The sequence below is a fragment of the Cupressus sempervirens genome, chromosome 7, assembly GCF_028749045.1.
Source record: "Cupressus sempervirens isolate cs-2001-9-10 chromosome 7, ASM2874904v1, whole genome shotgun sequence".
NCBI lineage: Eukaryota > Viridiplantae > Streptophyta > Pinopsida > Cupressales > Cupressaceae > Cupressus > Cupressus sempervirens.
In genome coordinates, this window is record NC_143124.1 from 575,432,597 (window position 1) to 575,504,685 (window position 72,089).

General features: G+C 35.3%; 1 protein-coding gene across 5 annotated transcripts; it reads right to left on the minus strand.

Annotated features, from left to right (window-relative positions):
• Window positions 1-16,441: 16,441 nt before the first annotated feature.
• Window positions 16,442-38,822, minus strand: LOC149548055 (F-box/kelch-repeat protein At5g15710-like). Of its 5 annotated transcripts, none has more exons than XR_016353968.1 (3): window positions 36,096-38,822; window positions 35,650-35,750; window positions 35,208-35,526 (listed from the first exon to the last, which is right to left on the minus strand). XR_016353968.1 is itself a non-coding variant. In XM_089792084.1 (2 exons), exon 2 carries the CDS (start codon window positions 37,766-37,768, stop codon window positions 36,458-36,460), a length of 1,311 nt encoding a protein of 436 aa, XP_089648210.1. In that variant the 5' UTR covers window positions 37,769-37,874; window positions 38,354-38,822; the 3' UTR covers window positions 36,010-36,457. The 5 variants fall into 5 exon arrangements, 1 of the variants encoding a protein (XP_089648210.1); XR_016353971.1 differs by lacking the exon at window positions 35,208-35,526 and having other exon boundaries at window positions 35,569-35,750; window positions 36,096-37,874; window positions 38,247-38,822; XR_016353970.1 differs by lacking the exons at window positions 35,208-35,526; window positions 35,650-35,750 and adding an exon at window positions 16,442-17,043.
• Window positions 38,823-72,089: the final 33,267 nt, after the last annotated feature.

Below are 72,089 nucleotides of genomic sequence, written 5' to 3' on the forward strand. Positions count from 1 at the left end.
AGTCCATTATGATGTGGATTGTAAGGAACAATCCACTATCTCTTGATTCCTTCCCTAGTATAGGACTCCTGGAAGTTATTTCCTTTATACTCGCCTCCATTGTCTGACTGAAGAACCTTTATCTTCTTTCCTATCGATTTCTCCACTAGAGCCTTGAACTCTTAGAACCGACTGAAAAACTCATCCTTGGTCTTCAAGAAGTATATCCAGGTCTTTCTGGAAAAATCATCGATAAAAGTAACATCTACTCATATCTTCTAATAGATGTTGTCGACATTGGTCCACATACATTTGAATGTACTAGATCAAGAACACCTTTAGATCTGGTGTCACTCCTTGGAAAAGATGCTTTCGCAAACTTCCCCAACACACGTCCCTTACATGCATCATCATGCTTTGTGCTCACCTCTAGAACACCTATCACTATCTCACGAAGCAATTTGACTGCTCTGTGATGGATGTTACATCCCAATTTTTGACCTAATTTAAAATATAATCGTTGAGGTTCACATGAAGTCAGTTGACAATTAATATGGTCATAATCCTATGAAATGGTAAGATAGTTAGTTGTTATAATTTCAAAATGAAGACAACAAGCTAGTTGATCATTTGTCACGAATTCATGGAATTGAGAAGAAGGTGTTAATTATTGTGGATCTCTAATAGTTAAAACAATTACAAAATAAATGCTTGCAGAGAATATCTACTTGAATAGTGTTGAATGTATTTACTTCTTCTTTGGCAGCGATTACAATTTATCTTCCCTCTTTGAACTGTATACTATTATGACTGAAGTGATATATAACTGATGTAACAATATCAACAAAGTGCAATGTTCATACAATGATTATTTATTAACTGCAAGTATTGGAATGTTGTAGATTGATGTCTTCCCCTACAGCCAGAGTGCATATATATATATATATATATATATATATATATATGATCAGAGTACATGACTCTGAAGAGTCATGTCTCTATGTGGCCCAAGGGTCACGTAGAGGCATGCCTCTTCGGAGCCATGTTTCATAATAATAATAACAAACAACCTTTGATTAGTATGTGCCCGATAACAAGAATATAATGTGGCACAATAAAGTGAGCATCTCTCGATATTATAAAGGAGCCCGATCACAATAAAAGGTTGTCGATAATCAATAAAACTTTATCACAGTATTTTAAGAGACTGTCAATAATCCATATCATAATACTAAAAGGACATAAGCATATGTATACATATGTGTGTGTGTGTGTGTGTGTGTATGCTTACATTCATGTAGTTTATAGAATCAGCAGTAATTATCAGTATATCAAATAATCCATGTTTTGCTTTTTCTGACGCTAAAACATTAACACTCTCTCTTTAGCAAGGGAGAAGTAAAACATCAATAAGTCATAATCATGATGTAATCAACACAATATTAACAGTACACAGTATAACCTATGATCTCTACTTGCACTTAAGCAATGTCTAGAGATGTCCATAGTGATTAAGTTTTCATGATCTCTACTTGCACTTAAAAGCAATGTCTATAGATGTCCATGATACACATAATCTCTACTTGCACTTAAGCAATGTCTAGAGATGCCCATATAATACACACACAGGTTTATTATTTACAAGATCATCACCTTGTAAATAATTTCCTTTAAATTAATATGTCCATGAAAGGTCGTCACCTTTCATTACATATAAAATGCTACTAAGTAACCAATAGAAGCATAAACTCTAAATGAGATAAACATTTTATTTCAAAAAGTTATCATTACAATTTATCATACCAAGTTTTTCTCTGAAGTATTTCAGATTCACTTTAGCAAGAGGCTTAGTAAGGATATCAACAGTTTGCTCATTTGTGCATATATATTGTAATTGAATAACTCCTCAATTCACCATGTCCACGATGTAATGAAATGGAATTTCAATATGTTTGGAGTGATTGTGAAATATTGGATTAAATGAAAATTTAATGCAACTTTGATTATCACAATAAATCACAGTGGGCTTTAAATGTCTTTTGAAGAGATCTGATAACAACTTTCATAACCATACTGCTTCTCTAGCACCCAAGGAAGATGCAATGTATTCGGCTTCGGTGGAACTCAATGCTACTGAAGTTTGTTTCCAACTAGACCAAGAAATTATACTAGATCCAAGACTAAAACAATATCCTGAAGTACTCTTCTGCTCAACGAAGCTTCTAGCCCAATCGAAATCTGAATATCCAAGAAGTTCAATGTTGACTTTGTCATATTTGATTCTCATTCCAATAGTGCCCTTTAGATATCTCAATATGTAATTAGATGCATGTAGATGTATTTTCTTAGGTGCACACATAAACTGACTCAAGGCATGAGTAGCATAGCATATGTTAGGATGAGTATTTACCAAATACATTAGGGATCCAATAATCTGTCTGTAGTAAGTAGGATCTGCAAGTTCAGATTTGTTCATATCATCTTTCAATTTGTGTAGATTTATTTCCATAGGAGTAGCAGCTAGTTTGCATTCCATCATCCTAAATTTGGTTAAAATATCAATTGTATACTTTCCCTGATTTAGTATAATACAGTTGTCTTGTTGCTAGACTTCTAATCCCAGAAAGTAGTGAAGTAACTCTAAGTCTTTCATTTCAAATTTTGCTATGAGTTCTTGCTTACATTTTTTTGTGAGATGTCTCGCACCTGTAATTACCAAATCGTCAACATATAATACAAGGATAATCATATCATCACCATCAGTTTTAAAGTACAGATTTGGGTCAGCTTCATTTTTGGCATATCCTAGTTTCAATAGGTGGTTATCTATTCTTTCATACCAGGCTCTAGGAGCCTGTTTGAATCCATAAAGTGCTTTCTTTAATTTACAAAAATGAGTTTTGTTGTCATAAGTATTGAACCCTTCTGGTTGTTCAATGTAAACTTCTTCAATCTTGTCATTAAGAAATGTTGTTTTGACATCCATTTGATGTACTTTCCATCCTTTAGATGCTACAATTGTTAGGATTGCTCTGACTGAAGTGTACCTGGCAACAAGGGAAAAAGTTTCTTCATAATCAATAGCTTCTTTCTGAGAGAAGCCCCAGGCTGCAAATCTTGCCTTGTATTTTTCAATACTACCATCTAATGCATGTTTAATCTTGAATAACCATTTGGAAGAGACAACTGATTTATTCTTAGGTCTTGGTAAAACATCGCATACATCATTTTTTAATATAGAGTTATATTCCTTAATCATTGCTTCCTTCCATGATTGATGTGAGAGTGCTTTTTCAACATTAGCAGGTTCAGATTTTGAGTTCAGATAGCAATGCAACATAACAAGATTGGTTTATGGTCCTTTTGCTTTCCTGAATTACTTCATCTGGTTCAACTTGATTTTCTTCTAACATTTTCCTAGTCCAAAGAGGTCTCTTTTTATTATTATTGTTGATGTTTTTAGGTTCTATATGATTAGGCATGGAAGAGAGATCAAAATCATCCTCTCTCTCAATTTATGTTGTTTGATCTTCTTCAGAAATAGATTCATCACTATGACTAAAAATTTTAAAGGCTGTGTCTTCTTCAAATATTACATCTCTACTAATTTCAATTGTCCTTTGCCTAGGAATGTAGATCTTGTATCCTTTTGTAGTTTCACTATATCCAATGAATATTCCCTTTTTCTTGGAAGGCTCTAATTTCATTCTTTTCTCTTTTGGTATGTGAATATAGATTGGACATCTGAATATTCTTAGGTGGCTTAAATCTGGTTTAATGCCTGTAAATACTTCTTCTGGGGTGGTATTTTCTAATACAGAGTGAGTACATCAATTTTTAATGTAGACTGTTGTATTAGATGCTTTAGACCAAAATGAATAATGAAGATTTTGATCATATAACATGGCTCTGGCTGATTCAACAATAGATCTATTTTTCCTTTCAGCTATTCCATTTTGTTGAGGATTATAAGGTACAAAAAACTCCCTCTTAATCCCAACAGAAATACATAAGTTTTTAAAGATATCAGATATGTATTCACCTCCATTGTCAGACCTTAGGGTTTTGATCTTTTGACCTAATTGATTTTCAACTAAGGCTTTAAATTCTTTAAATTTGGATAAGACCTCAGATGACTCTTTTTGTTTTAGAAAATAGATTCAGGCTCTCCTAGAGTAATCATCAATAAAAATTACATAGAAAAGACACCCATTAAGGGAGGGGACTGACATAGGACCACAGAGATCTGTGTGGATCAATTCAGGAATGAATTTAGATTTATGATCACTTTTAGGGAAGGAATGTTTAGTATTTTTACCTAATGCACATCCCTTACAAATACTTAAATGGTCATCTTTCAAATTAGGTAGGCCTTTTACAATTTTCCCTATAGATGATAAAGCCCGATAATTAAGATGACCTAGTCTCCTATGCCATATTTCAGAGGAATTTGATTGACCATTACTAATGGTTAAGTATAGATTAGGGTTTTGATTATTACAAAGCTTATAAAGACTCCCATCTCTAACTCCAATGGAGATAGCTTTCTTAATAGTTGAATTCATGGGTCAAGATAGAACTCTATCTTCTTGAAATGCAATTATGTATCCTTGATCAGCAAGTCTAGAAATGGAGACAAGGTTTCTCTTGATTCCTTGTACATATAAAACATTCTTGAGTTGAAGTGTAATTCCAAAATTCAGTTGTATAGAATAGGAACCAATTCCTTTAATAAGATAAGAGGAGTTATCTCCAATGGTTACTTTTTCTGATGCATGATTAGAGAATGTTTCAAAATTATCCTTAAATCCAGTGATGTGACGAGAAGCTCCACCATCTATGATCCAAGTATTGAAGTTAGTGTTTAATTCACTTGAGAGAGCTAAATAGAATGCATAATTTTCTTTTTCTACTTTCTCAATATTTTCATCCTTAACTTCCACTAATGTTGCTTGAATTTTCTGCTTCTCTGGACATACATAATAGGAGTGACCAATCTTATCACATTTAAAACATCTAACTTTGGACCAGTCACATTGTTTGTGATATTTGTGATTTTTGTTGAATTCCTTCTTGTTATGTTTAAATTTATTTTTCTTATTTGATTTAGTGTACAGTGCTTGGATGTCTCCCTCTTGATTTGAACATAGTCCTCTTGAAGCTAGTCTAGATTCCTCTTGAGTACATTCATTCTTTAATTCATCAAATTTCGAAAGTTCGGATCGTGAACTTAAACCTCGAATAAAGGTTTCCCATGACAAAGGAAGACCTCTAAGAGCAATCATACTTAGTTCCTTATCATCCACTTGATTTTTCATAGTTGCAAGTTGATCTTTTAATTCAGTAATTATTTAAAAAAATGAGGTTATAGATTCTCCATTTTTCCTCTTTATATAAAGTAGATCTTGTTTTAAAGTTAATAATCTGCTTGTATTGTTGATTTCAAATGTATTTTGAATGGAGGAGAACATTTCAAATGCAGTTTGAAGATTAGCTATAGATGGAAGTATATGATCTTTTACTAAGTCTATAATGATCCTCATTGCTTTATTATTATGCCTTTTCCAAGTTGTTTTTTTTTATTCACTTTTAGGCATGGGTAAATTTGATTCAATGTATTTTTCTAATTTCATTTCTCTTAGCACTATTAATAATTTGATTTTCCAAGATGAGAAATTTGATGCTCCATCTAGCCTATCTTCTATTCTTTTGTGATTCACTATTTCAATACTTTGATTTTAAAAACCTCTTTCTTTAACTTTTGAAATTTAGGTTTGAGAGAATACTTTGTAATAGTTTTCCTATCAGTATAACTCTGATACCATGTTAATTATTGCGGATCTCTAATAGATAAAACAATTACAAAATAAATGCTTGCAGAGAATATCTTACTTGAATAGTGTTGAATGTATTAACTTCTTCTTTGGCAGCAATCATAGTTTATCTTCCCTCTTTGAACTGTATATTGTTATGACTGAAGTGATATATAACTGATGTAACAATATCAACAAAGTGTAATGGTCATACAATGATTATTTATTAACTGTAGGTACTGGAATGTCGTAGATTGATGCCTTTCCCTATGGCCAAAGTGCACATATACATATATGATCAGAATACATGACTCCGAAGAGTCATGTCTCTACATGGCCCAAGGGCCACGTAGAGGCATGCCTCTTCGGAGGCATGTTTCATAATAACAATAACAAACAACCTTTGATTAGTATGTGTCCAATAACAAGAATATAATGTGGCATGATAAAGTGAGTATCTCCCGATATCATAAAGGAGCCCAATCATAATAAAAGGTTGTCGATAATCAATAAAACTTAATCACAGTATTTTAAGAGACTGTCGATAATCTATATCATAATACTACAAGGACATATGTGTGTGTGTGTGTGTGTGTGTGTGTGTGTGTGTGTGTGTGTGTGTGTGTGTGTGTACACACACACACACACATATATGCTTACATTCATGTAGTTTATAGAATCAGCAATAATTATCAGTATATCAAATAATCCATGTTTTGCTTCTTCTGAGGCTAAAACATTAACAAAAGGTTAACCATTATGATTATTTATGATTAAATAATTTATAATTTAATCATGGAGAATTTTCTTGCAGGAAACACGTCGAAAGGGTGGAAGCATTGTCAAAAAAGAATTAGGCAAGAGCATCACCATCACTAGGCAAATGGGTTGAGAACCTAGTGACTTGAAACAAGATACATCTATGAGACCCGCATGAGTTATTTAAATAAATAAATTGAGAAAATAATTGGGTTAAAATATAAAACGTATCTTTCATCATATTATTTTAATAAATATTTATATACATGCATATAATATAAAAAATGATTTGACACCATTATAATTTAATAAAATGATGTTTACATGTACATATAAGATTATAATAATATTTGAATTATAATAACATTTGAATTATTATAATTTTCAAATTATAATCTTCCAACTCTCTTTCCATGCTTTTTATTTTAATATTCTTGGTTTTGACCGTTTAACACTTGGCATGATAAATCAATTTTATATTTGGCAATTTGAATTATTTTATAATCTTTCCAACTTCTCTTTCAACCTTTTTGTTTTCTTTCCCACTTTAATTCTCTTCTTTTCAAATCGAATTCATGTTGGTATCTGTATAGTCTTCTTGAAAATAGATGCTCCTCGACTTAGTTATTAAGAAGTCGTGATCGAATTTAGGAGGCATATACTTCTTCCATTTTTCTATTCTCTTTCTCCTCTACATTTGTGTTTGCACACACTCTCTCTCTCTGCCAAATACCATACCTTTTGCACCCCAAATCCCTGTAGTATAGCAAATACATTCACTTTGTTGTTTATCAATGTTGTTAAATTGAAGCCGGAATTAAGCCTCAGATTTGCGGGAGGACAAGATACAAACGAATCTCAAGTCATGAATTCTGATAATGATATTTCTTGATTTGTTTTCCATGATAAGCCAATGTGCAATGTTCCTGAACTCCCGTCTCTACATTATGTTTTTCTCCTCTACAAATGAGGTGCCCTTCTACCGATCCTTGCTTTTCTGAAGTCAACTATCATGGATCAATTTTTCATAAGCTTCTAGGTTCTTGCCAAAATCCTTGGTTACCAGTTTCAATTAGAGATACTATCCTTGCACGTTGAGTCAATCTCTGTGATTGTCGTTGAAGTTACCGATTCCTTGTCTCTTATTGCAGCATGGTCATTCTGGTAAATACTTGCCATTCAAATTTAATGTTTAGCTAAAACATTGTCTTCAATTCAATATTTATATGATTTCGTTCTCAAGGCTCGATGCAAGGTAAAGAACGACTAGCTTGCTAAATTCAATCATCATACCAACCACCACAAATAGGTAGAATCATAGACTTCCACGAATGAAATACAAGTCAAAGATATGTTGATGGGTAATGTTTGAATATTAACAAGCTCTTTGGTATATGTTGACCCAGTCATTTCAAATATTCACAATATATTTGCATGTTTATTGCTTACGTTGACACCTTGTTTGATACTATTAACTTGATTCTCTTTCTAATTTTGCTTTGTTCATGGCGAGTGATAGCCGAGTAAACTTAGTATGGATCCATAATCACTATGTCATTGGATGATAGATTTAAACAATTAATTCTGAAATCTTAAAAGAACATAAACATGTAATCACAGATTGTGAAATGTTGGATGTGTGTAATCTTCTTGTATAATTGACAGAACCAGTTGTTTTGAGAATTCCAAACACTTGGGACTCACCCGGCTGTGTAGCCAAGGCAAAGGGTAAAGAGGTGAGAGAAAGGAATTTGCAATAACATGAAAATAGTATCAGTTATGACATAACAATATTTATCATTTTTAATATGAAATATTTATAGCTCATGCATTATCCTGTTATTGGAATCTCTTGCTGCCAAGCCACATGGTGTGTTAAATACTAAGATGCCCAATGGATGACAAAATGACCCATGTCTACTCCGGATAGGGAGGGCCTTTCTCATTAGAGATCGTGTGGGGATAAGATTTGGTCTGAAGTTGAGTGGTTAAGCCACTAGCAATGTTTCACCTCTCCCCAAGATGTCGGACGTGCATCAAACAGAGATAAGCTATGCATTCAATTGTTTATCAGAAACAAGTATTATCTCTTTTATATATGTGAGAAGGTAAGATTAATTGAGTTATTTCATCATTACATATATTTTACACCTAGATGCGAGAGATAGATTTATGGATTGATTTTTATTAATATGAATATCAAATATGAGCATATTTTCTAATCTTGAGTTACTACCACAGTTAAGTAATCAAAAGGAAAGGAATCTGAAGCCCTAATTGATTCAGTGACAACTAGAACCCTAAATAATATAGTGGTATCTGAAACCCTAAGTGATATCATGGTAACTGAAAGCCCTAAATGATCCAATTGTAATCAATGCCCTAATTGATATAATGGTATGTGATGCCCTAATTTTAATATAGTGGTATTTAATTGTAATCATCATTTGATTTTGAGATAATGATTTTTAGATGGTAGTTGTCATGTGATATTGTTATAGTGGTATTTGTGGACTAGCTCGGGTGGTTGCAAATGCATCCCTAGTTTTAATTTCGATCTCAAATTTCATGGTATGTGGTTTTTAACTTCTATAGTAATTTTCATTGATGGTGTTTTCAACTCTTCATTAAGAAATTTTGCTTAACTGTTTTCAACCGTCAATCCCTTTCATATGAACGAAACTGATTTAACTGACTTCCTATGTCGATGAAGTGATAATTGTATTTTTTTTAGTATGTTAGTTGTTAATTAAGACCTAGAAAAATGGGTTGTTACATATGGTATCAGAGCGTTGGGTTCAACACTGAAACCTTGGGTCCAACACTATTTTTAAGAAACTAAAAATGTAAATGTTGAAAAAGATTTATTTTGCATAACTAGATATGGCAATCAAAACTAGAATATCACACTAGGAAATCATTCAGAATAGTCAGGAAGGGCTGAGATGATATAAAATGGACAATGTATAAACTATAATACCATAAAAATTAAACATAATTAAGAAGATAAAATGATTGGCAAGTCGAGTGGTGGTGATCAGGTCGTTGAACCCATTGGGAAATCCTTGACCAAGGTAATTTATAGGCATATGTTGCCAATCGTGAGATCTTTTTGTTTGCCCATAAGCTTTAGTTATTTAAGAATAACTGATGGGGCACTCAAACCACCGGGTAGCTTGGATGGCCGAACTGATAAACATCCCAAGGAAGCTATTCTAATATGTTAGAGTATGTGAGGGATGAGTATGGTTCAAGGCTAAGGCTTGCACAATCCAAAACAGTTTCTAAAATCTTGATGAAATGTTATAAAATCCATGATGATGACTAAATAATTCCTAACAATTGAATGTCCTAGCATTTACTTTATGCAACTAAATTCCTGCTCTTATGAAATGGTAGAACTTGAACTGAAGGAAAACAAAATTGTGAACCATGATTCTTTCTAATGTTGATTAAACGACAAGATCATTTTGTGCTCCAATATGAAGTAAACACACTTGCATAATTGAAAACTATCAATGCTTGTTTACATATGTAAACTTTGACGAGATGGGCATGAAAGCCTAAGTCACAGAAATGGAAAAGATAAACTTCCAGATAATACAAATGAATGATGAGCCACTCGATAAGAATCTTATGAAATGTTTAAGATGCTTATGATCTTGATTAGATGTATGATGATCTTACATAGTATATCATGTTTCTACCCTTTGACTCACTGCTATACATGTATAATATGCATGATGTTGATTTTACATACTAAATTGTTGTATTCTATCATGAGATGATTGTTCTAACGAAATGTTATGAGACAGGCATGAAGACCGAAGTCACATAAATGGAAAAACATGGATTCACTAACCTAATTCAGGTGATCTGTAAGTTTGCAAGGATGATCTACCCATTAATAAGTGCCATATGCTAAAAGGTACGTATAAGTGATTGAAGTTACGATCAAGTTATGATCTAGAGCTTCCTAGTTGAAGAATTCCAATTTTGAATATTTATCTTACTTTCAGTTATTAAAACATAAAAACTCTCTTAAACGAAGATATCCATATGGAATCAAACTAATGATATGGTGAGTGTCTACGTGAGTATGACAGGAATATGAAATAGAATCAACTCAATTGATGCTGAGATGACCACAAGTACGGTAAGGTGAACTTAGGTGAAGTGTTTAATTTTATGTTACCATGCAAGTATCTTTTGGAAACTTTGAAGTAAAAAAGGATCTTGAGTTCCGATTATGATTTTGATTTTGAAAAAGAAATTATATCACGATGCTATATATATATATATATATATATATATATATATATATATATATATATATATATATATATATATATATATATCTTGCATTTGGAATATTCTTTTATTGTCTAATTTGCAGATATCCTCGAGGATGATGAAACACGAAGGGGAATCGTACATTACATTCCAATTTTAAAACGCTCCTTTATAATGTTCGTTTCAATTTCAAGTTCATCGAGGACGATGAACCACAAGGGGAATGTTATGTCACATCCCAATTTTTGACCTAATTTAAAATATAGCTGTTGAGGTTCACATGAAGTCAGTTGACAGTTAATATGGTTATAATCCTATGAAATGGTAAAATGGTTAGTCGTTATAATTTCAAAATGAAGATAACAAGCTAGTTGATCATTTGTCAAAAATTCATGGAATTGAGAACAAGGTTAACTGTTATGATTATTTATGATTAAACAATTTATAAATTAATTACGAAGAATTTCTTTGTAGGAAACACATCGAAGGGGTGGAAGCATTGTAAGAAAAGAATTATGCAAAAGCATCACCATCACTAGGCAAATGTGTTGAGAACCTAGCGACTTGAAACAAGATACATCTGTGGAACCCGCATGAGTTATTTAAATAAATAAATTGAGAAAATAATTAGGTTAAATATAAAATGTATCTCAAAGGATTTTAATTTATCTTTCGTCATATTATTTTAGTATATATTTATATACGTGCATATAATATAAAAATGATTTGGCACCATTATAATTTAATAATTTAATAAAGTGATGTTTACATGTACATATAAGATTATAATAATATTCAAATTATAATAACATTTGAATTATTATAATTTTTGAATTATAATCTTCCAACTCTCTTTCCATGCTTTTTATTTTAATATTTGTGGTTTTGACCAATTAACACTTGGCATGATAAATCAAATTTATATTTGGCAATTTGAATTGTTTCATAATCTTTCCAACTTCTCTTTCAACCTTTTTATTTTCGTTTCCCTCTTTAATTCTCTTCTTTTCAAATCGAATTCATGTTGGTATCTATATAGTCTTCTTGAAAACAGATGCAAGTCGAGGAGACTCGGCTTAGTTATTAAGAGTCCTGATCGAATTTAGGAGGCATATACTTCTTCCATTTTTCTGTTCTCTTCCTCCTCTACCTCTGTGTTTGCACACTCTCTCTCTCTCTCTCTCTCTCTTTGCCGAATACCATACTTTTTGCACCTCGAATCCCTACAGTACAGCAAATACATTCACTTTGTTGTTTATCAATGCTGTCGGATTGAAGCTGGAATTAAGCCTCAGATTTGGGAGAGGACAAGATACAAACGAATCTCAAGTCATGAATTCTAATAATGATATTTCTTGTTTTGTTTTCCATGATAGGTTGATTTGCAATGTTCCTGAACTCTCGTCTCTACATTATGTTTTTCTCCTCCATAAATAAGGCGCCCTTCTACTAGTCCTTGCTTTTCTGAAGTCGACTGTCATGGATCAATTTTTCCTAAGCTTCTAGGTTCTATAGCCAAAATCCTTGGTTACCAGCATTGGTTTCAATTAGAGATACTATCTTTGCACATTAAGTCAATCTTTGTGATTGTCGTTGAATTTACCGATTCCTTGTCTCTTATTGCAGCATGGTCATTCTGGTAAATTCTTGTCATTCAGATTTAATGTTTAGCTAAAACATTGTCTTCAATTCAATGTTCATATGATTTCTTCTCAAGGCTCGATGCAAGGTAAAGAATGACTTGCTTTCTAAATTCAATCATCATACCAACCGCCACAAATAGGTAGAATCACAGACTTCCACAAGTGAAAAACAAGTCAAAGATACATTGATGGGTAATGTTTGAATATTATCGAGTTCTTTGGTATATGCTGACCCAGTTATTTCAAATATTCACAATATATTTGCACGTTTATTGCTTACGTTGACACCTTGTTTGATACTATTAATTTGATTCTCTTTCTAATTTTGCCTTGTTCATGGCAAGTGATAGCTGGGTAAACTTAGTATGGATCCATAATCACACTGTCATTGGATGATAGATTTAAACAATCAATTCTAAAATCTCAAAAGAACATAAACATGTAATCACAAATTGTGAAATGCTGGATGTGTGTAATCTTCTTGTATAATTGACAAAGCCGATTGTTCTGAGAATTCCAAACACCTAGGACTAAACCGACTGTATAGCCAAGGAAAAGGGTGAAGAGGTGAGAGAAAAGAATTTGTAATAACATGAAAATAGTATCAATTATGACATAACAATATTTATCATTTTTAATATGAAATATTTATAGCTCATGCATAATCCTGTTATTGTAATCTCCTGCTGCCAAGCCACATGGTGTGTTAAATACCAAGATGCCCAGTGGATGGCAAGATGACCCCAGTCTATTTCAGGTAGGGAAGGCCTTTCTCGTTAGAGATTGTGTGGGTATAAGATTTGGTCCGAGGTTGAGTGGTTAAGCCCTTGGCAATGTTTCACCTCTCCCCAAGACGTTGGACGTGCATCAGACAGAAATAAGCTATGCATTCAATTGTTTATCAGAAAAAAGTATTATCTCTTTTATATATATGAGAAGGTAAGATTAATTAAGTTATTTCATCATTACAAATATTTTACAACTTAATGCAAGAGATAGATTTATGGATTGATTTTCATTTATATGAATATCGAATATGAGCATATTTTCTAAACTTGAGTTACTGCCATAGTTAAGTAATCGGAAGGAAAGGAATCTGGAGCCCTAATTGATTCAATGACAACTGGAACCCTAAATAATACAGTGGTATCGGAAGCCCTAATTGAATTAGTGGTATTGGAAGCCCTATTTGAATCAATGGTATCGGAAGCCCTACGTGATACCGTAGTAAATGAAAGCCCTAAATGATCCAATGGTAATTGATGCCCTAATTGATACAGTGGTATGTGATGCCCTAATTTTAAATATAGTGGTATTTAATCGTAATCATCATTTGATTTTGAGATAGTAGCTTTCAAATGGTAATCATCATGTGATATTGTTATAGTGGTATTTGTGGACTAACCCAAGTGGTTGCAAATATGTTATAGTTGTTAATTAAAACCCGAGAAAACGGGTTGTTACATAGAATATGGCCCATCATCCCATGCCATAGCTTTCCAAGATCTCTAGGATTACAGATGCTCATGAGTGCCTTAGGAGTGTCAAACTGCAACCTGTAAAGGCGACCTCTTGTAACTCCAACAGTTATGGGTGATTTCCAATTCTTGTGCTTCATCAACATGTGTCCCTCTAAAGAGTACATTATACCCCCTATCCTGAAGAACAGATACAGAAATCAAATTCATACCTAATCCTAGAACATGCAACACATCATGAACTAGAATTATCTTTCCATTCTCCTTCTAAAACTGAATAGTCCCTTCTCCAACTGAGTTGAGTTTGGAAAAGTTTCCCATAGAAATCTGAAAATTGGTGTTCTCCTCCTTACAACTGGAGAAGTACTCTCTAACTCCTGTCATATTAAATGACACCCCACTATCTATATACCAGATAGTCTGTAAGGTTGAGCTCACCATACAAGCTATAAGTGCAAACTCATCTTCCATTCTACTGGAAAGTTCATCTACACTTGTTGAAGTTGTCATCTGCTTCTTTGCCTTCTTCCTTTTTGGGCAATCACTGACATAGTGACCATACTCGTGACATCCAAAGCACTTGACCTTAGAAAGGTCCTTCTTCTTCTTCTCACTTTGTGAGCTAGATCCTTTGCTAGATCCCTTCTTTGCTTTCCATTTCCCTACTAGGGAAATGTTCTCTTGTTCCGGCTCACTTTTCTAACTCTTGTTGGCCCCACTGACAAGGCTTAGTCTAAACTCCACCTGAGTGAAATCAATCCATAGTTGATCCCAACTCGATAAGGTATCTTGCCCACTGACAACTTGAACAAAGACACTCCATTATTTAGAAAACTCATTTAGGGCTATTCTCACTAGCTCATCATCACTGGGACGATCTCCAACAGTTGCTAACTCGTCCTTGACAAGTCTAAGCCTAGTGAGGTAACTTGTAACATCTTCTCCCTGGTTCATTCAGGTATTCTTCGACTTCTCTCTGAGAATCATCTTCATGTTGGTGGTAGCATTCTGGTACAAATTCACAATGGCGTCCCACATCTTATTCGTCATATCTAGCTCTGAGATATGTGGATTAATCTGATCCTTGACACCATCAAGGATAATCCTCCTCACCTCGGCATCGTCCTTCTTATATGTTGCAAGTTGTGTTGCATCCATTGGTACAACTACAACATTGGTGGCATAATCCTTGATACCATTCTCTTCCAACAGTAAAGAAATTATGGCCTTCTAGATACCAAAATTCGAGGCACCGTCCAATCTATCCTAATCTCTCAAACTAGCTGAAGTCATCTCAAGGGATTAAAGCAACAATTCTAAAGAGATCAAAATTTCTTTCCTAGGGCAAAACTCTTCTACCCTCAACAATGCTCTGATACCATGTGAAAATTAACACTATTGCTATCGCTAATTATTAATCGAAAAAAAACACAACTGCAACTTCACTAATAAAATACGTAAAGAAATTTAGAACACAAAGAACACTATTTTTGAACAAATTGTCCCTGGAAAAACCCCTAAGGAAAAACAAGTTCTGCAAATGGAAAACATATTAACTTCAACAAATCAAGAGATACAAAATTCCTTGCCTCTCACTGGCAAAATTCAGACAACCTCCTAATTTCTCCTATTGATATTCCCCATTGCTATCCCCAATGCTATCACTGCACCCTTGCTAACACTACAAGACTGTTTGCTATCACTGCAAACTCATTTGCTAACACTGCAAATGCTTCTACAACTCTTGTTGTTCTCTGTACTGTTATGTTCTCCAAATGCCTCCCTTGACCTCATTTTATACTACTTAACCAAGAGGTTTCTAGTTGCTTCTTGATAAAGACAACTCAACCAAGAAGTTTCTAGTTGTTTCCTAACCAAGAAGTTTCTAGTTGCTTCTCGATTAAAACAACCTAACCAATAGGTTACTAGTGGCCTCTAGAAGGAGTCAATTAATTAACAAATATGTGTCTTAACTCTTAACAATTATTTGCCAATTAATCACATATGGACGAATAGTTGTCCAAGCTACCTAAAACTACCAAGTTCCTACCTTTTTCCTTCTGTCGATTTGTCTGCCCATCTAATAGAGTCAAACTGCTCATAGGAAAGAAGTTCTGATGGAGCTAGAACTTAGAGGAACATTCTAGATTTTTTTTTTTCATAAAATCAATATTACCCCTAGCAAAATTGGTATTAGCAAATAGAAATTTAGAAATTAGTGCAAAAAAATTGATTTTAAAAAGAAACTAATTTTAACCTGAGAATGTCTCACTCAAATATTGAAAAAATAATTAGTAGTAGGTGGACTAATGAAAACATTAGTTCCCTACCTACTAATAAGAATATATAATAATTTTATTGTTGCTTTGAATTGTTATTCTATTTACAAAATACTAAGCCTAGTATTTTGCATCTATTATAAAGGATTCATTATTATATACCTACCTTTACATACAATATCATGAAACAAAAAATAGAATTGAAAAAGAATATATGTCAATTGAAGGATAATTTGATGGGAATATAATTGCCCATTGTACAAGTGTGTGGCATATGGCTTTATCATGGCCTTTTTTGCAAGCAGCTATTGAAGACAAAGTCGGTGAAGTCTAATGCTCTGACAATGCTTTTATTACATAGTTATCTTACCCCTATTGTCAAATGTTTTTGGTTTTCAAAAAAACTTTATGGATGGCCATACTGGCCAGCGGTGCCAAAGAACAATTGATCAGGTAACTGCTTCAAACTTCATCATCCAATGGCTGTAGTGGTGTTTGTGCAATTTAAATTAATGGAAATCAATTCTTTAAATAAATGGCAGCATAGAAAATGAGGCTAAGCATGAACACAAATTTGAAATGTTTCTTGTGGCTAGTAGCTTTCGATGAGTATGACAAGGCCGCGAGAGCTCTGAGAGGCCAAAGTGCCAAGATAAATTTATTTTCCCCCACCTAGGGAAATTGAAAGGAGCACCCCACAAAATGAAGATCTCTCTGATGAGGCCAAACCCTAAGCCATAGACTCACGCATTTGTGAGAAAGCTCATCAAAGTGATTGATGTTTGCCCTTCTCATCCATCTGTCCATGAAAAATGCAAGTGTGATAAGTTACCTATAAATTTGAATCCTACCCCTCCTTCGACTATGGATACCGAGTCATTTCAAGAAAAACCCAAGCATGATAAGTTAACCCTACATTTGAATCTTTGCATTGAAATATGAGCTTTAAATTTAAATCTTATGTTTAAATTGGTAGAATTTTCTGCCTGAACGCAATCTGTGAAAAAAATATGTTTATAGGCGGTGACTATTTATAGGGCAATGTCTATCATTGTCGATGGTTGTTTCACTCAACATTTCTCGAGGTACTAGACAGAAAATAGAGTGGTAAAGATCAATTCTTTCTGGAGTTTGATAGCAGAACCCCAACAATAGACCCCATGGCTTTTACGTTCAGTTCCTCAAAATCTTCACAAATTTTCCATCTAAAATAATTGGTGCCACAAATTGTCTTGCTCATGTGTAACGAGGGTTATTGCGTTGTAAGGAGGTAATAGATGGTGTTTTTGCATAGATTCAAGCGATACACATTACTTTTGCACAGGTTTACTTTTAGGCTTGGATAAGCATGGGTGATTGCATGAGAGGGAGGATCAAAATAGGATCTAGAATTCTTTTTCAGAAAGCTAGACAACCAACACTCCAGACATTTGGAGAAGGTTCTGGAATTTAAATTTTTAGAAATTATGACATCAAAAAATCTATTTTACCCCTAGAAAAATAGAGGTTAGCCAATCAAAATAAAGAAACTAATGTTTAAATTGAACTTTAGTGATGAAGAAGTGATTTTAGATATACAAATTAATTGAGGGACCACAACTGAAAGCATTAGTTCCCTGCCTTATAGATAAGGCAGGGACTAATAAATTTCTGTGACTCTTCATTTTCCCTTTATCTCTTAGAAATCCTTCTCAATGTTTCTTTATTTTCCCACTTTAAATTAAAATTACATTAGTAACTTTCACTAAATTCCATTACAGCCATTTTAGTACTTTATTAATAATTAAATTGAGTCATCCTTAAATTTTGCTATAATTTGACCACTAGAATTTAACTATTTAATTCAAAACTATGTCCCAAGAAGGGGACGTTACAAAGATAAAAGCAAGTATACATAAATCAATACAATAAGGGCGAGAATACACAAAAGGGTGCGGAAGTAAGAATGAGCAATAGGAGTCCAGTTTATAGGAAAATTGGAATAGATTGAATGGCCAAGATCAATTTGGAACTCAAGACAACAGCTAGGAGGCTTATGCCAGCAGCTAAAACTGGGTACAAGAAGTACAATTTTAAAGTACCTCAAGTGTCTCTTAAACAAAAATAACGTCTCATAATGAGAGGATGAGCTTCATAAGCTAGGGTCCATTTGGTTTGTGGAAATGTGACCTTCAACCTCAACAGAATAGGATAATTGGTGTTAAGAATTAACATCTGCTCTCACTATCTGTAGAGTCTATTGACTTAAACTTTGTCTGGCTCAATATCTTTAATGAATGTTTTATAAATTTAACCCAGAGTGAATTCAAAACAACATTTTCAAGCAATGATGCTGATAAATAAATTTGGATGATCCAACCAAATTTCCTATGATACAGCATGGGAGCAAAAACTATATACTCTTTTGAAATAAAATATACATGGAAGACCAATTTTGAGTAAGGACAATGATTGTAGATAATTAAAAAGCTTGGATAATGCATAAGTAATGAGTTGACCAGGAACCTCAAGAGGGCCAATGTGTGTACAAAACAGTTTGCATAATTTGGAATAAAATGACAACAGAAATGGACAATGGCCAAATATACAGATGGTGTGACATAATACACTTCTCATCTGGAGTACTGGAAGCTGAATCTTAATGATCCTTTAGATAAAATAGGCCATGTAGGAATTTAGACTTGGGACATAAAACTCAAATTACTGGTAAGCTTAGGAATGGCATTTAACAAGCAAATAGATTTTGAGCCTCATAAGAGGAATTATGGATTATTGGAAGACAATGGGTGCTCTACAGTTAGAACGTGAATTTAAAGAGTCATTCCTAATTTCAATTGACAAGAAAAAGTTTACAGATGTCATCATAATAAATAAGGATAATTGAATCCAGTTCACATGGAGATAATTGAAAATGTGAGGAATTACACATGAAGCAGATAATGCAATCATGTAAAGTGAAGGAACTTTCAACTTGAGGCACCTGACTTTGTCAAAAGCAGAAGAGAACAAGTTTAATCAAATTGATTAGATTCATAATAATACAATAGTTGCAAGCAAATGACTAATGGGTAGAGTAATTTTGAGAGTGAATGTTGCAGAGCTTTAAAAAGGCTGATTCAGTTTAACCTCCTACAATTTTAACTATCAAAACAGTAGAAGACAATGTGTGCATAAACCAAGTAACAATAAAAGATGCCTTTTTAAAATACTTAAAAATGTTTTTATTTTTTAAAAATGCATGCCTTGTGTCCAGGACCTTGGGCCAGGATGGCTGAGGGACGTCATCCTGGCCGAGAGACATCCCAGACATCCTCTGCCATCCCTGGGATGTCCAGATGTCATCCACATCAATCCTCAGTGTCCCTTGGTTCCGGAGATGTTTTCTACAGAATTCAGCGAAATCGGGAGGGCTAGGGGACATCCCTGCTACGTCCCAAACAAAGTGATGGGGTTCTTAGGTCCAGTGACACAACCCCAGATAACATAGCTTCTTATCAGTCATGTCAATGAAAAGAGTAATCATTCCAGTTCAGATCATCACCCTTGAGACCATCGTGAACATCCAGTCAAATGTAAGGATGACAATTTTGACATTTGGGGTCGGCTTTCAACTCTTACGTTGGTTGTTCCTTTTTTCAGGCCCATGACCATCAACTCTTCCCATATCAAAATGTAAGTCATGTTTTAATCTAAAATAAAAATCACTGGAACTATTTGTTCTCCATAGCCTTCAGTGATTTATAAACTACAAAAAATAGTCCATGATGAAGTGTTCAACATTAATGAGGAACATAAAGCTCATGTTCTTTAACCAATATTAAACCCAAAATGCATAAGGAAATCAAGCAAGACATCACCACAAACTTGAAAATGTAGATTTACCCTAGAGAAATCCACATGAGAGAGAAAACACCAGTAACATGTGAGATACAATAGATGTACTAGAGGTAGAGTATTCGTTGAGTTGCAAAACCTGGCCGAGTTTTCTTGCCCAGCAAGTTTTTAAGACTTTAACTAGCACTAAAAACTTGTTGATTTTCTGGCAAAAACTCGCAGAGTACCTGTCAAGTTTTTTCCAAAAAACATGGCAAGTTTTTGTTAAAGACTCAATCATAGTTTTATAACAGCACTTGAAGGCAAAAACCAGCCCAAATTATTTTCATTTCTCATTTCTTGACTTGTGTTCTCTGAGGGGGGAAATTATCTTCCAAACACTTGCAAACTTAATTCTATCGATTTGAAGCGGATTTGAGGTGGTTTTTGAAGAGGATGGCATCAATGGCTTGCAAAGGCAGGCTATGGAAAAGGGAGTTGGATTTGGTTTCACACTGGATGACATTGAAATGAATGAGTAGTCATTGCTAGTGCCAAGAGAAACTAGAGCAGAGCTACATCAAAAATGGAGGACGAGCCACAGATTGAGTCAGACATATCAAGCAAGGAGGCACAATCATGCCCATTGGAGACTTGTAGGACTAGACCCTCTAGTTCTACCTCTCCCTTAGTATTTACTAGAGCTGGGAAGAAGAGGATTCAATTGTAATGATGTATTTGCTTTCAGTTTTACATAAATTATTTACTATTTAGCTTCCAGGCATCAGCATTCCTCACGAGAATGTTATTTTGTAACCACTTAGTGTTTAAACATATCTAGACTAAGCTTGTTTCTTTTATGTTCTCATTTAGTGACCCACTGGATGCATCTTCTAAAACATGCATTCCTCATTGAATTCTGCCAAAAACATGCATTTCTAGTTAATTTTAAGCTAATTGTTTGAGTTCCTCAATTTTTGCCAAAAAGTAGCTGAGTTTTGCCTGAAATTTTTTTCCAGGCCTTGGCAAGCTTTTGGCTTTGGTTTCACATTGGATGACATTGAATTGAATGAGTAGTCATTGCTAGTGCCAAGAGAAACTAGAATAGAGCTACATCAAAAATGGAGGACGAGCCACAGATTGAGTCAGACATACCGAGCAGGGAGGCACAATCATGCCCAGTGGAGACTTGTAGTACTAGACCCTCTAGTTCTACCTCTCCCTTAGTTTTTACTAGAGCTGGGAAGAGGAGGATTCAATTGTAAAGATGTATTTGCTTTTAGCTTTACATAAATTATTTACTATTTTGCTTCCAGGCATCAGCATTCCTCACAAGAATGTAATTTTGTAACCACTTAGTGTTTAAATATATCTAGACTACGCTTGTTTCTTTTGTGTTCTCATTTAGTGACCCACTGGATGCATCTTCTCATTGAATTCCGCAAAAAACATGCATTTCTAGTTAATTTTAAGCAAATTGTTTAAGTTCCTCAATTTTTGCCAAAAAGTAGCTGAGTTTTGCCTGAAATTATTTTCCAGGCCTTGGCAAGCTTTTGCCTTTGGCGAGTTCAACTATGTGAGACGCAACTTAATTAAATCCACAACTCCAATGGCAATATATATGTTAGGCCTCTTGGACCTTCTACATTCTGACAACTTGAACCTTAATCCAATATCTAAGACCCCGAACAGATTCTCAAACACCTCATTGTTTTCTTCTTACCACAATTTAATTTGTAATTCAGAAATTCGCTCATAATATCAAATACATTCCCTCCAGAAAACCAATATGGGTTTACAATAGTTATTTAGTGCTTTGCAATAGAAAACGGAAGCTGAAGTTGAAGAAAGTTGAATAATTACGGAAAGCAGAGCCCACAAGTAGTTTTCTGTTGCATAATAAAACAACCACTTGTCATCAATGGGCATTTATGAAACCACCGCTCTTACAAGGAAACTATTACTGAGAATTGCACAATAGATGCTGGATAAAACTATTGTTTCTTTTTTACCAAACCATTGCTTTTCTGGACAAAACCACTGACTGATGAAAACTAATATATTTGAATTTTCTCCTCTGCCAATGTCCACTCTGAAATGTCCCATATCATCCTAAACATTGTCTGAAATCCAAATAAGTGAATCTGTTTTGAAACATCTTCTTCCATGTTGCCATGAAGTCAAATACCATCGTTTTACAGATCACAACTCCCTAATATGAAGGCTTTGGGGACTCAAAACAAAAATGATGCTTCTCTACTCATTTTTAAGTTTTTACATCTCTCTTCTGCCAAACCCTGCTCCAAGATGTCTCACATCATCCTGAACATTTTCCAGCATCCAAGTAACTGACTCCATTTTGAAACCTCTTCATCCTTGTTGCCATAAAGTCAAATCAACCCTTTTACAGAACATGCATCCCCAAAAAAAAGGCATCCCCAAAAAAAAGGCTTTTAGTCCCCAAAATCTATAGACGCTAAGATCCCTTGTAATGACCCTGAGCCCTCACTGCCAATATATTGATGAAGCATAGAATGCTTTTTGTATTTTTCCTTGGTTTTTGGTTTTTTTGGTTTTTTTTTAATATATGCCTTTTTTGGGGTTTTTGAGAATTTGAACACAAATAAAATGTAATGCTTGAAATAAACATATCATATACTGATAGCTGCTTCAATTGATGTAATTCTAATATTTGATATTTCAAATGCTAATTGGGAACTACAAATTGCATTAATTAAATTTACATAAACTGAAACCCGGTGATTAGCTGTAGCAGCCAATGGAATTAATGCCACCCTCTTATGAACAGATCGCAGCCAAGGATAATACTACAGGCCTTATTAGCTCCCACTCCAAAATAAAATTGTAGCACATACATATTGAATGCAGGCCCTCCAGCATGAATCACAACCCAAGGTAATTGTGCAGCTCTTGCAAATATGATCACAGGTCTCCTGGAGATCAGTCATCCTTAGTTTTCCAGTTCACAGGGTATAGAACCTAACGCAGGCCTCAGTAATAACAAATTGACTCCCAACCCCCAGCTGCAGCCTATCCAAACCTGATCACTGTCAAAGAAAGGCTAGCAGGTGATGTACAGGTTCAAAATGCTGCTTTTCAGTGGTCACGGCAGATTTACAGGCATCTTATAATTACCCAATGCAAATCACAGGTGTAGAGAATTAATTGCAGAATGGATTTCCTCCAAACACAAGAACTTTTCCACCATAATTAGCTTCTCAGGTACAGTAAGAAACAAAAGAGAAGCAAGGCAAATTATTATACTTCAGCAATAATTTAGTATTTACAGATTAACTTTCAAACCCTCCGCCAGTAACGAAAGAAAATATAATATTCAATAGGATGTCCATTCTCAAAATGAGAATCATATTTATAATAACAATTGTGCAATTTAGCTTCATCATTATACCTTTCACTAAAGAGGCTTCAATTTCACAACATCACTTAATAATATAAAGTGCATTTTATTTCTAAGCCTTTATAACTTATGCAAATAAATACGATTCTCCAATACATTATTCCATCTTAAGCAGATGACTGAATGAACAACCAGCACTACTGAGTCAACATCTACACTGCCAAAACTAGTAGCTGGCCCCAAATAGACTTACAAAAATAGCAAGTTTACAACTAAGACCCTCAAATCCTACTACTCACGAGAGTTGCAATGATGAGCTAACCAACCCTAGCTCTTGGAACCTGCTAAATTGGGGACATTACAGTCCTCCCTCCCCAAGATTGCATGTCTCCAAGAAATTGCAATCTAAGGTGTTGAAGAATATCCTCAGGCTCTCATGTAGCATCCTCATCCAGTAGGCCCTGCCACTTCACCAAAAACTCTCTGATAGTCCTCCTCCGCAATTGTCTCTTCCTAGTGTCAAGAGTTGCCTTAGGAATTAACTCGATTCTACCCTAATTGTCTAATGGTGGCAACACGAGAGACAAAACCACATGTCTACCCAGCACTTTCTTGAAGCACGAAACATAAAACACATTATGGACCCTGCTATCATCAGGCAGATCCAACTCGTAAGCCACCTCGCCAACCTACCTCACCACGCCAAAGGGACCATAATAACAAGGCTTGAGTTTTTTAGATCCACTCTTCCTAATAGAAGACTATTTATATGGCTGCAACATTAAATAAGCCATATCGCCCACCTGAAAGGAATGAGCTATCCTTTGATCAACATACTACTTTTGCTGATTTTGTGCCCTTTGTATGTTATCTCTCAAAAACCTCATAATGTTCTGTAACATATCACCTGCACTAGGCACTCTACTACCATTGCACAACAAGTCCATGAAGCTTGGAGGATCATATCCATACAGAGCTCTAAAGGGAGACATTTGAATGGTGATATGGTGAGTTGAGTTATAACAATACTCACACAAATGGATCCACTTCACCCAAGCCCTCTACTGAAAAGAAACATAGCTTTGCAAATAACCCTTAACCCATTTATTTACGATCTCGATCTGGTCGTCAGTCTGTGGATGATATCTAGTTCTCCAAGTCAACTCTGTCCCACATAATCTAAAAAGATCCTACTAGAAATGACTCATAAACCTGCTATCCTGATTGCTCGCTATAGTCTAGAGCAAAACATGTAACCTAAACACTTCCCGAAAGAACAACTCAGCTAACTGCATAGCTAAATATATAATGGTAATAGGGAAAAAATAAGCATACTTAGTGAGTCGATCCACTACCCCATAAATGCAATCCCTGCCCTGAGCTTTAGGCAAGCCCACAATAAAGTCCATAGATATACTCTCCCACTTCCTCTCAAGAATGGGAAGTGGCTGCAGCAACCTAGCATGATAGGTGTGTTCATGTTTGTTATGCTGCCAAACATAACACTCTCGCACATAACGTTGTACATCCGTCTTCAAGCCCCTCCAAGTAAGCCTCTCCCGCACCTACCTATATGTCTTGAAGAACCCAGGATGACCAGCCATAGAAGAACCATGAAAGGCTCGAAGAACGATCTCACAGACCCCTGACCCTAGAGTCAAATAAATCCTTCCCTTGTAGATGATCAACTCATCAGCAAGGGTATAACGACTATCCTGAAGTTGTCATCAACAATACCTGATGCCCACTGATCCTTGGCATACTACGCGATGATCAAGTGCCTCCAATCCTTGGTAATCTCTATGACCAAACATAAGTGGGATCTCCCAGAAAGGGCATCAACAACAAAATTTTGTGTTCCCTTGATATACGAGTTGTCAAAATCATAAGACTGTAACTTACTGACCCACTTGTTTGCCTCTCGTTCGAGTCTCTCTACCCTAGAAAATACTTTAGGCTTTTATGATTTGTCTTAACGCAAAATTTGTTGCCCACTAAGTATTCCTTGAACTTGGCCAAAGCATGCTTAACATAGACGTTGAACGGCCTCTCACGTCCTCAAAGCTTCCTACTCTCAAAAGCTATGGGGTGATCCTGGGACAATACTACTCCAATACCCTCTCCTAAGGCATCGCAATGCAAATCAAATGGCCTCAAGAAACCTGGAAAAGCTAACACAAGGTATGAAGTCATGATAATCTTGAGCTTCTCGAAGCACACCTTTGCCTAAGGAGTCCATTGAAAATCACCCTTAAGAGTCAAATCTGTAAGGGGAGTTACATGTCTGGAGAATCTTGCCACAAACCTACGATAGAAAGCAAAAAGTCCAATGAACCCTCTCAACTGTGTCAGATTCTCTAGTGTTAGCCACTCTAAGATAGCACGAATCTTATCAAGATCCATGCGAACACCCTTTGCGCTAATAATATGTCCCAAATAGAGCAGCTTTATCATGCCAAGAGCACAATTAAACTCCTTGGCATACAAGGAAGCCCTATCCAAGATATCTAAAACTGTATCAAGATGAGCAACATGGTCATCCTAAGTCTTACTATAAATTAGGATGTCGTCAAAGAACACTTACACAAATCTCTGAAGCTAACTATGAAACACCTTGGTCATAGTAAACTGAAAAGTGGCAAGAGCATTCGTCAAGCCAAATGGTATGACTAGGAAAGTCAAAATGTCTACAGTAGCACCTAAATGCAGTCTTCTCTATATCCTTCTCTCTAACATGAATCTAATGATATCGCAATCTCAAATCAATCCTAGAGAAGTACTTCACTCCACGCAACTCATAAATGAGCTCATCAATCCAAGGGATCGAATACCGGTTGTAATCACCTAAAAATGGTCATCTAGACTATTAGCCCCCTATTCAACATTTTGGCTAAATTAATTTAATCACTTACCTAAGCCAAATTGCTAATAATCAATTTATTTGATTATAACCTACAATTTGACTATGCTATCCTAAGTTCATTATTTGATTAAAAGAACATATCCCCTTTTAATTAAATAAAACACCCCATTCTTCTAACCCACTTAAAGTGCACACATAAAGTCCTTTTTCTATTTTGCAATTAAAAGAAAAGGCTTTGTGACTTTTGTCTTATATGACAAGTCAACTTATATTCTATTGGTTGACTTGTGTGTGCACATGGATCACTCCTCTTTTCAAATTCCACCGTTGATCATCCACCATCTTCATCTTGATCTCTACCGTCCGTACGACTTTAAAAGGGAGAGAGCTTTCCTCCTCAAAGGATCCATCCTCATTTTGAATATTGTTATGCTGCAAGTTTTCTAACAGGTTTCTTTTGAGCTTTGTGGAGAACTTCTATTTCTTGTCTACATTCTCTCATACCATAGCATTTTAGCTTAGATTCATGTTGCATGTTAGTTTAGCTTCTATTTTGCAATAATCTATCTCACATAGCTTAATATTTGGATTGTAACATTCTCATACATGTTTAGCATAGCATTTTAGCTTAGATTCATGTTGCATGTTAGTTTAGCTTCTATTTTGCAATAATCTATCTCACATAGCTTAATATTTGGATTGTAACATTCTCATACATGTTTTAGCATAGCTCCACTTTGCATCTCATTCTAGCTTAATCTTCATTTGCATTGCATTCTTGAGGAACTCCTTGGGACATTTGCATTCTTGCATCTTGTCTTTGGAACCTCCCATTGCATGGTTTACTAGCAAGAAGAGTATCTCTAAGGCTCATTTGAGAGCCTTCTTATTCTTGAAATATACTCTCTTGCACTCCGTGGATAGGGAGCTCTAAGCCGGCATCCAAGCATTCCAAACTCATGGAATCGTTTGGATAGAAGGGTTTAGAGTGGGACACTTTCGAGTGTACACCGGTTATTAACAGTCCTCTTATTAAGCATCTAGTAGCTATACACATCTGCAATGTGTCATCCTTGTTCTTCACCAATATAATTGAAGAAGCAAAGGGGGACTTACTAGGCCTGATATGAACCACGTCAAGCATCTCTTGTATAGTCTTCTTGATCTCATCCCTAAGCCACTTTGGGTGTTGATTAGGGGTAAACATAATGGGCTTAGTGCCCTTCTCCAACTCAACGATATGCTCAATTCCTCTATCAAGTGGTCTACCATGAGGTAAATCACTAAACACTTTAGAGTGTTTAGTCGTTAATTAACAAATATCTGGATGATATGTTGGCTTATCTGAACCCCCTAAGGTAGGCATCATCCTACACTCAACCACCCAATCAATAGCATCCTCATGGCGTACCAAGTGTTGCATACATCTAAGAGAGATCTGCTTAAGCTCTTCATTCCTGATAGCCTTAAGAACCTGTGGTTGCCCATCCTTGATGAACCTCATCTTCATCTTCTCAATGCTAAGGTAAATGTCCTTAGGGGTATGCGACCATGCCATGCCAAAGACTATGTCAGTACTACCCATATCCACAACATAGAAATCTGCCCTAAAGGAATATGTATTCAGCTTCACTAGAAGATCCAAAATCATCTTGTTACACCTTAAGGTGTAACCATCAGCCACCTCAACCCATAAATCCTCAAAATCCTCTGTTTGAATACCCCTCCTTGTAACCAAACGGACATCAATAGAATTATGGGGGGCACTTGTATCAAACAAAGCAATCACACGATGTCCTGCTAAAAGCCCATGCCCCTTCCTTTTTCATGCTAGAAAGGTAGACAACCTTGGGGTTGGAATCATCCACCTCACCATCATCTCCAGCAACAACTTTATGAGCATCAGGATCACAATCAGCTAGCTGCCCTGTAGAATCAAAATTGTCCTCATCATCATAAAACCACTCCATCTTGTTTTTGCCTTTAGGCTTCATAGGACAGCCATGTTGACATCATACGAACCCCTAGAATAGAAACATAGCTTCTTCCTCCTCAAATCATTAATATTATCCTGATCCAAAGGTGCTGCCATAGGACGCTTAGAATCTGATTTCTCCTTTCTCCTAGGCGCTGTCCTATCATAAGCTGAACTAAAAGGCTTTGAAGCAAACTTGCCCCTAGGTGTAGATGACTTGAAATTTTGAGCCTTCTTCATAGCCTCCTATAATGAAGGCGGGTCTCATGACTTAACACAACCTCTAAGTGGCTCAGCTAGGCCCTCTATAAAGAGCATGACTCTCCTCTCTAATATGTCATATACCATCAAAGAAAGTCTTTGGATGAATGCCTCCAAACTAGATCCCTATCATAACTAAGCCAACTCTCTAAAGTAGACCTCGGGATCCTTTCTGTCAAAGCACTCTATCAACCTGTCAACAAATTCCTAGTATGATGTGATTTGATCATGATGGGTAGATACCAAACTGTAATACCACAAATCATGTGCAACTCCATCAAGGTGCAGAACTACAAACCCAATGGCAAAATCCTCAATCATAGGACACAAAGCGAGGTAGGTATCGAGCTTGTGAACCCAAGCTCTAGCAGTTACTCTACCACTCCCATCAAAATGAGCCAGTGTCATCTTATTGGCCACCTGTTGTAACTCTGTCTAACTAGGCCTCTATCTATCAAGAGCAAGCCTACCTTTGGAATGCTCAAACTTCTGAGTCAGATATATATCAAAATTCAAGTTCTCCTTTTATGGCCTATGGTAGAGCATCCCACTTAGGGAAATGAGTAACTACATCAGCAAAGGGTGCAACCTCAATCTCAATATTGATTGCATCCAACTCTAAACTCAAGAAGGTGGGTCTCTTTGGTCTATCATATGCTCCAATATAACCTATCTTGTCCAACCTATAATCAATCCTAACTCAGTCCTCAACCCTATATATGTCACCAACCCTGGACCTGTCCTCCACCCATGATCTATGAGAACCAACAAAACCATCACAAGCCCTCTCCCTACTTCGTCCCCAAGGAAGTGCTATCTACTACAGAGTGTCAAAAAGTTGCTGCAGCACATCTGCCATCTATTGTTGTCCTACTACCAAGTTCCTAAATGTCTATTTGGTCTCTGTCAATCTTGGAACCTGTGCCAGCATCCTTGAATCCTATACTGGTCGAACCAACTGGACCACCAACATCCCTATCACTACTGAGCCAAATTGTATCTCAAGCTCTCCCTCTCTAAGTGGAGAGGTATGACCTCTACGAGTATAGTCCATAACTTGCACAAATCTCCTATCATCACCCATGATAATGAGTAACAGATAACTAAATCAAATATTGAATGCAACTCTCACAATGCACTAAACAACTAACCATAGCTGGAAAACTCTCACTTGGCAACAACTTGCCAAGCCCAAAAAAATAATAGGGAAAAACTTGGCAACCTAGAAAATCGCTTAAATTTCATTAAAAATACATTTTTGCAAAATTCAATGAGAAGATGTGTGTAATGAGTTAATTAAAGAGAACACAAAAGAACATATATATATATATATATGCATAGTGGGTACAGAATCGCATTCTCATGCATAATGCTAATGACAGGAAGCAAAATAGTAATAGTTTGTGTCAAACTATAAATCAATATATAATGACAATCACATCTTCCTCTTCCTAGCTCTACTAGCATACTATAATTCTTTATATTATATATAATATATACAAGCTTTTTTCCTTTTATTTTTAACAAAACTAAAAAAAATACATATTAAAAATTAGAGTTTTTTGTAGAAACTCCACGATTACTTGGTGAGTTTTTCCTTTGCCAAGTTGCAAGTGATTTTTCCAACTATGCTACTAACAATTGAGCCCAATTCTTGCAAGCTGGCAGGAAACCACTCCAATACCACTATAATGACTCTAAGCCCTCACTGCCAATATACTGATGAAGCAAACAATGTTTTTTGTATTTTTCCTTGCTGTTTGGTTTTTTGGGTATTTTTTGAATATAAGCTTTTTTGGGGTTTTTGAGAATTTGAACACAAATAAAGTAAAATGCTTGAAATAAACAAATCATATGTTGATAGGTGCTTCAATTTATGGAATTCTAATATTTCAAATGCTAATTGGGAACTACAAATTGCATTAATTAAATTTACATAAACTGGAACCTGGTGATTACCTGTAGCAGCCAATGGAGATAAAGGCCACCCTCTTATGACCAGATCGCAGCCAAGGATGATACTACAGGCTCTATTATAGCTCCCAATGCTGGAATCCAAAATAAAATTGTAGCACGTACAAATCGACTGCAGGCCATCCAGCATGAATCACGACCCAAGGTCATTCTGCAGCTCTTGCAAATATGATCAACAGGTCTACTGGAGATCAGTTGCAGCCTTATTTTTCCAACTTCGCAGGGTATACAAATTAAAGCAAGCCTCAGTTAATAACAAATTGACTCCCAAACCCCCAGCCGCAGCCTACCCAAACCTGATCGTTGTCAAAGAATGGCTGGCAGGTGACGTACAGGTTCAAGACGCTGCCTTTCAGTGGTCACAACAGACTTACAGGTGTCTCACAATTACCCAATGGAAATCGCAGGTGTAGAGAATTAATTACAGAATCGATTTCCTCCAAACACAATAACTTTTCTACCATATATAGCTTCTCAGGTATCATATGTAAAAGAAGAGAAGCAAGGTAAATTATTATACTTCAGCAATAATTTGCAGATTAGCTTTCAAACCTTCATCCAGTAACAAAAGCAAATATAATATTCAATAGGATGTCCATTCTCAAAATGAGAATCATAATTATACTAACACTTGTACAACTAAGCTTCATCATTACACCTTTCACTAAAAAGGCTTCAATTTCAAAACATCACTTTATAATATAAAGTGCACTTATTACCAAGCCTTTATAACTAATGCAAATAAATATGATTCTCCAATAAATTATTCCATCCTGAGCAGATGACTGAATGAACAACCACCACTACTAAGTCAACATTTGCACTGCCTAAAATAGTAATTGGCCCCAAATAGACTAACTAAAAATAGCAAGTCTACAGCTAAGACCCTCAAATCCAACTGTCAACTCACAAAGGTCACAATGATGAGCTGACCAACCCCAGCTCTTAGAACCTGCTAAATTGGGACATTACATCCCTTCATAGATAACATGGCTGTCACCTTGCACCACTCCAACCACGATCTGGAAAAAGCATCCAACCACGAGAGTGATTAGCTAATTCCATAGAGCTAAAATGTTTTTTTATTGACATTAAGGAACTTAATCAACACTTGTTTCTTTCCTCTAAGCAAAATATCCTTGATTCTTCATTCATGAAGATTCAAGACCTCCGTAGGCGGCTACCTCTTTGTCTATGCATGCAAACAGCACAAAACTCTTACCAGCCTTGATCAAGCAATAATTGTTGGTCCTTTGATAAAAGAAACTTTTTCTATCAAACCAGAGGGACTTCCAAACAGAACTGCACTCACAACAAAAGGAACAACATCTACAACCATTTTGTCGACAGATTTGGAGTAAACAAACTTCTTCAATCTACATTATCTACTCATAAGAAACTCATAAGCTGACTAGCACCTTCTTTGTTCCAACTCAAAGCCTAACTCTTGGGGCGTCAGTAAGTCTCTTGACCAAGTTTTCCAATAAAACCTTGAGATATGAATTTACCTTGTAAGACAAGAATAAAAAAGTGCATCAACTTTAACACCATTCGCTTGAATCTTGAAGTTAAACGATACTTTTAGCTCAAGAAAGTACAAAATCCAACTCTGAGCTGCAATCAATCTCCTCCCTCTTTAATTATGATACTTTCTTGGATAGTGTGCATAGGCTTTTTCTTACCCTTTTTATCTTTCTTACATGAGCATTTCCCCAGATGTGGCTTGAAACAAGATGATTCAAAATGACTATCTTTGCCACAATGATCATAATTCAGTGGAGATTTCCTCAGTCCTTGTGGAATTTGTCTTCGTCTTGGCTTTGGCTCCATTTGTCCTTGGAGATGGACAGAAGATTATCTACATAAAGATAGTTAGCACAGGCATGTGATTCATCTATGTCCCCACTTCTGATAGCAACACAAGCCTCCAAAGACAGCTGGGAAGGCAACCAAAGCACTTCATCAGCACCTCCTCATCTTGCACATCTTTCCCCGTTTGAACAACCCTTCCAGAAAACATCAGTAGAATACTCTTGCATGCTGTCCACCTTTCTGAATCTGTTTCGAAAAATGCCAGTCCCATGAACTAATCTGAGCTTGTTTTCTTAAAGCCGTAGAATACAAGAGACTTTCAACCGACAACCAAGTCAAAGCATGCTTTGCTAATTTCAATCAAGCAAATAAGATCATTTGCTCCAAATTAAGAATATGCAAGGTACCTACTGGTCAAGTTTAGTAGCATTCGCTTCTCTTTTGATTCGCAGAATCTCATCTTTGCCTTGGCCTTGAATCAAGGTTTGATTGTAATTCTTGCCTTAATAAGTGAAGATGATGGGTTTTCCTCATACTCTTGATACCTTCTAAATGTTGAAGGTATAGCTGCGACAAAGATCTGCATACCTGTTGCAATCTGCTGTAACAATCTCAGAAGATCGTTGAGTAAGGCTGGTGTCCCATGGGCACCCGCTTGCTTAAAAATAGAGCGTATGCCACTGATCTTTTTTAGGAACATTTAACGGGGAGCAGTCCCATGAATTTTAGATATAAATCTGCTTTAAAAAATAAGCTCCTAAATTCGAGGAAGCAGGTGGTCCCATGAATTTGAAAATGAAATCAGCTTAAACTTTTAAATTTATGATAATATAAATTGTTCTTTTTAGATTTTTTGGCCAGATTATTTCACGTTGGAGGGAAAATGAAGGGTAGGTTCTTGCCAAGTGGCAGAATTCTTCCCTAAGCTGGTGGGGCTATTTCCAGCCCACCCCATTTACATCGCTCACCTAAAATGTAGGGGCTCCTAGTTAATAGGAAAAGATTCAAAATTAAGCTTTAGCCCCCCAAAAAAAAAAATCATGGGACCTCCAGCTCCTTAAATATAGAGCCCAAGCCCCCTCCATGCGACCCTTGCCTAATTATGATGCTTGTAACTGTTCTGTGATTGTAGCACCGTTCAGCCAGGACTATATGTGTGCTCATTTCCTTTTCTGTTTGAAGTTTCTTCTGCATTCCATTTCTTTGTTCGCTGGAAGTTTATACGATTCGGCACCTTCTTCATATGACATGGCACTGTCCTCAGGCCTTGTTATCAATATTCCATCTTGGCATTGCTCGTGTTCCCTCCTTGCTGGCACTTCATTTGTAGACGTCCGCTCTTTCACAGCAAGCTTCAAACTCATGTATGTTTGACAATTCCATTTATCATTAGCAACCGTTTTATTCCCAGCTGCTGCCACGTATGCCTCGTGTTGGTGATTGTTTGTAATTCTTAGTGCCATTACTTCTCTTCTTAGTTTTGACTTCTCGTGATCAAAAGATGGTTCAAATGTGGCTAGCATGTATTATCGTATTTTTGGTGTGGCAATTTTCTGCTCAGAGAATTCTTTGTTTGCTGATCGTATTCTCTATTATTTGTATCCAGCATTTTGTTAGTTGTGCAATTCTACCATATATGAGCAGAGACTCGGATAATATTGGATTGCATTTTGTATCTAATCTATGTGTGATCATTGAGTTATACATGAGAAGTTTTGATTGCTGTGAGTTGTTTTACTAGTCTGAGAGTTTGAAGCATTATTCTGTAAAATAAAAGGCAGGTGTTTGACTGTATGATTGAAGACATTGATCAAAAGCAAGCATCTTTTAATCTTCTTCTGAGATTTGAATTAAAGGCATCAATTTTTGTGGGCTGGGTCATATCCGTCAAGAGGAGGGGTTTTCCCAGGATATATTTGTTATCTGTTTTTCTAAGTATAAGTTTGATTTCATTTTTGCAATTTGATAGTCTGGTTCACAACTTAACACTAAAGAGCATAAATTCACCATGAGAACCTTCATGATGCCCTTCACTATCTCCACTGACACAGAAAAATTTGCCATATCAACCTCTAACTTGAGGAACCTTGCTTTTCCAACAAGAATTTCTACATCTCTCTCCCTGCATCTTAGTTCTCTTTTTCACCTAAAGGATTTGATGTTTCTTTGTAAAGATAATAAATCTCTGACTTGATCTTGTGAGCATGAATCTGCAAAACACTCACAGCTGATTACACAAAGGATAGCAACTGCTCTCATACCACTTGATCAGTATATTGGGATGGATAATCCATACACTAGTCTTCACATACAGATTTAATCAAGGGCATGAGGACAGGAATTCTTCAAGTTATATTGAACACAGAATATGTTAGGAAATGAGTGCAAACATTACCACAAAAATGAGGTAAGGATTTATCCTAGAGAAACCCATGTGAGGAGGTGCCATAGGTGTTGCAGAGTTTAGGTCAATTCTATAACATCCTTCCTTGCTTTGTTTATGTTTTCAACCAAAATCTGGCTGCTTTCTTCCATTATCAATTTCAACTAATGTCTAATTCATTCTGCCTTGGACACCATTCTGTTATGATGTGATAGCTTCACAAAAATTAATCTACAACTACAATTCTTCTAGTTCTCCCAAAAAATCTAAATCACATCTCGTAGGAATGCAAAGAACTTAAATAGAATAAGTTCTACTTAATATGCTACATTTGCCATCTCTAATATCTTTTTCCTTTTTTTTTCCCTCCAACCTTCTCATAAGGTTTGTCCACCTCACATGATGAGGTAGTTTTGCAACAACTGGTAAACAACATATCCTTTCATGACTTAAAGGTTAGCATTAGAAGGTAATTTTATTGGAGGACGCCAAAACCACCAAAGTAAATATTGTAGAGATACATGCTCATTGGAGTACTGGTGAATAAACAGTCATTGTTTTAATTAACATGTCCTAGTCTGAATAAATAGGATTTGAATTTCAAGCAATCTTTAGGATTTTGGGGATTTCTGTTTCCTAAAGCATCTGAGTATTTTAACTTTGTCTCAATTTGATGTAGGACCCCTGAATGGCTTACAGCTACAATGTTCTGTATGCAACTATCAGAAATTTATGGTTGGAGGATGACAGACAAGCCTGAACAGTGTGCATATCAGGGACTGTCATTAAGCAAGCATACTGAGATTTCCAGTTTTGTCTAGCCTGGAAAAGAAAACAAGGTAATAATATCTCAAAGACTGGAAGGAAGAACATAAATGTTAACGCAATCTTTCAAGTTTAATAAAAATGCATTTGACACCAGAGATGTTGGCCAGAAGACAAAACCTAGTGGACCACATCTCTGCTTCTTCACAAGGCTTTACTGAAATCAAATTCTCCTCTGATTGTAATATTTCCAAAATAATTTGTTTGAATTAATGCATCAACTGCAAGCAGAAATTAAAAAATAAATGTCAAAAATGGGCGACTAAACTTTGTGAAGATTTTTACCATCAACGTTTCGAATCACACTACGTGATCATCATCAGGATGAGAGAGCAAGAGATGTCAAACAAAATAAGTGGCAGATTTGACATCTCTTGCTCTCTCATCCTGATGATGGATCACGTAGTGTGATTCGAAACGTTGATGGTAAAAATCGTCACCCAATCTAATCCAGAAACTGATTCACAAAACTATGATGGATTGTGGAAATTTGATCACATTAATAAACTTTGTGAAGCCAACATTAGTACAAAAAGGATAGACTAGTGCTCCAATTTTAAATTTACCTTACAATATCCTTCTGGCCATTCACACTCACTGTCCCAGAAGCCTATCTTCCCAATATGCTTACATTTGATTTTCTTCGATCTAATCCTGATGAATGCCGCCAAGTGATTTCTCTCACTTTACACTGTAAAATTTCTTCAGCATTGCTTAGCTGTGAAGCACTTGAAAATATCTAATCCGGTCACAATGAATCAGATCATTCTATTAATTTCCAGGCAGCTTTGCTTTTTTCAGATTTCACCAATCTCATAACAGTTGTACCAAAAAAGCATTTCAAGATGCACACAGAGCGTACATCAAGATTCAAAAAGTTTCCTGCAACCTTGCATATGATTGTTGAGAAAACAACAAGATGTAAATGTTAACAGATAGAAGCATCAAACCTCGGTTCATAAAAGGTCACCTGGCTGTTCCATGACTGAAGAGGACAGCCAATTATCCATGACCACAATTTCTTGTCCACGTCATAGAGCAGGCCCTTCCCTTGATTCCATGATGTGAAACAGATCAAATTATCCTGCCCAAAGCACTCAAACCGCTCTGCAGATAACCTCAATAATATTCTAAAAAATCTTTGAGGCATTCTCCCTATCTCTATCCACGATATTCTTAAATGATCTAATTCCCAAATCCTCATGCTTTGGTGCGTACTGTACACTCCGATTCTTCCTACCAAAAAAAGGCGATTCTGGGCTCCACCTACAAGGTAACCATCCAGCAAAGATCTGGGAAACTTGGCCGGTATATGCTCCCAATAACCCGCATCCATTTTGTACATCATTAACCCAAGTGGTGAGAGAGTCTCTAAATAGATCTTGGAGTCACAAAATGCCATTTTTGATGAGCAAAGATTCACAGCCGGCATGCTCTGATGAACAGACCATGTATTTAGCTTGGAATCGTAAACCTCTGTTGGTAACGTTCTGTCTCCAAATATGTCACTGGCTGCAATTACCTTAAATGACTTTTTTTGCCTGTCCACAACCATAATGAGCTGTCTCTGCTGATTATGATGCATGCTGGGCAGCACCCTCCATTCTTGTGTAAGGGGATTACAAACCATTGTTTTGAAACAAGGTCCATCCAGACCTGAAAAACATACGAGGCCCCCAGAAGAACCAACCAACCAGAACACCCAATCAGGAAGAAATCCAAAAGGAATCTTATGCCAACTTTTCAAGGGAAAACTGAAAATGGAGCACTGAGGAGTCTGCAAATTTTTCCAAAACGTGAGAAGACAAGGTCCATGTGAGGGTACCTGAGAATAGAATTTTAGAAAACTACTGTCATGCAAAATTGAATTCCATCTCCTGCACACAGACCTTAATCTGAAGAGATAAAAGGGAGGAACCCTAGCAAGAACTTCGCTAATCAGATCTTCAGGCAAATGCCCCCAGATTGTTTCTTCCATTTGAATGTCAAGCTGAAAACATCGACCGAAAGAGGCAACGGTTTCTTCATCAAAGCCTCGGGGTTTTGTTTTAAGAACCTTTTGTCGAAATGTGCTGCTGCCGCTGCTGCTCTGGCTCAAAGGGACCTGTTGCTTTTGAGGCTCTTCATCGCATAACAACTCACTTTTCGGATGTGTTCTGCTAGCAGTGCCAACTTTGGTGGATGTCATATCAGATCTATCAGGGCTACTCCTGCATTCAACCAGGAATGTTCCATCCATAATCCTCCAAACTCAAGACAGACCCAACTTGACTGTCTTTCCCAAATTGCTCACATCAAATACCTGACCCAAAACAAAAACTATAGGGAAGAGGTATTTGCGTTCACTGTACATAAATGGAAAAACCAATAAGATTCTATATTTCTCGCAACCAAGATAAATCCTTCACATTTCAAAACAGTCCACAGAAATCTGAAAACCCTCCTTTCTTGGTTAACCTAAACAGAACATTTCCTCTTCAATGGAACCAAGTTAAAAATATATATATTGTGACCCGAATATTATATCTCCGTAAAATCAATAGACGAAACAGAAATAAAAGGAAACAAAGGTATCAGAAAACTGCATCCTGAAAACAAAAATACACATGGTAGCTCTAAAACTGATAGTTGGATAAACGAACAACTATGGGCGTCCCAAAAACCGCATCTTGGGGGTAAACCCGAAAAGAAATTTGAAATAGTTGCACAACGCTTACCATTCATTAACTCAAAGATCATACTTTCTACATCACTGGATAGCCAACTTCGCAATACCTAATTTCTTGAGGCCTAAATAACGAAGCGAAGTCCAGACTGCACGTACCCAATTCAATACGTCGCCCCACAAAGCCAGAAAGCCCCAACTGCAACTCTCCAAACTGATTATTATTTATCACTTAAAAGGATATTAACATGAAATGGTCGGACCGTCAGATCGGAATGGAAACATATAACTGTACCCAGGCCAATATAAATGTCATTTGCTTTTGACTCAACGTAAATATCAACCACTCGCTGCACCAAATTCTGATTTCCTTCGCCCTTTAATTTTACAGATAATTACAATTACAGATAGGACAGCAATCATGAGATATGATACTACAGGAGGCAAACGTAAATTAAGCACTAATTAGCGAGGCAAAGATACTGATTCCCCCGTGACCAGCAATGAGAAGTAAGACATCTCGCCAATTACAAACCATACTCGTGATAGCTTTGCCTTCAACCATTTGTACTAAACTTTCGACACAAATCAGCTTTTATCCATAATATATATATGAGTCAATAGCTACTGGGTAAAATCCAGAGGCTATAATTTCTAATCTTTTCATTTGAATTTATAATTTCTAATCTTTTCATTTGAATTTGTAAGTATCATTTTGTCAAGATTTTTTCATCAATGTCTAGAATAAATTTTCTAAAAGGTTTACTATCAAATGTATCATCTTTATAGTTCTTTTGTTTCTTTTTTCTATTTACCTAATATTTGTATTAATTATTGCAATGTCCTATTGATTTGTCATATCCATAAAGAAATTTTGTATTTTTTAGGAGACATTTATCTCTTTCTCTATTTTTTGTTGGAATAAAAGTAGTCATTTCAATTTTATTTGTTTTTTTAGAGTCTCTTATGCAATTGAATAATCTAAGCTTGTATTTGGTGGTATGCATTTAAGTAGAATAATGTTATTGTTATGATTTTTGTCGACATCACATTTTTTTCCTCCTAGATCATGTGTGAGATATTTCAATACATTTGTGAAAATGCATTGTCTTGCAAATCAACCATATGTGTCATATTTAATGCAGTATCTTTAAAAAATACATTTGTGAAAATGCATTGCCTTACAAATCAACTATATGTGTCATATTTAATGCAGTATCTTTAAAAAATTGTGAATGTGACAAGAATCTCTGAGAGGTCTACAATTTCACTATCTATTTATATTGTTTGTAGAACTATTTATTTTCATATCCATTAATTTATAGAGATTGTCGTAGTTTTCAACATTTGAACAAGCATGTCTTTTGTTTAATCATTCAGGATCTATTCTAATTCCATCTTTTGACACAAAGTGACCTAGAAGTTTTCCCTCAATGACGCAAAATACAAACTTCTTTAGATTGAGGGACACATCATGCTCTCTACACCTCTGAAGAACCAGGTTCAAGTCACGCAAATGATTTTTTCTCCTTCTTGATAATATTGTCATATCATCTAGAAATATGACTATTATCTTGTTCAATAAATGCCCAAAAGACGAGTTTATAGCTCTCTAGAAAGTGGCTCCTACATTGATAAGTCTAAACAACATTATGTTATAAGCAAAGGTTCCCCTAGGGGTAGTGAGGGCGGTCTTATCTTGGTCTTCTAGAGCCATGTTTATCTTATTCTATCTTGAGAACCCATCAAGCATGGACATCATCTCTAAACCAGCTACCATTTGTCGAATATGATCCATATTAGATAGAGTGTGTATGCTTAAAATGTGATCACACTTCTTCTATTAGTCATCATATCCAAGATTGCTCAAGAATGAGGTCTCGAATGGTGGCTCATAGCTCTCTATTCATGGAGTGCAAGGGTTTATAATGGAGGCCCTCAGTTTAACCTAGTTTGTGCCCATGCAAGTACACCATAAAATGAGAGATTCAAAAATCCAATATGCATGCAAATGGAGATGAAAACTAATCTATATGATAACAATGCAAGATATAATATATCAATGCAAGATCTAAGCTAATATGAAAATGCATGGATGAGATATGATAATGGAAGCCATGGATGCATGAGAGAAGACAAGAAGATAGAAGTTCTCTGCAAAAAAAGCTTTAGTATTCAAACTCCTTCAAAAATCGCTCTCCAAACCTGCAGCATAACAATAGCCTAGAGTGTGTGTATGTAAAATGAGGAGAGGGTTCTCCCTTATAAAGAAGATTGGGCAATCAAGATTAAGAGGCAAAAAGATTTAATCAAGGGTGGAGAAAGAATGATCCATGTGAAATAAAGATCCACCAATGAGAAAATAGGAAAAGAATTAAATGAAATCCCACTTAAAAATGTGTGCATTTAAGTGTAGAGGAATTTTTAATTTTTATTTATTTTATTTCCTCTTTAAGCATAGATTTATTTAATTAAAGGGGAGCAAGTTCTTTTAATTAAATAGGAAATATTTAATTAAATTTAAAAGAGGGGTTTTTCTCTTAATAATTAAATGTGGATGAATTATTTAATCAAAAGAGAAGTTTTCTTTTAATTAAATGGGGACTTTTTTTATTTAATTAAAAGGGAGATTTTCTTTTAGTTAAATAAGACTTAGGATAAAATGATCAACCTTAGAAAATATTGAAATAATTGAATTTGATCAAGGAAATTGGTTTGAGCTGATTTAATAAAATATTGCAAACCATTGATTCAAGAAATTGATAAATTGAATAATGGGGGGGCATAGTCTAGGTGACCATTTTAGGGTGCATACATTTGCCCCTCTTGGACTAATGTGTGGTCGACTCAGGAACACATGTAGTCAAAGAAAGAAATTGAAGTGTGAGGTCAATTCGGGATCGCAAAACAACCCAGATGTGTGGTTGATTCAGGAACACATCATGACAAAGAATACAAATAAATGTTGACTTGAAAAAAGTCGGGGATAAAATTGATAAAATTGAATCAAGGATTAAAGTTTGATAAGTATTGCCTTAAAGTTTGATAAGTATTGCCTCCTCGTGATCGAAATTGAAATGAGATAGAGGAGAAACCGAAAATTGATCAAATTGAACCAAAGATAAGGTTCTTGATGTAAGATGAAAGATATAAGAATCACAAAACTAAGGTATATCATCAAGCATGAAATATTATGCGCCAAAGTTGAATCAGAAGAAAAGATGTGGGGTGAAAGTAAATGGAAGATAGAAATTTGGAAGAGATAGAAAGAAATGGAAAGAAGAAAGAGAATTTTCCTAAGAAAGAGAATGCTCCAAAATCAATCAAATGTTTAGGATAGAAAATTTTGATTGAGATCACGAAAGAAGATAAGGAAATGAAGATCAAAATGCGACCACAGTTGATTACAATTCCACAAAAAAGATGAAGGGAAAACCCTCTCAAACTCATAATGTAGCCTAAAAAATGCAAACTAACATGAAGCCTAACAATGCAAGCTACATGAAAATGCAAAGGTGTACTTGCAATAGAACAACTATAACATAGGATTTTGTGTTCATCACTCATTAGAGAATGTAAAGGAACTTATTTTCATCATTGGGCCATTACTAACATACATCAAAAAATCACACAATCATCATGAGTCACAATTGCAACTATGAAGATATGAATGTGATTTATATCGGATTAGAATGTGGAAAGATTCTAACATAAGCATCAAAGACATAAAGGTCAAGATGACTTCGATGTTAGCTTACCCAATTTAATGTAGAAAATAAAATGTATGCCTCATGCCCCAAGTCCTCTAGCTATGTATCCTAGAGAGACTTAGGAACAATGAGACTCAAAAAAAATCAATAACAGTCAGCACACAAAGAAAAGATCATGATATAGCTCAAACATTAAGTATTTATGTTTAAAAATTTAAGTGTGTTAACTAATATCAAGTTTCAAGGATAAGGATCGAATGCTTACAAACAGGTAAGATTACATGACGAAACTAGATAAGACCAAAACTAGGTGGTGTTTTCCAACACCGTTTGCGAGGTGTCCTAAAGACTAACTCATCCAAGAGACTGAAGCTAACACAGCTATGACCCCTAGATAAAGACCAATTCCAAACCAAGGCAACAAGGACAAGGCATGATGGAGAAAGGCTAAGTGTCGAGGATGCGCACTAAGGAACAAGGGTGCAAAGGCCTCAAGTAGGTGCTCGTTTCCAAGTTTTCACCACTTTGAATTTTTTAATTTTCTTTTTGGAATATATTATTTTTTTGAAGATACATCAAAGCACTTATCACTAAGATGATCATTTTTTTCAGGACATTTCCCAATTTTTAGAATTTGGATAGTATATCATTTTTTTGGATTTTTGAAATATATCATTTTTTTGGATTTTTTTAGGATCAATAAATATGTACAAAGATGCCCCTAGATAGAATGAGCATCACTTCCAAGTAAGAGCACATCATTTAGTCCCAATGTCTAGCTAGGTAGAGGATATGATGGAGCAACAAGCTGGTGGATATGACAAATAAGTAAGGAGTGTATAAAGCAAGTGAAAGTGATCTTCAAGGACTGACTCCTCAAGAGTACCCAAGCTAGGGAAAGATAACCATATAAAGCATGTGTTGGACAAGAAAAGAAAGCCATGAAAGAAGATAACATGTGGGATAAGTAGTGGAAACTAATAACTGAGATAGCATGAAAGCATGTAGTCCAATAAAAGTAGGCATGTCAAGAGGCCTAAGAACCATGTTTCTCATTTTGTGATGAAGATAGAATAATGGGTCAAATGGATAGAATAATGGTAGGATAAAGTAATAAGAATAAAGGTAAATATGTAGGCTATGAGTGAATGAAAAAGCATAATAGGCAAGCTCACAAATAATGTAGCCAATACACAAGGATAGCTCAACATTGTCAGGATCAAAGAGGAAATATAGGATAGATGGATTAGGGAATGCCTACAGATGACGCATGTTTTTCAGGTTTTCTTCATGGTACTTATCCAAGGCACCACAAGGGAGTGGTTTTCACCATAGGATGAATTTATTTCTCTTTACTTTTGCTACCAAGGTGTCTGATTAGCAAGTTTTCATCAAGGTACATTTTTATTTTTCTTTTTCTTTTTAATTTTTTTAAATTTTTTGGAAGAAGTCAAGCTTTTTTCAATTTAAATAGTGCTCTTATAGGAAAGATGGGTCATGCTAAGCCAACACCATACATAAGTGTACTCAAAGATGCTAATAGGGTGATGGAAAGGAGATGGTAGATAGTGTATATGGAGGAAAAGGTTTTATGCTTTGGAAAGATAGAAGGAATATGGATAGCAAGTAAGTGTAGGCTTGAAAATATTGCATAAGGGTAGGTGAGAAAGTAGGCAAGATCAACATCGACACACAACTTGAAGGGTTGCAAAATGATGGAGTAATCATGGAGGAAATAGTTTGAGGTTTAGATGTATGAGGAAGTAAGAGAATTTTGGAAGGAGATGGAGCGAAAGTCTTTGGAAGCTTCTTAGGAAGATTTTTGGAAGAAGATGGAGTGGAAGCCTTTGGAAGCTTGAATGCCAACTTTGAAGTGTTTTCAATATTCAAGTCTTTCAAAAGAGACTTGGGAATCTATATAGCTTTAGATTTTTCTTTTCCTTTGGATGCTTTAGAACACATTTCTTCAATGATAGATTTAGGAACCCATATTTTCTTTGATTTAGCTCTTTGGGTAGTGGACCTTTGTGGTCTCTTGAATAATTGTTCTTTCTTTTCATTTCCATGTCAATTAGATGGGACATAGCGATATTCATTTTTCAATGGATTCTTATGTTTGTTTTTAAATTGATCATCCAAATTGCTTCCAAAAGACTTGGCATTTGTGGATAAATAAGGATTATATGACTGTTTCATATGGATAGATGAATGAGAATTCATCAAGGATGAGTGTCTCTATCGATCTTGAGGTATGATAGGAGAGCTAGGAGATGAGATAGGAGTGAAAGTAGGATATGGAGGAACATAAGGTCCGAATATAGATGGAAGGTTTGAAGGCTTTATCTTTGACGAATAAGGACCAAGGGTAGATTTAGGAGATGCAAAGGGATAGTGAATAGGGATATCAACATCTTTAGAGTGAGAAATGTGACCAAGGCCATCAATAGACTCATGAGTATCTTTAATAGGAGAAACACCTTTAATAGGAGTATTTGAAGTTTGAGCATATTTTTGAATTGAATATGGAGAATTAGAACAAGAAGGGATTCTTTGATCTTGACAAGTTTCTTTGGATAAAATAGGCATATAACTTTGTTCACTATCTTTAGTAAGCTCAAGGGAAATAGTGGAAGTATTGTCTTCATCATACTTGGGAGGTGGATAAGACATAAGATATGGAGGAGTGCCATCTTGATCTTTCTTGACATTTTTATTTTTATCTTTTTGATAGTCCACTTGACATGGATCCACTTCTAAGGACAAGGGAGTATATGAGGTTTGCATGATAGGATCTTGAAGGGGTAATGAAGGACTAGCTGAAGTGGGCATAGTAGACATAGCGTCACATGAAGGTTGAGGATGTTTAGTCTTAGAAGCATGAAAAGGGTTTTTAGCCAAGTGCAAATTAGCTTGAGTTTCTTTAAGAGGTAGCCCTTGAGGATAACTATAGGGAACTACATGAAAAGTATTAGGACCTTTGTTTGATGGAAGAATGTTGGATAGCTTTGAAGTTTTGCGAGATGCATAAGTATTGGAAGAAATGGAGGTATCAAGGAAACCATTACTAGACATAGGTTCATCAACATGATCTTACTCAAGAGAAGCATCTTCATTACATAGGTCTTTAGGAATGTCAACATCAATGATTTTGTCATCAATAAGATCTTGAATTATATGTTTAAATGTAGTACAATCTTTATTTTTATGACCTTTTCATGTACGGTAGCCACAATAATGATCATTTTTCCACTAATAAGGTTTTACCTCAAGTTCATAAGGTGTAGAAAATTTGTATGGTAAAGTAATGATATTTTTTACAACTAAGGTCTCAAGCACCATGTCATATGAAAATCCCAAAGCAGTAAAAGTTCTCTCAAAAGTATGTCTAGGACCATTTTAATCATTCTCATCTTGGTTAAAGATAGGCCCATCATGAAATATTGGCATATTCTCAAAGGAGCTATTACTCACTTTCTCTCTCAAGAAGACAATTGATGTCTTGGAGTAGAAGATGTAGACCTTGAAAAAGAGAAACTAGCAAGTAAGTCTAGATATTTTTTAATGGCAGAGGAAAACTCATAATCATCTAAACTTGATTGAGGTTTGGTAGCACAGGGTTTGAGCCCATAGTGGTTTTGAAGGCATATAAAACGAAAGAATCCTTAAGGCTCAAATTGATAGATGTGTCCCCTTTTGTTCAAAGTGGGGAAGGTTCTAAACATTCAAGCACATCAAACACACCAAAAACCTATTTAGGTTTCTATAAGGATGCACAAGCTCGACTAGGGGATGTCCTCGATATATGCAAGGTACGTGAAGCCCAAATTTATAAATGAAAGAATATACTACCAAACAAACAGGAGGAAATGGTAACCCAATCTCCACCTTCACTTCTAAAAGGTATAAAGTTCTTTAGGGCTTAGCCAAGATTAACAATATTACTACTTCCAAGAGACCTGTCTTTAGATTCAAGCCACACTATTTATACTCTGCGAAAACACGAGAGTTGAGGTTGTCCCCTAGAGTGATCACTTCTCTAGGTAGGCCCCCTAAAAAAACAAAAGTCAAGATCCCTTATTTAGGTTCCCCTCAAACTCCTTAACAAGGATGCAAGAAGAAAACACCAATAAGAAAATCTTGGGGATTAAAAGACAAAAGGGGTTTCTTATTTTAAGTTGAAATCCAAATGTGAATGATTCATTTGAAGCCCTTTTTTTTAATGTTAGGAAGACATAACAAACAATTTGACAAAAGAAAGAAAATTATTGCACAATGAAAAAGAACACAATGATCACTTTTTATAATTCAAATGAGAAGGTTTGGAATGTGTGCACCTTGATTTCACAATTTCCAATTTTTTCCATTTTTTGCTCTTTAGACCTCCAAGTTACCTTTACAAACTTCAATTAAGTGCATGAAATCATGAAGAAATAGGAAGATTCACATGAAAATATATTGAACTATTTGATTCCATGAAAAATGACAACTCATATCATGCACTGAAATTTCTACAAATAAAGTGCAATTTAATCATGCTTTTTAACCTAGTCAATAAGATTGAACCTATATGATATGAATTCAGATCCAAAACCCTAAATGCAGAAAAGTGACCCATATCAAAAATTAGAGAGCTTTTCAAAAATGTTATAATTTTGAAAATATATTTTCATTTGTGCCCTAGAGAGCCATTTTGTCAAAACAAATCAATTTTTGCAAATCGAATTATTAAGCTTTAATATGATCTCTAAAATCAAAACACAAAGAACCAACCCTATTTAGAATTCAGAGACCTTTCCAAAAATGCATATTTGTCCAAAAAATGTGCTAATTTGAGCCCTAAAATGATTTTTCATGAAACATCCAAAAAAAATTATAAAAAATCAAAATATCTCAGAAAAATCTAAAAATTGAACTAAAGCTTCTCTTATGTGTCATCAACTTGGAAAAAAAATTCAGATCAAAATACCTAACCACTTGGGAGATATTATCAAATCTTTAAGATCTAGGTTTTTTTTTTTTGTCTCCAAACAAATCCGTACAAGGGGTTTGATCTAAAAATGTCCAAAACCAGTAAGCAAAGGTGGGTTGCCCCATGGTGGGTGCCAAAAATGTATGCTTAAAATGTGATCACACTTCTATGAGTCATTATATCCAAGATTTCTCAAGAATGAGGTCTCGAATGGTGGCTCATAGCTCTCTATTCATGGAGTGCAATGGTTTGTAATGGAGGCCCTCAGTTTGACCTAGTTTGTGCCCATGCAAGTACACCATAAAATGAGAGATTCAAAGATCTAATATACATGCAAATGGAGTTGAAAACTAATCTATATGATAACAATGCAAAACAATGCAAGATCTAAGCTAATATGAAAATACATGGATGAGATATGATAATGGAAGCCATGGATGCATGAGAGAAGAAGACAAGAAGATAGAAGTTCTCCACAAAAAGCTTTATATTCAAACTCCTTCTTCAAAAATCGCTCTCCAAACCTGCAGCATAACAATAGCCTAGAGTGTGTGTATGTAAAATGAGGAGAGGGTTCTCCCTTATAAAGAAGATTGGACAATCAAGATTAAGAGGCAAAAAGATTTAATCAAGGGTGGAGAAAGAATGATCCATGTGAAATAAAGATCCATCAATGAGAAAATAGGAAAAGAATTAAACAAAATCTCACCTAGAAATATGTGCATTTAAGTGTAGAGGAATTTTTTATTTTTATTTATTTTATTTCCTCTTTAAGCGAGGGTTTATTTAATTAAAAGGGAGCAAGTTCTTTTAATTAAATAGGAAATATTTAATTAAATTAAAAGAGGGTTTTTTCTCTTAATTAATTAAATGTGAATGAATTATTTAATTAAAAGATGGGTTTTCTTTTAATTAAATGGGGACTTATTTTATTTAATTAAAAGGGAGATTTTATTTTAATTAAATAAGACTTAGGATAAAATGATCAACCTTAGAAAATACTAAAATAATCGAATTTGATCAAGGAAATTGGTTTGAATTGATTTAATAAAATATTGCAAACCATTGATTCAGGAAATTGATAAATTGAATAATGGGGGCCCATAGTCTAGGTGACCATTTTAGGGTGCATACAGAGTGAAATTATCTTTCAAGCTCGCTTGGTTCAAGTTTTTGAAATCTACACAAATTCTTATTTCTCCACTTTTCTTTCGAACAAGAACTATGTTGGCTACCCATGTAGAATGATGAATTGGGTACATTATACGCACCTTTAGCATTTTGTCCACTTCTTTAAAAATTGCATAAGCTACCCAAGGATTATAATTCCTCAATTTCTGATGGAAGGGGGTCGCACCTAGTTTTAAAGGAATTTGATGCTTGAACTTTCCTTGCCAAAAGTCTTTTAAGTCTTCATAGGACCATGCAAACATGTCTCCAAACTCCTTCAGAAATTTCAAGAATCTACTTCTCTCAGATTCATTACAACACTTACTCAAGTTAACCAACTTCAGATTATCTTTGGTACTAGTATTGATCTTTTCACATTCCCCTAAAAGATATTACTTTTCATTGGTAGTCTTACTAAAATGACTATCCTTCCTATCAAATAATGACTCTGAGGCTACCAAACCTTGTGGAATATGATTGTCTTTTAATTGAATACCATTATCATCATAATTCTCTTTTTTACTGAAAGGAGATTCATGGCATTCTGAGCTTGAAGCTTCAAAATGAAGAGATTGAAATTGTCCTACCCCTTGGAGGAATGCATTGATATGTGTGTCATTGTCAAAAACTTGTCAAGAGGTCGCATTGTCTGGCACACTAGGGCAATGAATTAGTTCAATGGTGCATACATCATTGGGGAAGTTAGGATGTGGGATCATAAGGGAGGTTGAACTAGCTCAAGCATCTACTTTAGTGTTATATTCCCTAGGCATGAATTCTATAAAGAAAGCTTCAAATGCTTAAAGTTCATCCCACACTCTGTTTCTATAATGCTTCAGCCTTGAGTTCTTTGTGACAAAGACATCTCAAACCTACTTAACAACCAGTTTGACATCCCCTTTGGCTTTCAATAGCTTAACTCCTCTTCTCTTAACTTCTTCAATGCCCATAAGCAAAGCCTCATATTCAACAATATTGTTCATGTTCTCAAAATCAAGCTTAAAAGCCTTTGGGATAATCTTGTTGGAAGGCATGGTGAGAACAACTCCTACTCCTTAACTAACTGAGGAACAACTGCCATCAAACTCTAACATCCACATTCCTTTGTCCACTAGCTCCTTTGATCCTACTAATTCTTTTAGGCAACATAAGATAACTAGCAAAATTAGGTTCATTATATAGAATGTGAGACCTAGGATCTTCAGATGGAGAAACCGTGTACTTGGTTGTGTTCTCTGGTTTCAAGATAACTTTCTTATTCCTAATTGGCATAGTAGCCCAAGACCAATTTAGTTTCACCTTCCCACCCGAATCCTTATAAAAAATTCTACTCATGAGCATCTCATAACTAGCTGGGATATCAACAACTAAGATAATCAATTTGACCTTCTTATCAGGAAATTTGGCCAGAGAAACTTAAGCATACTTGATCTGACCTATAAGGGGACTTGTTTGGAGTCCATGGCATAGAATTTGCCATATGTTTTGGTCAAAGGTAAATCTAGGGCTTTGGCCATAGTGGTTGGCATGATGTTATCAGAGGCTCCAGAGTCACTAAGGCAATTACTCAACCTATGACCATGGATGAACATGAATACATAGAATGGGTTAGGTTTTTCAACAATTGAGTGAATTTGTGTGGTCTTAGCATGAATAGATGATTTATCAATTTTAGGTTCTTATATGGTTTTAACAGGTTCTCCGATGGTTACTATTGAATTGAACTAGGGGAAACATAACTTTTAACATACTCAATCAACCTATCTAATTCATTGGGATTAGATTTAAAATAATCAAAAGGAGAAATCTGGATTCTTGTAGGCTTAACAAATTCCATGATGTCAAATGTAGGTTTGGGTTTAGCCTTCTTTAAGAATTTCAGCTCTTGAATGAGAATCTTTTAAACTTTGGGATCATCCTTGTGTTGTCCCATTTGGTTTTGCCACTTGCTTGTAGGTGTGGAAGAGAGATGAATAATTGGAGACTTTTTATTGTAATTGCTCCTCATAAGCACTATAGATGAAGGATCTTCAAGAGTACTAAAAACATTGCCACCTTATTCTAAGTCAAACTAATATTCAAGGAAATAACTTACAAAGTCACCAAGTCCTCTTGAAGCCTCTTTGTCAATGGGTACTTCTTTAATAGCCTCCTTATTAGCTTGCGATTCTTTGTAACATACCATCTCTAGACAAGAAAGTTTTTCATGTTCATCTATTAGGTGAAAAATGCACATATTTGTTCTCTTGGTTGAGGGGCCTTCTATCGTCAATTTTTGGTTACATGGTAACATGTTTGGTTGCCTTCCCACCATTCCTGAATTCTGGAAATTTCTCAGGATCTCACGATAAGGTGCACTTGCTCCATGTAAATTTATTTTCATCTCTAAGACATCTTTCAACAATCTTTGAACTAAGGGATTTGTCAAACCAAAAGTGGATGCTTGTGAATTGGGTGTCTACATGGCTTGTCTCCATTTGCTTGTGGCAGGGAAATCATCTTCTAACTCAACAACCAATCTTTGTGTTGTATCAAAATCTGCTACTAGATCACATCTCAAATGAGATCTTATGTCGATGGGTGGTGGCATTAACAAAGAATCATTTCCTATTCTTTGCATTTGGCCTTTTCACACCAAGGATTTTGTGTAGAATTCTATTAAATTTTTCTATGAAATCACATATAGGTTCATGGACTTCTTTCTTGAGTTGTGACAATCGCAAAAAAAGGGTATATTCATCATCAACAACCTTGAATCTTGCCTCAAAATCAATCCTCATAGAGGCCCAATTAGTAATAGCTCCATTAGGGAGATTATGAAACCAATATACAACAACTTCACTTAAAGTTTGTACAAACAATCTGAATGCCACGTTTTTAATTAGAACAACAAGAACTCCACAAGCAGTTTTGAATGCATTCAAGTGTTCATCTATTAATTTATTCCCATCACCATTGAACTTGGGAAGAATATCTCTAGATCCTTTTGAAAGAGGGCTAGGATCAGGCCCAAGGGCAAGGGGTCCAACTTGAGCACCCCAAGGATTTGTAGTCATGTTAAGTAGTATGAAATTGATTGGTTGGGTGTTAAAATGCATTGAGATTAGGTTCCAGGTAGCACCAAGGCTTGCAGAGTTGTAGCAACTAGTGTAGGTCTTTTAGGAGAAGGTAGTCTACTTCTATACTTAGTTATTCTTTTTCTTTAGTGAGTGAGATTAGGAGTAAAATTCTGTAATCTTATGAACTCGTATGATTCATCCACGAAACCCTTATATATGTCATTTTGGGTATACTTGTTCCTAAATAGTCTACTTGAATTAAGGCTCAAGGTTTAGGTTATTGAACATGATTAGTGTGATTCACTTCAAGTTGTTGAGCCAATCTTTCTACCACTATTTCTTCTTGAGCGACAGGTACTCCTCAGATTATTTATGCATGTTCTTCTTCATCTTCAAGAACCTAACTAACTCGTAAGTATTACTCTAAGCTAGTTCTGGTATTCCAAGCTAAGGTATTTAAATTAGAAATGATATCTTCTTAGGTATTTTCAAAACCCAAGCCTGGTTGGAGAATAGGAAACATGTCTTGATTGGGAAAGACCATTCTATAAAAGAATCTATTATTCTGTTAACTTGGATTATCATATAGGTATCCCTAGTAAAGTCTCCAAAAATTTTTGGTAAACAATTTCTCCTTATGTTAGCTAATATATTTTATAATTAAGAAAAACTAACTCACAACAAATGAGTTCTTTAGTTTGAAAACTCTTAGTGTTCAAAGGCACCACTCTGTTCTTAAAAGATTAATCATTATAACCATTATTACAAAATAATGAAAATACTTGCTCTTTTAATTGGAAAGAACTAAAGGAAAATAAAATATTTTCCCATAAACATGAAAGAATATTGTAGATTTAAAGATGATAATCTCACAAACAATTCCATACGACATGCACTAGTGAGTTTCTCAAATTCCCGATAAAACTTATTGAACAACAAGAAAAGAAAATGTATATTACTTCAACAATTTAATGAAAAACACATCATCATAGTAAAGTATGAATTCTACATGAAAAACAATCCAACCAAAGTAACCATACGATCACATAAAAGATGATGAGAGAATAACCCCACGATTAATCATTATTTCTCATTAACTTCCTAACAGTAATCACAAAAAAGATATCTATCAACAGGTATCAAAATAACTATATACCAATAAATTGTTCAGAGAGTTGACCCTTTCAAAGATCAAACAAAGAAAAATATATAGTCACCTAGGGCTTTCTAATCAGTTTTAAAACTAACTCCTTAGGGAGTTACCGACTATTAAAATAAAATAAAGCATTTTTTGGAAATACTGACAAAAGAAAAGCAAGACAACTATTGTCTCGTGGCCCCTAGATTACTAACTAACTACCTGCTATATTGCCATCATTGAGGTTCAACTCCTGGTCCATAGGGATACCACCACTCACTTCCTTCTAGGCTTTGTGTATTACCAGAAAGTCTATCAACTCTTTTTGCTAAGGAACTCCAAGTTGTTCAAGACATAATTTCCACATCACGATGATCTAGGTGACATCTTCCAATATTTTATCTTTCTTTTTCAAATGGTCGGTGTAGATGATCATCATTGAATTAGCTCTGGTGACTATGGTCAAGTCCTTAATAGAGACCTCACTTGCTTGCTTCAATGCCTTTATCCTTGAAAAGAAAGTTGATCCACTTCTTTCAAGCTTTTCTCTTCTTGACTTATGTTTTCCATAATCTTGACATTGATGCACCTAATGTTTTTAGTACTCACCCTAGTCTTTTAGCTAAAAAATTTTCCACCCCACACTACTGAACTTCAAAAATATCAATGATATATACATCTCACTTCACTTTCTCCAATTCCCAAGCATTCATCTTTGATTCTAAAGCGATCATCACCTTTTATGCTCTTTCATTAGTGTTGGTTAATGAGAGAGATAACCAACACCTTGGGTATTCACTGCACCTAACCATTCATCATAGGTGTGAGCAATTGACTTGTCTCTCTTGACTTGTTCAATGAAGCTCTAGTTAGTGGGAGAAGTAACATCTATAATAGATATTGCATTAGGTAATGCTCTAGTATATGGACTTTGTAGTGCATGAATATATTCTACCATCATATGCAAGGACTATTCAAGCTCATGTTTGTCCCTTTGGTCTTTCCTGATGCATCGTGAAATCCGTGTGTTACTAATAGTCCATATTTTCATGTATGTCGCTATAGATGCTGAGCCGAGTACAATTTTCTTCATTGTATAGTCTTGCGACATCACATCATCCAAATTCTTATCAGTTACTAGCCTTAGAACATGAACTACCTAATGCCTTGTTTCTTCATCAACATCCAACACAACTTCATTCTTGGGCCTCTTAACTTTAGGAGTCTTTCCTAGACACTTATTCACCATATCCTCCACTAGAAGAGTCACAGAGACTATACTTCTCTTTTTTCTTACTGAAAGGTCAAACTAATTAGAGATGAAAGAATTATCCTTAGGAGGAGGAGTTTAAAAAATAAGGGACATGCTAACAACCATTAAACTTAAAGTATTGGCTCCTTCTATAGCCTTCTTACTCCCTTGATCCATATCACCACTTGAACTCTCGACTAGAGATTCTTCTCTTAAGTCTACCTCAATTGGTCTCGTATGAGTTTCTTTAGCTGAGCTTTGTTGACTTTTTCTCTTTCTTCTACATGAGCAAGTCCACTTGACTGAGGGAGGGAATTGAACTAAACTTTGAATAGTAGGTTTAGGTTCAATTCTCAGCTTTTGAACACCTGTAGTGGGAGAGGGGACAACTTCATTAGTATTACAAACAAGGTGAGACAAATTGGAACTAGTAGAGGCTTTCTAAATATTAGAGGAAACTAGCTCTAATTTTGGTTGTCTTTTTCTTGGACGACATTGTTTAGTTCTTGTAATGACAGGTAAAATTCTAGCTTGCAATTCATCTTCTTCTTGTATTTCCCAATCAACCATAGGCAAAGGATAGGCTTCAATCTGTTCCACATATATCGAACCACTTCTTCATTTTTCCCTTCAACAACTCTAGAAATGTCTAATTGAAGGTTAAAATCCTTGATCTATTTCAAGATAAGCCTTGACCACCACCATTTCCTAACCTCATAGTCATCTTCACAATCTACCCAAAAATCTTCTATCTGAGGGATGTGGGAGAAAGACAAGTGCATTTCAAAATATTTTTGAGAAAAATCCCTACTGTCAAAATTGGAATGTGGAGAGTAGAATGGAAGGTTCATGGTCTTAATTTTTACATTCAAGTTAAGGGCATCTTGAACATTCTTGCACTGATAATGTCCAACCTCAATGAGAAAGGTGTAGCCAGAGCTTTTTTGGTCCTTACAAGTTTTCTCCACTTCTATCAATTGTCTGCTTACTTCGATCAAAACATAGCGATCTAGATAATACAGGGACAACCTCAAAGGTTTTCCTTCACACCCTCCTATTCTCAAATATGTGAACTTCAAAAATTTGGTAAGAAATTGCCAAAAATGGTAATCAACCGAGTTGCTTCTTCGAACAACCTCCTATTTTCCTTCCCTTGGAGCTCAAAAACCAACTTGGTGAGAAAAGTATCTTGAACCTTTTTTAAACCTTCTAGGTTTCTACTCTATTGCAACAGAGGGTAGTACTCGTAGATGGGCATGTTTTGATTCCACATTTGATTAGGAAGAACTTTCCATTTTCTACCACGTGCCATAATATAAAATGGGTAGGAGGACATATAAAATTTGGAAGTTCCAAACACCTGGGAAAGCTCCTCTTATAGTTTCACTACTATGATATCAATCCAATCAATGAATTTTCCCTTTCCCAAAATGGCCTGGATGAAAAGGTACATCCAATTCACCCAATGAAAGGCATGTTGGTTTCATTTTAATTTGTTCAACAATGTTATAATATCCTTGATCTTTGCTATCATGTGTTCTTTGGTAAGAGGACGTAGGAGACAAAAACTACCTCTTTCTAGTTTTAGCAACCAACTCTTAGCAATTGTATTATTGAACTCCCTAGCATTTGTGGAGAATTGGGTATAGGATGAATTAATAGTCCAATCTTCATACACCTCATGTGGAGGAATCCTCAACGTGCCCTTTACAATAACCTTGTTCACATACATTAGGACTTCTCCATTGTAGGTTCAGATATATTTCTTAGTGGCATTATATTTATCTTGGCATGCCAGGACAAGTTTTGGGAAATGGATGACATAGAGAATCTAGTGGCTTGTAGCAACCCAATTTCAATGACTTTTTCAAAAATAGACCCGAGTTTAGAATTGGAAAATCTGGCTACTAATTTTCTAATGTCTTCATTAGCAAGAAATGTATCCTCAATCTTGGGTAGGAAACTACTTATGGCTAAAGATTTCTCCTTTTCGGGTAATTTGAGATGGAAGGTAGTCATTGAGATTGGGGTCTTAGCAAGCCACACACAAAGTATGAAAGGAAATAAAATATATAGACAAGAACTTAACTAGAAGGAAAAGAAACAACAACTCGAGATGAAAAGAAATGGTGGATGCATCAAGATGCTTGCATGAAAAAACTTTGTTAGAAGAGGTGTCTAATGCTATCTCCTTGTATCTCTGAACAAAAAAAAGTTCTTACATTAAAAAACAATGGTAGAAAGAAAATGAAAAGGAAAGTCTTTTTAAGGCATTCAACCTGGAGGGAGATACATGCAGATAGGTGAGGGAATGAGTAAAGTAACATGGTACTTTTCATCATTAAATGCTTCCTTCAGTTTTGCACATACCAAAAAATGTCTTGCCATCATTACTATGAATCATCAATAAATACATGTCATTTCCATGGATTTCAGGAGAGAAAGACCATTATTCATACTACAGCTTGTCCAAGCACGCGTCTTTGTTTGGGGCAAGCTTTCAGACCCATAAAATATGAACCTTGAACTACTAGTAACATTTCAACATTCAAGTTCACCAATCATCACATGTTGGAACTGATGCTCATAAGTTGGCAAGACTCAAAGACTTCCAATTGAACTGATGAACTTGAATGCAAATGTTCAATGTTCAACTTCAAAATGAGTAAGAAAAGAGAACAAATATGCTAAGCTTAAATTGACCTGACACTATGAACCCATGAACTCGTGAACTTTGAACTTTGAACTAATATGTTCAGAGTTCAAGTTTAGTCTAAAGTTCAAAACTTGGAAAAAATAAAGACTTAAAATTAATGAACTTCTTGACATGAATCGTAAAGATGTTGAACTCTTGAACTTCCAAGCCTTTTGGCTCAAGTTCAAGACTTATTTAAAAAATGAAGTTTTTGTTAGACATGGTACAATGGATATTGACATGGACCATGTATGGGTAACAAATACAAGGATTAGTCATGCTAGGTATGTATTCTATATGTTGTTGTACAACCATACTTGCTTAAATTTTTTTGTTAATGCTTCTATGGCATTGTTTATATATTCCTAACATTATAAGATTTAACATTCTATAAGTAGTTTTAACATTGCCAATTGTGTGTCTTTGGATGACTATTATGTGGAAAAGCATTTGTGTGGAATAAAAGTTTTCCTTTCAATTTAAAACAACCTCTTCTCATAATTGCACATAACACACTACTACTTTACACACCAAGCTTCAAATAATAGAAATTGATATAAAAGTAGAGAAACTTAAGGATTTAACTTTATGGAAACTTTAAAAGTTTGATTTGGAATGTTTTCTAAAAAAGTAGAACAACTTAACCCTAAGGGTGTTCCTCTCTAAAATTGAGAATGCTATAGTGGAGAACCTAAATATCAAAGGTTCTAGGAGCCTTGGTTTGAGGGTGATTTTTTAGAATATGAATTTTGAAACTTTAATGGAGAAGAGAGGGCTAGAGATAAAATGGCTTTTTCCTCTGGAAGGCTTATGTAAGGCTAATTTTGATGGGGCAACGAAGGTCAATCCTAGGCCGGTTGGGTGTGGGGGAGTGATTAGAAACCATTTTGGGCATTGCATTGGAGCGATGACACTTCTCTTGAGAATCTAGTTTAACCACATGGTTGAGGCAATGACTACTCTTCAAGTCACCAAATTGGATAAGGATAGGGGTATCACCAAGTTTTGATTGGAGGGAAATTCTTTGAACATTGTTAATTGTCTTAAGGGCATTTCTAGTCCTTCTTGGACTATTGATAATATAATTAAGAAAATTATATACATCCTTAATATTATGGAGGATATTCATACTACCCATGCCTATCGTGAATCCAACGTAGTGGTTAATGCCATTATGAACATGGCAGTGAGGTGTGAACAGAGGATGGCATCGCAAGGTAATGGGTTCTTGCCTTACAATGTCATTTTATGCATTGATTATTATATCATAAATGGGAAAGGAAGAACAATTAATAAAGGTAATGGAAGTAATTAGAAGTGACCGATTTTTTATTATGAGAAGACAAAAGAGCCAAAAGGATGACATATTTAATTATTTTTGCATCATCTGACATGATTTCTAGGTGTTTATGAGAACCATTATTTTGAATTGCGTTCATTTTATGCCAAACAATGTGAGTTTCAACTAGTTAATTTCTTTCCTCTATAATTATAAGAATAATATCATGGGGTCCAATGTAGAAGAAGGCAACCATCAACTTGCAAACAATGGAAAAGGAAGATGAAGGTCTGGGAAATTTTGGAGAGAGGAGGATCAACCACCTTTGTGAAGAGACTCCATGGTGGGAATATGCAAGTCACCCACCTTTTCCTAAGGAAATGGAATGAGGGAACCTTGAATGTTGGCGGTCAGAATTTCACCATCACTGAAGAACTCATTTCTAAGGTGACAGGTATTCCGATAGTGGGTAGAAAATTCTACAGAGACCAAATTTTTTTGGATGTGACCATCGATGAGTTTCCTAAGGAGCTAGGTGAGAGTGAGGCCCTAGTAAAACAAGAAGTTAAAACTTACTACTGGCCTAAGTGCATTAAGAAGCTATGGAGGTTTAATCTTTGTGCCATTGTTTATTATGTTACGTTGGATGGTAGATTTTCTAGGGTTTGTTTACATCATTTTTCCCTACTGAACCATTTCAAGCACAACATTAAAGTGTCTATTCCCTTTTATCTTTATTCTTCCATGAATGCAAGTATAAATCATCTGAGGGAGATTTAGTTTTTTCCAAACCTCCTCTTTATGATGGTTTAATGCTTCTTATTTATGAGCACATTAAAATTCACTCTATTGGTAAGTTTCCTGAGATGAAGGGGGTGGAGGATGCAAGTGAGGAGGCATAGGAGGAATCTTAGGATTACTCTAACACAAAAGATAGTGAGGGCATACATTCAAAGTAGTAGGAGGAAGAGCCTAACAATAAAGGTAAGGGGAAGGGAAATGTGACTAAGACTCTATGAGAGCCCAAACCCAAAAAGAAGATCAAGAAGTTTGTGGAGTTTGATGACAACTACTTTGAGGATGATGATGGAATGGAGACTGATATTAAATAGATTGGATCTAGTAGGAAGAAGCCTATAAAGGGGAATGATAGGAAGAAGATGAAGTCTGGTCGGACTAGGAAGTATTTGGTGTCCCCTACCTTTAAGAAACAAGTCATCATTTCCTCTAATGAGTTTGATGACAAGGGTGATGATATGGATACATACATTAATGATGAAGGTACAAGAAAAAAGCCACTAAGGAAGAAACAAAAAAATATAAAGGGAACATAGAGAATAGTAAAGGCTTGGGTTCCCCTTTGAGCCTTATTAAAAATCGATATGGGGAGGATTCTCCTGTGAAGGAACAAGATGTGGTGGTTGATATTTCTCATTCTACTCAGGCTAACATTCTGATGGAGGAACCTATTGCCCCTACTAAGCCTAGGAAATTGGCTTGGAAGAACATGAACATGAACACATTAAGGTTGGGCATAGCCAAGGAGAAAATCAACCTCATGGCTGGGGAAGTTGAACCAGGAAAAGTGGATCTTCAAAAGCTCATTGATCCCTCTCTTCTCATCCTCAGTGATAATAGAAAAGAGGAGAAAATGGATTTCTCAACAATGCCTAGAGCAATTTTCCTTGGTAATTTGAGGTTAATTAAGTGGCTTTTCCATCAAATTATCAAGCTAAAGAATAGGAGGAGCATTATGGAAGCTAAGGGCATTGGCCAGAACAATCTTGAGGCTACAAATAAGGAGAACACCATTATGGGTGTTGTGATGGATATGGAAACCTTCTATAGGATGGAAGCTAAGGTGTTGGAATTAGATAAAAAGGTCAACAATTTGAAAAACATCTTTGATAAAATCTATAACATTCTTAAAGCTTCCAACGAGCACATCATGATATTGATTAGAAAACTTGAAAGCTCTATTGGGGAGAAGGTCATTTTTGTTGTCCTTGAGGACCAGGATGTTACTTTCGAGAACAAAGATGGAACTGGGAGAAGGACTAGGGCTAATACTAGAAAGATGGATGAGGCTACCACTTCTAATATTAGCTAGATCAAGGAGGTTTCTAAGAAGATGGACAAGCTTGAGGAGTAGGCAAAGGAGTTGATGAAGAAAATGCATTGACTCTCCCTATTTTCCTTACTCTTGGTTTTTTCTGTGTTTCCTATTTTAGTGGTTGCATTATTTTTTTGTTGTTGTTGGCTTGTTTGTTTGCTGGCTATGTCTCTCTTTTGTTTTGTTTCGTGTTGTAGGCATAATGTTTAATCTTTAAGATCGTTTCTATAGGGTTTCAGGGTGGCCTCAATACCTATTTTCTTAATTAAAAACTTAAGCATTGGTTAAGGAAATATTAAATCACAATGGCAATATTATAATTCTCTTTGCTTGGTCAAATATGACAAAAGAAAGTGATACATAGTTGATGGTTATAAGATGACATTCATTCAATGACTCTTTCATATTTTCATTTAAATTAATATCATGCATGACACTAGATTCAACCCGAAAACATTACAAAATACCCACAAAAACTTGGGTATACCACATATAGTGTTCGAACTACAATAGGAAAGGTAAACTTTGTGAGGTGGGGGGGGTGGGGGGTGAATTAGTCCTTTAAACTTTAACATAAAATCATTCACCATAAATTTGTTAAGATAAACCATAGACATAAATAAAAACTACATGCAAATATAACCAATAACAGAAAATAATAGATCACACAGAAATGAACACAAGGCACCAAGATTTAACATGGTTCACACAATCCCTGGGCTACGTCCACCAAAGTACAAGTCCAATATTATTACAATCCAATGATTACAACCTGATTACAATCCGTAATCCCTTATAGCTCAATATCGATGCAAGAAGCAATTTCGCATCACAACATAATGAAAATACCTAACCCTAAACCCCTTTATACAAGAATTTTATGCCATCTTAGGGTTACAACATGTCGGCCATATGTCGGCTACAACGTCGGCCATGGCCCAAAAATCCATCTCTCAATTTAACAAGTACACTGAAATACCATGTAAAGCTTATACATCTAAAGTATGTAAACAAGTAAGCATTCACACATATATGACACAAGATATGATTACCCAAAAACCCTCCAATGAGAAGGTGAAACTAGGATGGGGATAAAACCCACAAATCTTCACTACTATAGTAATTAAGTGTATCCAATGAAGGTTACAATGTTTGATCATGAAACATGATCTACCTTGTGAAAGGTCTGCCCTATTAAAAGCTTACAAAGACTATTAGGTCTTACCCTATTAAAGGATTTTAACACCCTGTTAGAAGTGTGCCTAGTTAAAGGAATTTAACTCACAATTAAGCACCTTTTTAGAGGATTTCAATATAGCCTGTTAGGACTATTCTATTAAGAGATTTAACTAATTCACCTGTTACAATGTCTCAGCAATGATTCTGCGATTAACACTTTATTGCTTGATGTCAGATCACCTCTATACTGATGTATACTTGATCCTTCTTGATCAGATGTCTCTTTTTTGTTCACTATTTCCTTCCTTTGTTCTCCTTTAACTAATTTTTTAATGCAATTTAGATCATAATACTTTGGTCACCATGAATGTCTTGTTTGCACATGTAAACTCTCCTCTCTTTTTTATCATTCATTCATTTTCTCTTTAGAAATTTAGGGTTTGTCCTCCTTAAGAAGACCTAGGTGACCTAGCATTAGGTATGAATCAATGACTATGATTCATCCATATTGCTACTTAAACCTTCCCTTTACCTGATTGGATAGATGTAATGCATAGGTATTTCCACTTAAGATTCATCCTTATCAACAAAATATCGTAATTCAATCTTGAAGTCGGCCCAAAAATGGTTTACATAATAGTTTGTGCCAATACAAACAATTATGAAAAAACTGTGTTACTTGGCATCAGAAGTCCCTGGTGCTTAGCACTAACTATGACTTCAATGCTGTCACTCGACATTTGAATGACTTGGCATGCACTACCTCCTCGACACATGAATCACTCGACACATACTATCTACTCGACACTTGAATGACTTGGCACTCACTGTTTACTCAGCATGCTCTTACTTATATGTTGTGCTTGACATGAACTAAGTAAATGACTTAAGTGTATAGACACTCGCTTGTCAAAGCCAATATAAGATTAACAATCTCCCTGTTTGACATGAGTGTCAAAAACACTTCGTCATACATTAATAATCTTATTCTTATGAGCATAACATAGATGTCTATTTGGCTTCTACACAAAATCTCAAAATATCAAAATTTTGCAACATGACTTATATCTCAAAATTTCATAACTCCCCCTAGTTTATTTGATCTATTTTGTACTACACTCTGTATCAAAATCTTTCTCCTACTGAGTAGATTTGCATCAACTGATACTCTTTCTCTATTTTTTGTCTGAACTGATTTTTACATTTTGTTGTTCTCTTTATTCTGCTTGCTTGCTTTCTCCCACTTGTTCTTACTCCCCCATTCTCTTTCTCCCTCTTTTTGACACTGATGTCAATGGGTTATACACTAATAGTGTATTTTTCGAAAAAGGATTTGTGAACCTCAAGTATAATTTTAAGAGCTACATTCCAATTATCACAAGCTACCTCCAAAAACTTAATTTGGATGGCTAGCTCAGCAACAAGGTGTACTAATCCATCTAATGTAGAAAGATTGGGGTATTTCTTCATAAGTGTTTCTACATACCCTAGTTCCTTGTGTAAAATCTCCATATGAGGAGTCAATGTCAACTAAATGTTGATAAGTTTAGCCTTGATGTTGGCTTCATCTACTTGTAATGATGCTAACTGACTTTGGGATTGCAAGAGGGTCCTAAAATGTTTCTCACTTTGAGTTGGAGACTTGGGAAATGTTGCATCGGATGACTACACTTGGCTTTCCAAACTCAGGATGTGATTCCTTATTTCTTGTATGAGGAGTGTAGGATTACATAGTTTGGTGTATAGAGAGAAAATGTTCTCTAGTACATTCTTCACACCATCTATCTTAGTTGTCAATGCAACCGATGTTAGTGCAATATCACTAGATATCTTCTCATTCACCTTGTTTTGAAACTTCTTTTTAGACCATTCTAATAGCTTGACATTAGTATCCAGGTTTGTGTGACTAACCTTTTCCACTATATTGGTCAATTATTCAATTATGGGCTTTGTGTCATCAGGATTAGGCAGACTAAATGCATCCAAGAAAATTTCTTTGATCTCAATCATAGCTTGCTTCTGCCTATGCTCCCTTCTGAGCAGTTATTAATGTTTCTTCTTTGTTAGGGCCTCTTGTAGTATACCCATTTGCTCACTTATTATTGTAGTATAATCAAATTTGGGCAATACAATCTCTTCATCTAGGCCAACATCTCCATAAGTAATTACCTCTTCTACCTTAGATGAGCTAGGAATCGACACCAAATAGTGAAATGGTGTAGCATCTATGCTTGGTTTCTAAAGACTTTGACTGGAAGGAGTGCCATATTTTGGTAATGTCACCAGTGCTTGGATTGTTACTAACTCCTTCGGCTTGGGTGTCAAAATTGTCTCTTTAGACTTGTCCTTTGCTACCTTTGTGGTTCCAATTGCACCTTCATCTTGTGCTAGAGGAGTGCCATATTTTGGTAATGTCACTTTAGAAGAACTAGAAGCCATTACATATATCTAGGGTTTGCAAAATTTGAAATTGTGTAACTCGACACATGGTAAATACCTTACAAATCCTGCTAAAATGATGTCAAATAGCCATTCAAATCTCTTGCAAATGCTCAAATCAAATTCTCTAGATTGTCTTTAGCTCTTTGTGATCTTCTTCAAATTCAAATGATGTTAAATGAGCAGAAGTTGATCAAATAGCCCTCAAAACATGACAATTAATGCTAAGTGCTTACACAACTATAAGCTTGACATCAATTCGTTTCTAGCTTGCTTGACATCCACATGTCTTTCCATATGATCAGAAACCACTATGAGCTCAACCTTAACTAAAAAAATTTATTATCTCAACATCAACTAACATTTCACTCGGCAAGCACAAGAAACTTTTCATGCTCGACAATAACATGAAAATAAGTAGGAGATGATTTCCACAGCTAGTCAAATTGTGAAGTGAATATCAGGATTTAATTGTGTGATTTTTGAGTCAAACTCGATGACCCATGTTTCATGAGTAGTGATTCAACATGAATCCATCTCTCATGAGAATAAATGGAACACTCAACACTCATTGGATCTAGGTGATGCTCATAGGGGTGAAGCACCAGGACTTCCCCGGAGGTCACCCATCCCAGTACTACTCCAGCCTGAGCGCGCTTAACTACAAAGTTTCCTCCATAGTTAAACCCAAAGCTTGCAACCCCATTTGCAAAACCTTCACCAAGTGTTGTGCCTTATGAACCATTCATTGGAAAGCCCCTTAAGCTCATCAATTGATAAGTAGGAGATGATTTCCACAGCTAGTCAAATTGTGATGTGAATATCAGGATTTAACTATGTGATTTTTGAGTCAAACTCGATGACCCATGTTTCATGAGTAGTGATTCAACATGTATCCATCTCTCTTGAGAATAAATGGAACACTTAGCACTCATTGGATCTAGGTGATGCTCACAGGGGTGAAGCACCGGGACTTCCCGGGAGGTCACCCATCCCAGCACTACACCAGCCTGAGCGCGCTTAACTACAGAGTTTCCTCCATAGTTAAACCCAAAGCTTGCAACCCCATTTGCAAAACCTTCACCAAGTGTTGTGCCTTATGAACCATTCATTAGAAAGCCCCTTAAGCTCATCAATTGATAAGTAGGAGATGATTTCCACAGCTAGTCAAATTGTGATGTGAATATCAGGATTTAACTGTGTGACTTTTGAGTCAAACTCGATGACCCATGTTTCATGAGTAGTGATTCAACATGAATCCATCTCTCATGAGAATAAATGGAACACTTAACACTCATTGGATCTAGGTGATGCTCACAGGGGTGAAGCACTGGGACTTCCCCGGAGGTCACCCATCCCAGTACTACTCCAGCCTGAGCGCGCTTAACTATAGAGTATTTGCAAAACCTTCACCAAGTGTTGTGCCTTATGAACCATTCATTAGAAAGTCCCTTAAGCTCATCAATTGATAAGTAGGAGATGATTTCCACAGCTAGTCAAATTGTGATGTGAATATCAGGATTTAACTGTGTGATTTTTGAGTCAAACTCGATGACCCATGTTTCATGAGTAGTGATTCAACATGAATCCATCTCTCATGAGAATAAATGGAACACTTAGCACTCATTGGATCTAGGTGATGCTCACAGGGGTGAAGCATCGAGACTTCCCGGGAGGTCACCCATCCCAGTACTACTCCAGCCTGAGCGCGCTTAACTACAGAGTTTCTTCCATAGTTCATAAGGCACAACACTTAGTGAAGGTTTTGAAAATGGGGTTGCAAGCTTTGGGTTTAACTATGGAGGAAACTCTATAGTTAAGCGCGCTCAGGCTGGAGTAGTACTGGGATGGGTGACATCCTGGGAAGTCCCGGTGCTTCACCCCTGTGAGCATCACCTAGATCCAATGAGTGCTAAGTGTTCCATTTATTCTCATGAGAGATGGATTCATGTTGAATCACTACTTATGAAACATGGGTCATCGAGTTTGACTCAAAAATCACATAGTTAAATCCTGATATTCACATCACAATTTGACTAGCTGTGGAAATCATCTACTTATCAATTGATGAGCTTAAGGGGCTTTCTAATGAATGGTTCATAAGGCACAACACTTGGTGAAGGTTTTGCAAATGGGGTTGCAAGCTTTGGGTTTAACTATGGAGGAAACTCTGTAGTTAAGCGTGCTCAAGCTGGAGTAGTACTGGGATGGGTGACCTCCCGGGAAGTCTTGATGCTTCACCCCTGTGAGCATCACCTAGATCCAATGAGTGCTAAGTGTTCCATTTATTCTCATGAGAGATGGATTCATGTTGAATCACTACTCATGAAACATGGGTCATCGAGTTTGACTCAAAAATCACACAGTTAAATCCTGATATTCACATCACAATTTGACTAGCTATGGAAATCATCTCCTACTTATCAATTGATGAGCTTAAGGGGCTTTCTAATGAATGGTTCATAAGGCACAACACTTGGTGAAGGTTTTGAAAATGGGGTTGCAAGCTTTGGGTTTAACTATGGAGGAAACTCTATAGTTAAGCGCGCTCAGGCTGGAGTAGTACTGGGATGGGTGACCTCCGGGGAAGTCTCGATGCTTCACCCCTGTGAGCATCCCCTAGATCCAATGAGTGCTAAGTGTTCCATTTATTCTCATGAGAGATGAATTCATGTTGAATCACTACTCATGAAACATGGGTCATTGAGTTTGACTCAAAAATCACACAGGTTAAATCCTGATATTCACATCACAATAACATGAAAAACTAAAAAAACTTAAAGATTTATCCTTGACTTCTAACAACATTTTGCATCTTTATTCATGCATATGTAATCTTTTCAAAACTAAATCCTTAGAATTGATGTATGGTATATCTTTTAAATATCAGTCTCACATACCTCTTGATGCTTAGTTTGATGAGGTATGATCACTTGACCCATTTGGTGAAGTGATCTCACCTACACTTGATGTGTTGCAATCTTCCTTTCTCTTCCTTGTCTCGTTCATCTCATTTTTGACATTTTCAATATCTATCTTGCCTTTTCCTTTATTGAACTCACAACTTGGTGCCTTTGACCTTGTTGGACAATATTTGTTGATGTGACCAGTCTTCAAACAACTAAAACATGTGGTTTGCCTCAACCACCTTTTGTAATCACTTCTGAAGTGTGTTCTAATATGGTTCTCAGGAACATGTCCATACTCTTGACAGTAGTGACAACTATATCTTGTATTATAATCCCAACTATAAGAGTTGCCATTGTTCTTTACTTTTGTTTGCTTGTTTGATGACCACTTAGGTTTGGATTTGCACTGAAAAGCTCTATGTCCATACTTCTGGCAGTTATAATAGTATCTTTCAATTTTTTGAGTGTGCATGGTCTTGGTTCTACATTCATGTGCTTGATGACCTTGTTTATTGCACTTATGGCAGTGACCCATGCTCTTCTGCTTAACATTCTAATTTATAGTCTTGCTCCTACACACATTAGTAGTATGTCCTTTCTTACCACAATTATGACAAGTATGTTTGGAGTTTTTACCTTTGTTACTTCTTTCTTCTGCACTTTTGGATGGTTCTCCTTCAGTACTAGTGTATCCTAGTCCAGATGTATGATTGTTAGATCTAGGGGATCTCATCAATTGTTCAAAGTACTTGATGGCTTCACTTGGTTTATTGAAACTTTTAGCAAATTCCTTTTCCCTTTTTAGATCATTGTTCAAATGTTCATTTTGCAACTTTAGTGTTGCGATTTCAATATCGTTGGCATTCAATTCATGATTTGTAATCATCATTTGACCCAAAGTTTCTAATTGCATGTTAGCAATCCTAATTACCTTTGATGATCTCTCTTCTAGTATGCTGGTCAAAACTTTTTTGTCATCTTCAATCATGACTTTGTCTTCCATAGCTTTCTTTTCTATTTGGTCACCTCATATAGTAATATGGCTTGAGATTCTTGCTCTCTCTCTTAAGATTTCCAATCTCTTCAGCTAGGGTTCTATTCTTTTCCATTAGATCTCTAACTGCTGCATCAAATTCATTGGAGTTTCTGTTTGCAAATAGCTTAGTAGTGTCCATCTCTTGGTATTGTGTGCCATTCTCCTCAATAGCAATTTCCTTTCTTCTTCTCAATGATTTCTTTAGATCTTTTCTTGCTTCGTTCAACTTATGTAGAATGAGTTGTATTTCAATCTCCTAGTTCTCAATAACTTTTCCCAACTTGTAGACTTCCATTTCCAATATCTTTCTTCAAAGTTGCAAAGCCTTACTTTTAGAGAACAAAGCTCTGATACCAATTGTTGGAATTACAATGGGAAGGGGAGGTGAATCAATGCTTTAAACTTTAACCCATAAAAACATTCACCATACATCCATCTCACAATTTAACAAGTAAACTGAAATACCATGCAAATCATATACATCTAAAGTATGTAAATAAGTAAGAATTCACACATATATGACACAATATATGATTACCCAAAAACCCTCCAATGAGAAGGTAAAACTAGGGTGGGGATGACACCCACAAATCTTCACTACTATAGTAATAAAGTGTATCCAATGAAGGTTACAATGTTTGATCATTAAACATGATCTACCCTGTGAAAGATCTGTCCTATTAAAAGCTTACAAAGATTGTTAGGTCTTACCCTGTTAAAGTATTTTAACACCATGTTAGAAGTGTGCTTGGGTAAAGGACTTCAACTCATAATTAAGTAAGCACCTTGTTAGAAGATTTCAATACGGCCTGTTAGGACAAGTCTGTTAAGAGATTTAATTGATTCATCTATTAGAATGTCTCAGCAATGATCCTATGATTAACACTCTATTGCTTGATGTCAGATCACCTCTATACTAATGTATACTTGATCCTTCTTGATCAGATGTCTCTTTGTTGTTCACTATTTCCTTCCTCTATTCTCCTTTAATTGATTATGGAATACAATTCAGATCATAATACTTTGGTCACCATGAATGTCCTATTTGTGTATGCAAACTCTCCTTCTCTTTTCTGACCATTCATTCATTTTCTCTTTAAAAATTTAGGGTTTGTCCTCCTTAAGAAGACCTAGGTGACTTATGGTTAGGTATGAATCAATGGCTATGATACATCCATATTGCCGCTTAAACCTTCCCTTTACCTAATTGGATGCATGTAATACATAGGCATTCTCACTTAAGATTTGTCCTTATCAACAAAATATCATAATTCAATCCTTAAGTCAACCCAAAAATGGTTTACATAATAGTTTGTGCCAATACAAACAACTATGACAAAATTGTGTTACTTGGCATCTGAAGTCCTTGGTGCTCGACAATAACTATGACTTCAATGTTGTCACTTGACATCTAAATGACTCGACATGCACTACCTGCTTGACACTTGAATCACTTAGCACATACTATCTGCTTGGCACTTGAATGACTCAACACATGAGTGACTTGCCACTCACTATTTACTTGGCATGCTCTTACTTATATATTGTGCTCGACATGAACTAAGTAAATGACTTAAGTGTATAAACACTCACTTATCAAAACCAATCTGAGATTAACAATATAGAATCTAGGGATTATAAAGTGAGATTGAATTGATGGTTATGGGAAAGTTAAATATGCATGGCCACTTCAAATAATTGCATTTGTGAGAACAACCAAATTTTTAATAGAAAATTGAACTTTTTAACCTTATTTGTTCTCTAAGTTAATACAAAAATGTTATGACAACTTTTAGTATAGAACGTCTTATGTAGTTATGATCACAGTAAGAACAATTGCAAAAAAAATAGGCTAGAACAGTTTCAAGATGTAAATAGCATAGCTACAATTTCTCGAAAATAATGTTACTATGTTTCTATTGCAAAATAAGAACAAAGCTAAGCATACAATTGACTTTACATCAAGTTTGATTTATTTTTTCCCTACACTTTTGGTTTTTGGTTAGTGCTTGCATTTATTGCCAAATTTGGAAACATCAACTAATCTTTTAAAAAAATTGCCTTTGTCCTTTATTTATGGAAACATCTGATCTTTGAAAAAAAAAAATCTCACCTCATCCTTTTCCCCTTCTATTGCATTCTAGAACATTAATAATCTACTTTTTATCCAAATAAAAATTTCAAGATTATCATATTTCTTTGTGCAATCTAAAAATATTATGTTCCTTAAAGGCATCTTCCCTTCAACCTTAGATACTCCCCTTTTATTCTTATTTATTTGCAAACCTACAAACCTCTAGTTTCAATCTGAGCGGGTTTCACTTTTTACAAAGAACATATTAATTTATGTGGAAGTTGAACAATGTTGATAGAGAACAAATTAGAGGAGCCAAAGAAGCTAAAGCAACTTCGTCTCATCCTCTTTATTCTTAGATGTTTATATGATTTGTAGAGGAAGACAAAGTTTCCCCTATTTCTACTATTTTTTTTGTGTAAAATGTTATATTTTTGTTTGTTTTGAATGAATAAATTTGGAAACTTAGCATATATTTAGGATGGGTTGCTATTACTTATGAAACTCTATTTTTAAAGAATTCTTCACATTATAAGAGAACAACTCCAGAGATTTGCAACTTCTACACTACTATTCAAAAGCATTGTTCCAAGGATGGATTACAAAAATACATTCAAATCAACTCAATCCACATACATCTGCAAGATGAACAATAGAACACTACAAAATGTTAAATGGCCTCTTGTAAAAAATATTTTAGGTAATAATTGACACTTTTTCCATTTCCATATTATAAATCGAGTTCTATGTTCATAAAAAAAAGTATGTGATAGGTGAATGGAATTCTGAAGCTCACCAATACATTCTTGAATCCCTTCATTGCATCTTATCTACAATGTGACTATAAATTTTTTAGCTATGGTTTTGTGCAAGAAAGATGTCAACTATATGTATTAACTTCATCTAAAAATAGTCCCCACAATACAAAATAGACACAATACATTGCTTAATGACCAACCAGTATTCAACAAATCATCCCAAACATTCCAAACATCACAACCGAAAGAAAAATTAAACTTCATCATCTTACGTGGCATTTCCATAAGAGGATGTTTCACTCTAAATCAAAGCAATAAAATCACCAATGCCACATTGAGAGAATATGACAAAAAAAGGTAATTAGACTAGTTTCCACTTTCCTAATCAATCTAGGCATTCTATCAATATTTTGTAAAAATCCTAAGAAAAGTCCAACATTAGTTGGTGCTTGCATTTAATGCAAATTTTAAAAAAATCTAATCTTTATAAAAAATGTCTTCATCCTTTAATTATGGAGACATCTAGAATCTTTGCAAAAGTAATCTTACCTCTTCCTTTTTCTCTTCTATCACATTCTAGAACATTCAAAATCTAGTTCTTACCCAAATTTTTTTGGCAGATTATCATATTTCTCTATACAATCTACAAATATTTCATTCCATCAAGGTATCTTTCCTTAAACCTTAAATACTCCCCTTTTATTCTTATTTATTTTTAGACCAGCATACCTCTAGTTTTGGGTTATCTTTAGCTTGTGTATAGGGTTTTGAGTCCCTTCATAACTTGTTTTTGCATTAATCTAAACATACCTCTAGTTTTAATCTAAGTGGGTTTCAATTTTTATAGAGATCATATTAATTTATCTGGAAGTTGAGAAATGTTGATAGAGAACAAATTAAATGAGCCAAAAAAGCTCAAGCAACTTTCCATCTTGCCCTCTTTGTTCTTAGATGTTTATATGAATTTTTAGTGCAATGATTTTTTTTCCCATTTTTGTTAGTTTTTTCTATAAAATCTAATAGTTTTATTTGTTTTGAACATATGACTTTTAAAACTTATCACAATTTTAGGATGGGTTGTTACCACTTATGAACCTCTATTTTTATAGAATTCCTTACATTATAGGATAGAACAACTCTAGAGATTCACAATCCTGGCACTAATATTTAGGAAACATTGTTCCAATGATAGATTACAAAAATGTATTCAAATAAACTCAATCCACATACATCTTCAAGTTGAACAATAGAAGAACACTAAAAAATGTTAAATGGCCTCTTGTAACAATTATAGGATAGAACAACTCCAGAGATTTGTAACCCCTACACTACTATTCAAAAACATTGTTCCAAGGATATATTGAAAAAATACATTCAAATCAACTCAATCCACATACATCTACAAGGTGAAGAACACAAGAACACTACAAATGTTAAATAGCCTCTTGTAACACACATTCAAGTAACAATTGACACTTGTTCCATTTCCCTATTATGAATCACGTGTTTTGTTCATAAAAAAAAAAATGTGATAGGTAAATGGAACTTTGAAGGTTGCCAATCCATTTTCAAATCACTTAATTACAAATTTGACAACTACAATTTTCTAGAAAAGGAAATTGTAAATTGTATTGGGTGTGAGTAAGATTTCAATATAGGCATTCTATCAATTTTAGTACATACTTACTAAAACTTGTTCCAACAAAATGTATACAACCCATGGGAGGATGACACCAAAAGGAAACATTATGCTGCATTGAGAACCTAAGATCATGTCACATACTTCATATATGCCTACTCATGCAATATAGCTCTACCACATCATTTCTATTCAGAGCTTATTATACCCACACAACTATAATTCAACATTGTTCTATTGCCTATGTGTTAATGAACTTTCAATGCATATGTTACTTGCATCTTTTCTTATAACTTAGCAAAATATTTACAAGTCATATGTAATCTATTAAATCTGTCTCTTGTCAACCATAAAATGAATATGATGGTTATATGCATATTGGCTTAATGTATAGTCCATTGTAGCATAATGTAAAATAATAATTCTAATAATTCTATATTATGAAGACTCTTTATGTGCGTAGCATATAAAGTATT

Bases quoted from the DNA above. Each gene is read 5' to 3' on its own strand.
- LOC149548055 (XM_089792084.1), bottom strand. From the start codon at position 37,768: ATGGATGGAACATTCCTGGTTGAATGCAGGAGTAGCCCTGATAGATCT.